This window comes from Labeo rohita, unplaced genomic scaffold (genome assembly GCF_022985175.1).
Source record: "Labeo rohita strain BAU-BD-2019 unplaced genomic scaffold, IGBB_LRoh.1.0 scaffold_73, whole genome shotgun sequence".
Lineage (NCBI taxonomy): Eukaryota > Metazoa > Chordata > Actinopteri > Cypriniformes > Cyprinidae > Labeo > Labeo rohita.
This window is the reverse complement of record NW_026129667.1, coordinates 707,041-779,129: the sequence shown is the minus strand read 5'-3', so window position 1 is coordinate 779,129 and position 72,089 is coordinate 707,041. Positions and strand designations below refer to the sequence as shown.

Sequence of the window (72,089 nt, the reverse complement as noted above, 5' to 3'; positions counted from 1 at the left end):
ATTTTGAAGGCTCAGGAAACCTTTGCAGGTGTTTTGAGTTGATTAGCTGATTGGCATGTCACCATATTCTAATTTGTTGAGATAGTGAATTGGTGGGTTTTTGTTAAATGTGAGTCAAAATCATCACAATTAAAAGAACCAAAGGCTTAAACTACTTCAGTATGTGTGCAATGAATTTATTTAATACACGAGTTGAATTACTGAAATAAGTGAACTTTTCCACAACATTCTAAGTTATTGAGATGCACCTGTAAGTGAAATATTTGCGTTTAGCTACGTTCATATCTTTATTTTCTTGCGTAAATCTAGATCTATACCTAAAATGTAGGCCTAGCCTTCTTGGTAGCAGTTTCAAGCCATGATTTAAATGCAGCATTAAAAGAAAATGAGGTATTTAGTTTGTGGACTTGTTTGATATGAATAAAATGTCCTTTGTTTAATCTGTGCAGTTTCTAGATCATGACAGGCTTGTTTCTGCATCATCAAGTGGGGCTGTGAAAATCTTTAAGCTTCAGTCTGACTGTCAGGTATTTATTTGGTTTGTTTGCTTAATATTTGCATCAGTTTAATACATTTCATTATGCACAGCAAAGTCTCACCATTGCGATTGTGACGTTTAGGCTCTGTCACTGGCTCATGTGTGGGAGAGAGCTCATCGTTACTCTTGTGATAATGCACCCTGCACTGCAATAGTGTGCAAAAGCCCTGAAATCGTGTCAGTGGGTGAGGACGGCAGAGTTATTCTTTACAAGGCAGATCAGACTGAAGTTCTCCGTGTTATTGGTAAGTGTTTTTTGGCTTTTTTTTTTTTGTAGCATGGACAAAGATGTACAAATATGTTTTTTATTTTCTTTTAATGCAAAACAGTTTGACCTAAAAATAGTTGTTCCATTATAATATAATACCCCCCCTTATGTCCTTGTCATGTTCCAAACCTGTATGATTTACTGTTATCCATAAAACAGAAAATATGATGTTTTTCTGTACAATGAAGATTGCTTGCAAACAAATGACAGAAAAAAGTACTATGTGAATTCCAGGTTTTCTCGAGCATGTTATAGGTGTAAATGTGGAACAGCAGACCTTAAAAACCTTCCCTTCAAGATAATAATTTAAATGTTCATCACACAAAGATTCAGAAGATTTGGAAAAAAAAACACATAAGTCTTGAACTTGCTTTTTGAAGCTTTACTACTTGAATTGTCATTCCTTCTCTCTATGGAGAGAAAGCTTTGAGAATCTGCTTGTTTTTTGTGTTTTACTCAAAAAAAGTAAATTCATACATTTTTGGAATGATTTTCAATGATTTTTTGTTAACCTGTAATTACATTTGGCATGCAATGCATGTTAATAGGACTGTGTTATTTTCTTTCAACAGAAAATGCAGATAGCAGTACAATTCATGCTGTTACATTTCTAAGGACGACGGAAGTTCTCACTGTTAACTCCATCGGTCAGCTGAAGATGTGGGACTTCAGACAGCAGAATGACAGTCCTGCACAAATTCTCTCTCTGTATGGTGCACTCATACTAGTTTAAAGGCCGGGACACACCAAGCCGACTTCAAAGAACTAGCAGCGACAGAAGCCGATGGTGTCGTCATCTCGCATCAGTAGTGTCTGGAACAAAAAGCTGCACTTGAACACGCCGCTCAGACTACAGCCGACTGCAAACTAACACATGCGTTCTGTGCATGTGTGAGAAGATTTAGCAGTCTATTTCAGCAGTTTTTAATAGTATATATTTGTCATTCAGAAGAAGAAACCAAAACAATGATATACAAGATACATGCATATATACGAAATGTAAACAAATGCTTACCATTTTGAATATCAGTTTTGTGGATAACTTAATTTTAAGCATCTCATACTGTTTTGAAAATATTCATATATTAGAAGAGTCTTCGTTTACTTACTCGTTTTCTTCACTTTTGCTTTAATTCTCCGGCACTCGTATGAGAAACTCCCCGATGGCCCTGGCGCCGATTCAACACGTTCAATCAGGCAAACTGCCACCGACATGAGCCCATCGAGAGCCGATGTGTGGAACACACCAAACAAACTAGCTCAACAGACGCTGGCCAACAGCTCGACGGCCGACTGTCGGCTTGGTGTGTCCCGGCCTTAAGAAACCATATTAGCATTATTCTTTGAAGAAAAACTGTATTTGTTTCAATTTCCAGAACTTGTCTGTACACCCCAGAATGAGAGATCATACTTTGCATAAAAATCTATATTTCTAGGACCACTGTGACTTTTTCATTACTTTCCAAATTCTTATTAAATTCTTATAAATATTCTCAATATGTACTTACACAAATTGCTGATTAACTGTTCAAATAAACACAGCACTGCTACATTTTTTCCTTCCAATATTTTAACATCTTACAATAAGAAATTAACATATTTGCCAGCATTTTGGGTTCTTTTGACATTCATGTCAATATCACAAAGTGGTCTTATTTATCTTAATTCATTTTAGAAAAAAGTTGGTATCTTTTCTTTTCTCTTCTCATGTTTTTTTTTTCTTTCATGCTGATGCAGCACTGGGGACAGAGTGCCCTTGCATTGTGTGGATAAACACCCAAACCAGCAGCATATAGTGGCCACAGGAGGACAGGATGGGATGTTGTGTATCTGGGATGTGAGACAGGGCAATACACCCTTCTCTCTCATAGAGGCCCATTCAGCAGAAAGTGAGTACCCATTGAATTCAATACATTAAAAAAAATGCTTGAGTTCTGCAAACAGATGTTCAGAATAATGGCCTTGAACTGAAAGTCTGCATGATTCCTCCATGCATACATTTGATTTTTTTTTTTTAAATAAATGTTTTGGACCTTCCAGTGTAATGGAAAGTTATCTCTCTAGTGACTTTCCTGATCATTTAGTTCTCTTCAACTCACCCTGTTTATCTGCTTCCACTTTTGAGTGTAATATCCACATCTCAACATCTAAAAAAAACAACTGATGCATAGAACCGAGGACCCACCCTGAATAGTTTGTTTTTTGATGATCTGTTTCACTAAGATGTACATCACAACTTTAAATTACTTACACAGTGTCAAGAAAGTAAATGGGTCTTGCGGGAGGAATGACCTTATTCATGAATAAGGCCAGTTTAAGTTTGCAAGAATCTAATATCATTACTGAGGACAAAAGAAATTGAACAATGTTATTCTGTGCACATGAAATGTCAATATTTGATGATGTCAAATATTAAATTGCATAAACCTGATAATTGGTCATTAGTACTGGCACTGATTCTGATCTGTTTTCTCTACAGTGTGGGAAGTACATTTTCATCCATCAAACCCAAATCACTTGTTTACATGCTCAGAAGATGGATCTCTGCTCCACTGGGAGACGACTTCAGGATCAGACATGAGCACACTCTTACAGAGTAAGCCAAGATTACAACTATGATAAAATAAATAACAATCTAGCTCTCTGTTTTTTGATCTGAAATATTTTTAGTGATCAGATTATTATGATTTAGTTTGCACATTGTGTTTTTGCTTGACCATGTAAATGTGTCCCTGCAAAAAAAAAAACATTCTTCCCATTCATTAAATTGTAAACTAAAACTAAAATGATAAACTTCCACATGCTGATGTAGATCTATTTGAAAAGGAGAAAAGTTGCCAAATCAACCAGATGCATTTCCACCTGTCATGTCTTATATGCCATACAAACACTGCAGCTAAATTTGGTGGTCAGTTCACCATTTATTGCTTCATCATATTCAGTACACACACAGTCCAATAATTAACAGGGTTCCTACGGGATTTGGAATTTAATTTAAGTATGAAGTATGAAAAAAAAGAGCAGAGTATGGAAAAGTATTTTTGTTTCCAGACTTTTGCTTCTATTTCGTTTTTTATAATAGAAAATTAAGAATTTAATGAAAATAAATTTGTACAAGAAGTGAGATTTCATGGCAGCTGTTTAGTGATTCTTTAGTGATTGTCAAATAAAACTGAATGAATTCAAGGTGCACTTTTCATTATACAAAATGTAAGTTATAAGCCGTGTTGAGGAAAGTTAATTTTAAAAGTAATGCATTGCAATATTGAGTTAATCCCTAAAAAAAATTACTTATTGCGTTACTTAGTTGCTTTTTATGAAAAGTAATGTGTTACTTTACTTTTGCATTACTTTTTAAATCTGGGCAGGGCTTGCTTGTTCATTTTTAATATAAAAAGTTCTATTTTTGTCAGATGTAAAAGCCTTTTCACACCAAAAGCCTCAAGCTTTGAGAAAAGTAAATTCACATCTGTACAGTAGAGCGCAGAATAAAAAATGTCAACTCTTCAGCAATAAAAATAAAGAAAAACAAATGTTAGATTATTTTGAGTACATTTTGCTTATTAGTATGGTTAAATTGAATCATCGAAGGTCAGCAGCAAAGACACTGGTTAATAAAATGGGATGCATAAAAGATATTTGTGTTATTTAACATATTTAATTATTGCAGGTTTGCGTCATATTCTGAGTTGAATTTCACTGTTTTTATTTATTTTGAGGAATACTGAATCTGTTTTTTGTGAGTGAGATGAATTAATCCATGTTCACATTTATTCTAGAACTAACATCTTACTCCCGATTTCTCTCAATATAGGGACAACAGAGCTTTTAATCAATAAATGGGGGAAAAAGTAACTGGCGTTACTTATTTGAAAAAAGTATCTCAGATATTTTCTTGTCAATTAAAAAATAATGCATTACTTTACTAGTTACTTGGAAAAAGTATTAATGTTGCCTAATTTGCATTACTTGTAATGCGTTACCCCCAACCCTGGTTATAAGCATTTTGGGTTTCTTCTCACAATATTCTTAGCACCGTATTATATAGCCTTAAGAACCTTTGCAAAGATAAAAAACATAGAGACTTTTATGTGCGCACAAGAAACCATTAAACTTAGCATACAGGACAATGCACCTATTGTGCCATCAGCCCATTTCGCGGTGTGGTTTCTTGGCCTCTACAAAGTATGTGTTACAAAGTACCAGTCTATTTTATAAACCCTTAATGGCAAATTTTATGAATCAGCCCATTTCGTGTCACGGTCTCTACCCTGCCACACAGGATGTGTTATATTGGACATTAGGCCATTAGAGGTACTACTGCAAGAAAAGCCAAATTTTGAGCAAGTAGATCTCTGTTAATTCATGTGCATCCATTCTGTTAATTTATTCATAGTAAGATGGCAGTGATGCACAAAGGAAATAGGTAATATATATCTAGAAACTGTAATGCGTAAGCATTACAAAAAATTCCCATGTGCATGTGATTTTCTCATGGGCACAAAAAAGTATCTGTTTCTGTATCTTTTATCTTTTTTTTGTATTTTAGGAGCTCTGTATGTTGTCACTTTAAGAAAATCACTGAAAAAACCCTGAGAAAATAAAAAAAATATGTACAAATAACTGTGCTATATACCAAATGTAAAGCTGAAAATAATGATCTGTGAACTTTTTATGTTCAATTTGGTCTGAAAATTTACTGAGAGATTTGAAAATTTGAGTCTGGAAAAGTATGGAATTTTGATATAGAAAAAACCCTGCATATGTGTATAAACCCTGAATTAATGAGAGTGACAGTCGCACTCTACTACCGAAAAATTCAGGTAGTAGAAACCGTATTTGCAAAATTGGTTTATAATAAATGGACATAGCGACAATATTCCCATTTTTCTTGGTGAAATCTCATCAATGGGGATCACAAGTGTCTTTTTTAAGCCCTCTTAATTTGTAATCAGTATACACATATTTTCTTTATTTTATTGTGTTTTGATATTGTATGTTTATCTAATTTTTTGATACCTGGTTTGTTTTAGGGGGCTGGAACAGCAGGGTCGTCTCGCATAGTGCCGCACCGCTGGCAGGGGAGAATGACTCTGTGGTCAGCGCCTGGCTTGCTGGGGACTCCAGCAAAAATAGACTGGAGGCAACCCACATCCTGCCCAGCCAGACACTGTCCGTCAACAGCCTTGATGTGCTTGAGCAGTGTTTAGTGTGCGGGACCGATGGAGAGGCTGTGTACGTCCACAGACAAGTTCCTGTTTGATGACTGACCCAAAATGTTTATGAAAGAGAATGCTTGGCATATTTTTATATACTTATTTGCTTTGTTCAGTTGGTTGATTACACAAGAATGATTAAGTCATTAAAATGGCAATGTGTACAGCCTTTCTGTGTCAAAAGTTTTACTCTTCAAGTTTTGGATGCAGTGATGGGGACCATAATAAAAGTTGATCATACTTCTTTCAGAGTTAATTGACCTAAGTGGTGTTTTGTAAAGGCCAATATTTACTTGGCTATAATGAATTCAGTGACCTATTCATAAAATTTTGTTTACCGGAGTACATTTTACAAGAGACTGTAAATTTTACCACCTTTTGCAATGTGATATATCAATATCATTAGACGAGTAATGGTGTATGCAAAAAAAAATACAGATTTTTCATGTTTTAAGCTAAAAACAATTACACTGTTAACTTACAATGCTGGACTATTTTCCTTTTACCCCTAGTATGGCTAGTAAGTTTGCTTTTTGACTGACCACATGATTTGCACTGATAGTGGTAATCACCTTTTGTGTGACGCTGCTTTGATGGCTTTTGATCCACAAGAGCTGCCTTATGCAGCCTCCATGCAAATTGTCGGGTTTTGAGACAGCAGTGGTGGAGCTGATGGGCAATGACCAAGCTGAAGGGAAGACCAATCTTACCCCAGTGTCAGTGTGTGCAGTGGAAAACATTGCAGTCCCAGTTCATACGTCCCTTGTTTACACTGGCAAATTACTGCCTCACCTTAAGTTGTGAGATCAGCTGTGAATTTGTTTCTGCTAAAGGGATCCAGTTGTTTAAGTATCTTTGAACTCCAAGGGCAGATAGGAATCATATATTTACTGCAGTGAGGATAGTCTTCTCCTAATAAGACATATCTGGAAACAATTTCAGTGACTTCCTCCAATTTAGTGATGATTTCTGAATGGTGCACTTCCTAATGCATATTTCAGAGCAATACCCCACATCCTCATTGGTGCCCACAGAAACATGAAATGTTTAAAGTAGCTACCTGGTCTAGGAGCTGAAATAGGAGGCTTGCAAGGACTTGGTGGTTAAACCCAGTTTAAATTACTCGACAAAACATCTTGGGGAGATAACTTACCCAGTTCACTTCTGGAGGCCTCGTGAAGTTCTGGTGTGTTAGGTACACTTTGTGGAGATCCTTGCTGCTCTTACGTGCCACTAGCTAATGATGGATGTGCTTGTGCAGCTACAGGATGACTCACAAATCATGTGGGAGGAGATGTAGGTGGATCCACAGATTTTCCTACCTCGTTCTGCAAGGATAGTGAAAAATATTACATTTTCAATATGTTGAAACTTTAACGCAGTCCAAACACACCCCAGACTTTTGCGCTAAACTGGTCACATTACTCTTGGACACAGATTTCTGACAGATGTTCAGTGAACCCCCCATAAGCCCAATTAAAAACAACTTTAGGGCCATCCCTAAAAACCATTGCATCTACCCCCTCGTGGTGTACACGGAGTACAAGGGTAGAAGGATAGCAGCCACTTTCATGTCTGATGGATGTGAAAGGGAGCAACGCTAAAACTCTTTTCTCCCAGAATGAAGTTGTGTACAGTTGCATTTAACAAAGCCCTTTGTTTTTTCCTGTAAGAGATAAAGTGCTTACTTTGCAACAGTACATTTCATTCACAAAAACATAAAAAAACAGGTTTCTCAGGCAGACATGTAGCAAGAAATTTGTCATTCAATACCTGCCCATTAAGGTACGAAAGATGGAAGACCTAAAACCAAGCGACTCCTGTCTAGCCTAGCAAACAGCAAATTACACTAATGGGACTCCCTCATTCTAATCATCTTTTCTCAAAGTACATTTTAATGTCTGATGCCAGCACTCTAAAGCACCCTGCAATTTGGGATGATAGGTGCTGGACACCACATGAGACACCCCTAGAGCTTTCAGTGTATTTTGAGAGATTTTAGACAGGAAATTTGAATCTTGATCAGTTTTATTTAAACCTTTTTCTTTTTTTTGGCAACTCAAAAGTAGTGAACCCTGGCCAGAAGAAGGGTTACACTTAATTTTGTTAGTCCCCTTTAAAAATTCAGTTGAATATAAGTATTTTTGCAACTACATGTCGCCTAACTCTCATTATGAGTATTAGTAGAGTGTTAATAGACTGTTAGTTTAGGGTTAGGTTTAGGGTTACTTAGAGTTACTGTCAGTAGAATGTCAGTTGGGAGCCAATCAAATAAAGTGTCAGTAGATATTAACTATTCTATAGTACAATCGGTAGAATGTCTAAAGGGGACCATCAAAATAAAGTGTTACCAAAAGAGGTGTTGGAGCAGACATTTGTAAGTTTTAGTCACACCAATGATGGACTGCATTCCAGTAATCTGAATCCTCATGACTCAATGGCTGAGCATCCCATTTACGCATTAACACAGTATTATTAATTATAATTCAGTAATACTATTAAATGTATTTGAGTGCACTGACTCTATCAATTAAGAACACTGAAGCAGAGTTCCTGACGGGTGGAATATTCACGTTGTCATTCACAGTGCTTATGCGGGTTGGGAAATCAATAGGCATGGATGGACTGTGTGAGTTTACCAAAAAGGACACTGAAGTAAACTGAGCTGAATAATGACACTATTGTCTTCTGCAGAGCTGCTTTACAGATTTGTTTCATAATTGACAAATTTTGCAACCTCAACACTGTTATTGAACTGAACTGAATCAACACTGAAATGACTCAAGATAAATAATGTCACTATTGTCTTCTGTGAAGCTGCTTATTATGAAATAAATGTTTTTCTCTACTTCACATAGGTCACAATTATTGGTACCTTTAGAAATTCTTATGAGTAAAATATCTCTGAAATATATTCCTATTTATATTTACATTTTTTTAGCACACCAGGGTGGAGCTAGGAGCATGAAACTGTCCAGCCATCACTTTAAATATGAAGAACACAAAGGACAATTTCCCTTAATCATCCATCACAAGGAGTAAAACCAAAGAACACAGTTCTGATGCGCAGAACAAGATTGTTGAGCTTCACAAAATAGAAAGTGGCTGTAAGAAAAGAGCTAAAGCAGTAAAAATCCCCATTTCCACCATCAGGGCATTAAGAAGTTCTAATCAACTAAAGATGTTACAAATCTGCCTAGAAGAGGACGTGTGTCTATATGGTGAGGAGGAGACTTTGCGTGGTCAAACACTCTCCAAGAATTACAGCTGGAGAATTGCAGAGATTAGTTGAGTCTTGGGGCCAGAAAGTCTAAAAAAAAATTCAAGTAGCCCCTACATCACCACATGTTGTTTAGGAGGGTTTCAAGAGAAATCCTGCTCGCTCATCCAAAAACAAACTCCAGCATATTTAGTTGTCAGATACGACTAGAACTTCAAACGGGACTGGCTTCTATGGTCAAATGAAACTAAAAAAAAAGAGCTTTTCAGCAAAAAACACTCAAAATGGATTTGTTGCAAACAAGGATAAAAAGTGCCCCATTCAAATAAACTGCTGAATCTTTAATGTTCTGGGCCTATTTTTCTGCCACAGATCGAAGACATTTTGTTTAGATACCTGGCATCATGGATTATATCAAATACTAAGAGATAAAAAAAAAAAAATCTAAATTTGATTGCCAATGTTAGAAATCTTATAATAGGCTGTGTTTAGATATTTCATCAGGACAAGGATCCAAAACAAACACAAAAATGTGTCACTGAGGATAAAATTAGCTTCATGGCCGTCCCAGTTCCCTGACCTTAACCCTTTAGAAAATGTGTGGGGTGAACTGAAGAGGAGAAGAACCAACATGGAACTGGGAATTTGATCTGGAGAGATTCTGTATGAGGGAATGGTCTCTGATCTCTTGTTAGGTGTTCTCCAAACTCACCAGGGTTTATAGGAGAAAATTCTGGGAAAAGGACTTTGCAATAATTGGTTGCCAATAATTGTGACCAATGTGAACTAGAGAAAAATATTTATTTCATAATGAGTTTAAGGTTCCAAAAAATATTAAGCAACACAACTGTTTCCAGCACTTATAATAAATCAGCATATTAGAATGATTTCTGAAGGACTTAAGACTGGAGTAACAGCTGATGAAAATTCAGCTTTGCATGACAGGAATAAATTATATTTTTAAGTTTATTAAAATAAAAAACATTATTTTATATTGTAATAACATTTTGCAGTATTATTGTTTTTTTTTTCTGTATTTTTGATCAAATAAATGCAGGCTTCATAAGCATAAGACCACACCAAGAATTACCACAATATTATTGATGAACAACTAGTGCTACTTTTTAATAATGTGACTATAAATTTAGGAATCTTTAAAAAACTTGAATAGGGCATTGAAAATCCTGTATTTGGTGATCAATATAATGAAATAGAACAGAATGGTTTTTGTACTGTACAAACTGTATTTTATTTCCCCATACCCTAAACCTACCACTCACACAAAACTTTCTGTATTTTTAGATTTTCAAAAAGCTTCACTCTGTATGATTTATAAGCTTGTTCCCTCATAGGGACCAAAAATCAACTGGTGTCACTATCGTTGTGACTGTGAGGACAGTTGGTCCCCATAATGTGGGAAATAAGAAGAGCACACACAGTCATAAATGGCACCATTTACAGAGAGAGAAAAAAAGTGTTAGCATTTAAAATATCTATTTTTGTAGTAAACTCCAAATATAGCTTACTCTAAAATGAATATGTTATAGAAAACACGTTGAACACGAACCATGGTTAAGAGGTCAATGTATTACGTAACAAACTGTGTTCATACAAAAGCAGTTCACGCATCTGTTCCACTGACTTGCATTGACACAGAAGGGCCACTGCTCTCATGAGGGGTTCCTCTGTGGGAGGAGCTCTCGAAGAGGGCGTGTCACAACATCCGGGCTTTTGTGACGCGCATGACAGCCGTTGTAAAACTCAAGACGACAGTAAATACCAAAGAGAAGCAGACGGTCCGTCAACAAATACATGTATCTGTCAGACACAGCAGAGGAGGTATTCGTGATTTAAAAGCTCGCAGGGGTCTATACATGTACGAACACGATGTCTCACCGTTATTAAATGGTAAGTGAATGTAATTAGTTTTTATTCGGTGTATGATAGCACTATGCTATCGCCTCAGCTTTAGGCCTCAGTCACCTGTTGTACCGATTCATTAATGATTTATCATCTTTAAAATGGTCACTATACAGTAGGAATAAGGTTTAAAGTTTTTTAAGGGCTTTATGTGGCAACACTTCTGCACTCTTCAGCAGTTTCATGTATGACTGAGTTAGCAGTGCGTGAATCAATTGGACACTACGATTGTGTTTCAAAACCTATAGAGATGCCTACCTAGACAGCACTTTTGGCCATTCTAGGAACTTGAAGCGTTTCTGACTATGTGCTGTCTAGGTAGGCAGTAACTAGCCTAGAGATTAATTAATATAACCTATTTTTTGTCACAACCTTTTTATTAAGTTTTTAATATTTGTGGTCTAGTGAGTTTTAGAAAGTCATATCTAGACCTACCACAAAAGGCATGCTGTTTTATCTAAATGCTGTTTTATAGACTTGAACTATCAACATCACTAAAAAAATAGTCAAATCTAATGAAGAATCGCATGTAAAAAAAAAAGAGCACAGTTCTTAATTATTATTATTATTTTTTTTTTTTTTAATGATCACACTGTAGCTGTTGCAAGTTTTAAGTATGCAGTTTAAGTTGTATTTATGTTTATAACAATGTTTCTGAGTTCCCTCCTGCATGTTTACTGATGCACTGACATTCTCTAGTGTGCAGGTGAAACATTGAAATCCAGACAGTTTCACTCTTCCACCCAGCAGTGTCTTCATCGCCTTGGCACTTAACATATGTTCTCACATGAAGAGGGGAGAGAAACCCGAGGGATACAGACAAATGCGACCCCAGACGTTCCCTGCGAGCAACTATGGCGGCAATAGCCAACAAATGCTGCAGGAGATCCGAGAGAGCTTGCGGAACCTCTCCCGGCCGCCAGATGCTTCCAAAACCGACGTGAGCGTTGGGAAGGGACAGCCGGATGATGCCAGACAACAAGGGCGCAGCAACAACCCCAGGAACCCTCACCATCACAGAGCACTGCAGGAGATCCGCAGATCACTCATGCCCTTTGCTAATGAAACTACCTCCAGTGGACACACTGCAGATATCAACAGACACATGCAGCAAGAGCTGCAGGATGCTGGCTTTGATGAGGTAATGGACCTTGCTATATTTGGTCGGAGCTGAACATATTGAGAGAAGTTTGTATACTCTTTCCCCCTAATGTGTCATATCAATCATATGTGTCGGGAATGTTCTGTACTGTCACTTTATAATTTTGCTTATTTGAGGAATGACAGAAATGGTATGTTGCCAGACCAGCTCTGGAAGAAGCAAGCTAAACTTGTCACTCAGATGCTCACTAACACTGTGGGTGTGATTAACACATTTAGTTTTCTTTCCCCTCGAATAAGATTAATTACTCTGCTCTGATTTTGGTCTCCTACTTTGGTTACACAGGCAGACAAATGGGCTAATTATTATGTCAACTTTCCAGGTTTATTTAATTTTATTATATAAATTGCTGAACTGAGAATGCTTTTGTAAAGGATAATGTGTATTCAGAAACCCAGTCAGGGTGATCAGGACTTAATGTGAAGCGACTGTCTGAACATTATCCCAATTTGTACATAGTTGCAACTTGCTTGCCAAATAACTAATAGTGGGAGGACATACAATATTGAGTGTGGACTGTTTTGTTTTGTGACATGAGCGTGTGCAGTGATATGAGGTGAGGTGAAACTAGCACAGCTATAACTGTAGGAAATCGATTGCCTGAGACAGCCGTCAATCATACAGTTTCCATTATGCACAAATATCACAGACCACAGAATGCCATTGACCAATCACTGGCAGGTGTTCCAGAAAGCCATAAAATGATAAAACAGTATCACACAAATGCAAATGAAATTTTCGTGAGCTTATGGTCTGTTAGCAGCTCTGCATGTTTTTAACCTTTTGCTTTTAATGAGTGCTAACATATTCTATTGATTCTACATATATTAATACATGCATGTGTGTATTTGTACAGGATATGGTGGTTCGTGCTCTGAAGCAGACGAACAGTCACAGTGTGGAGGCAGCCATAGAGTACATCAGTAGGATGAACTTCCAGGAGCCTGCCAGGGAGCAGATAACAGCCGCTGCAGCTCGACCTGTCAGCACGGCCATAAAACAAGCAGGTAGGTATACCACTAAGAGCCACTTCTATAATTTGATATATTCATTAATTTTGATAGCAACATAATATTTAGTTATGAATTACTGAAATTGTTTAGGGTAACAACAAGACATTATGGGGGTCAGACAATAATAGTTTTGTAGTTTGGTTGTTGTGTGGTGCATCTGACCCTATTCACACAGAGCCTTATCACACAGAGATGTCTTAAACATCTGGCTACTTGATTAGTCTTTTAAACAACCCAGATTTTTTTCTTCTTGCACTGCTTCTAGGTAGAAATATTAAATCTGTAGTAGGTATGTGTGAATGTGTGCAAATCTCCTTTGTCTTCAGAACAATTAGTTTTTTCTTTCTTTAGCCAATGATCTAATATTTTATTAAAATTGTTTGATCAAAAATGTGTCCGAAAAAAGATCATGACTGGTTTTCCTTGGTATCACATGGTAATGAAACGTTGAGTGCATTGTATTGTAGAATGAAGTACTCTGTGCGCTGTCACTTTGCCAACTTTAGTATGTTATTTTAGTATTCCAGGCATGCTAAAATTTAATAAATGCTATTCTGAACATAGCTGTTGAGTTCCAGAAGGGGGACTGAGAATACTGTGTTATCATTAACTCAGAACTAACTTAATTGCATCAGCATTAACATCAGCAGATATTTCTTGAAAAGAACAGTATGAAGCATAGTAATTATGTGACACAAAGAAATGTGCCAGAAGGTAAAAGGAGAATCTCTTCCTCTTTGCTAGTAGTTACAGCCCAAAATACACATGAAAGAACATCAGAAGGAATGTTGGAAGATACAGTTCAATAACAAGTTATTGAAATGCTGTAATATCTTGATCAGTGTTTCAGACTAGGGTAGATGTCAGTAAAACACGTCACATACTGTATTTACATTCGGTGTCCATAGCTTGTTAAAAAAAAAAAAACTGTGGTGATGGACATTTGCCTAAATATATGCCCTGTATTACATATTCATTACGTTTTTACTTAACCTGTTTCTGATGTCTTATTAATGTGTGTTTAAATAAATGTCATGAAAACAGGGTTCCAACAGGGTTTGGAAAAGAATGGAATTTTATTCAAGTATTTTCCAGGTCTGGAAAAGTATGGAAAAAAGAAAGCAGAGTATGGAAAAAATTGTGTTTCCAGACTTTTGTAGTTACTATGCAATAAAGAGACCTAAGGCCTTGAAATATGGCATTTTTCCCTAACGAAATCCAAATTTTAAACACTTTTTTAACAGTACCAGTCTTTTTTATAGACCCTTAAACTTCACAAATTTTTTGCCGTCAGCCCAGTTTGTGTCATGGTTTGTTCACTGCAACAGAGGATGTGTTAAATTGAACATTTAGGCCTTGATGTTAGAGGTACTACTATAAGAAAAGCCAGTTTCTGAGCAAGCGGATCTCTGTTAATTCATATGCATCCATGCTCACAGTTTATTCATAGTAAGATGGCAGTGATACACAAAAGGAAACAGGCTATATAAAACTTGAAACTGTAATGCGTAAGCATGCAAAAAAATTCCATGCGCATGTGAATAGTTTCTTGAGGGTACAAAAATATTTCTTATGTGCATGTAAAAGTCTGTATTTTGTGCCTTTTTATTATTATTATTATTATTATTATTATTATTATTATTATTTTAATTATTTGTTATTTTAGGGGCTCTGTATGTTGTCACTTCGACAAAATCAATAAAAAAATATCCAATATTTTATTTATATATATATATATATATATATATATATATATTCAATAAAAATATTTACAGTGTACCTACTATACTATACTTATGTATACCAAATATAAGCTGAAAATAATGCTCTTTGAACCATTTATATTAAATATGATCTGAAAAACTACTGAGAGGTTTGGAAATTTGAGTTTCATTTGATATGAAAATGTGTAGGAACCCTGTGAAAACAGTTTTATGACAGCCGCCTTTAAAATGAAACATAGTAATATCCTTAAATATAAATGCTGCTTGCTACAATTGAAATATTTGTATACAGCTTAGTATTCGAGTGTTGAATATTTGATCTAAAAAGGAAATTGCAATTGAATTTAATAATTTCGGCTTCTTAACTTTAACCTTTAATTTTACAGCAATGTACTCTGTTCCCTGTAAAGCTTAATTTGAGGGTTTTTTTCCCCTAAAGGGAATCTGAATAAACAGGTTTGTTAACAGGACTTGTAATATTCTGTTCAGGTTCCTGTTGTTGATGTATGGATGTTTCCACTTTAGGTCCATCCCAAATGCCATTGTTGCGGCGCCAAAGCTGGAAGGGTTCAAAGGAATCTCTGGCCCCACAGCGACACAGTGCTCTAATGACTGATGGCATGAATTACCGTCCCAGTAGCCCTGGACCTCAAAGCGACCTCTCGCGGCCTGCTACCTTTCCTCAAACTCTTGCTGCTGCAGCCAGCGGTCAACGAGTGAACCCCCCCCTTCCACGGCAGGTACGTAGCATCACTCCTCCTCCCTCCTCGTGGGACTCCAATCCCTCAACCAAGCGGTATTCTGGGAACTTGGATTACCTGGTGCCTCGGATCTCTCCTGTGCCTCAGGGGTCCCGACCCGACGGCTATATAAACCCTCCGTCTCAGGCGCAGCGAGGGATCAGTCCAGTGCCTGTGGGTCGGCAACCCATCATCATGCAAAACTCCGGGGGCAACAAGTTTACCTTTCCTCCATCCTGGCCTCAGAACGGCAACATACAAAGTGAGTATGTGGGCCTTAATAGCAGTGGCCGGCAGCCTCCACCACCTCCGTATCCCATGCACCAGACTAACAGACAGAGCCCCACAGCCCAGCAGATGCAATCCAGTGCTCTTGCAGCACCCTCAAATGGAGCCAACCTTCCCCCAAGCATGCTGGTGCCCAACCGCAATAGCCACAACCTTGATATGTACAACCTTGGGGTACTACCCCAGGTCAGACCTCCTGTGCAGCAACCTCAGACTTCCCCCGGCCACAGCACCAATCAGGACGTTCCTTCGTCATGGCCCCACAGCGTACCAGGACGCTCCAACTCGTTCACCAATGCCCAACCCAGTGGACGCCAGTGCTCATCAGTGCCCAGCTCTCAACCTTCTGGCACTACCGTCACCACCATTACACAGGCCCCCATTTTGCAGCCTGTAAAAAGTATGCGTGTGCAGAAGCCAGAGCTGCACACCGCAGTGGCCCCTTCACACCCACCTTGGATGCAGCAGCCACCTCCGCCCACTGCTTATCAAGAACCGTCTGCCCCCATGGTTGCTCCCGAAGTCCCTAGCTATCAAGGCCCACCCCCTCCTTATCCTAAACACCTGCTACAACAGCCGCCTCCACCAGGGTACGACCCCAACCCTGGCCTGAGACCTAGCAGCAAAGAGGAGGATGGCATGGACAACGACAATGACACTGACAGTACCTGCTCCAGCGAGCGTGCTGAGGGCTCTGAGGAACGTGAGAAGAAACAGATCACGACATCTCCCGTGCCCGTGCGGCGTTGGAAACGCGACGAGGAGCGCAAGGGGGAAAGCAGAGTTCCTATGTACTCCCCGCAGGCTTTTAAGTTCTTTATGGAACAGCATGTGGAGAACATCCTGAAGAATCACCAGCAGAGGATTCGAAGGAAGAAGCAGTTGGAGAGCGAGATGCAGCGGGTTAGCATGCATTTCTTCACTGACACTTCCTCTCACAATATTCTGTGCTCCTCTGCTTAGCTGTTTCTGTTGACTTTTAACTTTTCCCAACTTTCTTCCATTTATTCTTTTCTGCTCTTTTATTCTCCATTCTCTTGTCTGTCTTTCATATCTTTCAGTCTGTGGATCTCCTCCGTAAGCCTACTTTCTTTTCTTTGAGTGATCAACTGGTTTTCATAGTTTAAAGGTTTCTTCTGGAGTAGACTTCACTCAGAAGTGGTAAAGTAAGACCCTGTCAGCTGGACAGCATGTGTATGTTCCTCGAATATTCTAATGAGCTCTGTTCTAAAGCCTATTGAGCTGCCTACCTAAACAACATTTTAAGGCATCATAGGTGTATTTATGTTGCAAAGGCTGTCATGACATACTGCAAAATACCTCTTTGGCTAAAAGGTGTCTGTGGCAGAGAATGCAGTTCCAGAATGCAGTGTGATGACTTTGAGTTAGATTATTAATTCAGTACATTTTAATCTAATAATTATGCATGTTCTGTTTTTTTTTTTTTTTAATGCTAATCAGAATGTTGTGTTGTTAGGTTAGCAGCACGGCTTCTCTGCCCATTACGTAATGAGTGCAATTTGTACGATGAACAGAATTGACCATATGCATGGAGTGTTCTTTAGAACTTCCGCATAATGATAAGCCAGCTTGTAAACTTCCGGTGAAGCTCCTTTTATGTGTGCTATATATAGGTGGAGACTCTTGAGACTCCTCACCTGCCTCATTCTTATCAGAAACTGAGAAAAATAATAATTGCAACATCGTAAATAATTAACAACATATAATTTAAATGCTGAGCCTGGTAATCCCAGGAGAGTACATAGACACTTAGTTGTACATTTAAATGCTGACAGCTAAAACTATCATAACTGTTTAGGCTTACGTTAGCTAGCTAGCGATGCTTCTCTTCAACGACATCTTAATAGTATTCTTGATAATCAATAACTTACCTTTTCTTGCCTAGTCTTGCTTTCTTTGATTTATTATAAAATTACTAGTATAATAAATTTTAGTACTTTTACCGCACTGAACTATATAGTATAGCAAGTGCAGAAAGTCATTAAAATAAGGCACAAACAGCCTATAATAGTGAATTATTTAAATAATTTTATATAGTTCACTACAAATTTAAATAAGTTAAATATTAATGTATAAGAATTAAATAATGCATTCAATATGAATTAAATTGAAATGTTTTAGATTTCATTTAATATCTACAATATCTTGAACTGTAAAAGCTACAAAATAGCCTATATTCAACCAACACAAACTTGTTACTCTGAATTTAGTCTGAATCATTTAATGCACAACTCTATTTTTGACATCGGCTTGTCAGATGTTCCGTACAGTTATTACTTTCAATCATAGCAATGACTCGCGCATATTTAGCGGATTTACTCACTTAAGTTTTTACACTCGCGTTTGTCATTCTTGAAACGGTATACATGGATGTTTGGTCCTCTTAGACAAACAAAACTTTTTTTTATGTATTGTGAATGAATTATGTATAGAAAACAAGCAAAGGACACTCCTATTACGATACAGTACAGTTAACCGGAAATACTGAGCTGGCTTGTCTAAAACAAGGAAGAAATATGGTCAATTGACACCTACAGAGAGCATTTCAGATTGGTCGCTTATGAAGTCCTGTGATGTTTGAGAAAGCTAACTATCTAGACAGTATACTGCAAAGCAACTTACTAGGTTTTAGAACGGAGCTACAATCTTAAGGGTTTCATGCAGCTCTGACAACTTCTCATCTATGCCTGTGTGGGATATATCCTCTCTTTTCACATTTTCTGTGCTGATTGTTGTGTGTGGGGTAGTGATGTGTAAGAATGGAGCGAAGTACTACACTTTTACTGGTAGCTAAGTATTAGTTTTGACAAAAAATGAACATAATTTAACATGATAACCTAAATTTTAAATATTCTGTGGGTGAGTATTTCATGCAAACCCCCCTCACACCTTACATTTTATTGTTGTTACTGTGATTAAGGTCCAGTGCTGTCTGGCTACTTGGCTACTGGCTACTTAGGGTTATGGTCATACCGTTGCAGTAAAATACAGCCCGATTTCAGTGAGCAAGATTTCAGGTTAAGGTTGTGCCAGAGAAGATGTAACAAGATGTAACTTAATACTGATCATTTTAAATCACTGTAGGAAACCCTGTGCATTGCATGCATTGCTGTTTTTCAGTGCTGAATGCTGCCTGCCAAAGTTGTGAATATTACATGATTGAATAGTGTGTATGTTAATTTAATCTGTGTCTTTGTGTGTTGTGTGAGTGAGTTTGCTTGCACTTATATCTAAGTATCTGTTTTGTGAGGGTTGGTATTTCAACATGTGTTGTGTGTTCAGGTGGGACTTTCAAGTGATGCACAGGAGCAGATGCGCATGATGCTGTGCCAGAAAGAATCCAACTACATCCGCCTCAAGCGTGCCAAAATGGACAAATCCATGTTCGAGAAGATCAAGACTTTGGGAATCGGGGCGTTTGGAGAAGTGTGTTTGGCTCGGAAAGTGGACACTGGTGCGCTGTATGCCATGAAGACCCTCCGTAAAAAAGATGTCCTGTTAAGGAACCAGGTGGCTCATGTGAAAGCTGAGCGGGATATTCTCGCTGAGGCTGATAACGAGTGGGTCGTCCGGTTGTACTACTCTTTTCAGGATAAAGATAACTTGTATTTTGTCATGGACTACATCCCTGGTGGGGACATGATGAGTCTCTTGATCAGAATGGGCATTTTTCAAGAGGACTTGGCTCAGTTTTACATCGCTGAGCTCACATGTGCTGTGGAAAGCGTGCACAAAATGGGTTTCATCCATCGAGACATCAAACCTGACAACATCCTAATTGATCGTGATGGACACATCAAACTGACAGACTTTGGCCTGTGCACTGGCTTCCGATGGACTCACGACTCCAAATACTACCAAAGCGGTGAGCCTAACGACTCAAAGACCAAAACATATTTTTGAAAAATTGACCTGATTGTTTTGTGCTATTAAAGCCAAATAGCTACTTTCCAGTAGTTAATGCAGTAAGTTAAACGCATTATATGAAGTTTACAAATATATTAAAATAGCAAAAAATTTAAGATTTGAAAAAAGAAATGTCACCACTGAGATGTAAGAGGAAACTCCATGTCCTGGTCAAAAAGCTTCTTCAAAAGTGAGTTGCGGTGGGGAATAGTTGTCTACAAACCACTGCAAAATCACATTCAGGTCTGACTCCATTCTAACCAAATTGTCTCTTTTCACTATCACATAGTGACTATGTTAATATTTATGGATCCTGAATGTATTGTTGAATAAAACATATTGGAGAATTGATAAAGGACTTTAGTTCACATAGTCTAAGGTGTTGAACTTCCTGTATCTGTGTCTTGTCAGGTGATCATGTGCGTCAGGACAGTATGGACTTCAGTAAGGAGTGGGAGGATAGTGCTAACTGTCGCTGTGGAGACCGACTAAAGCCACTGGAGCGGAGAGCCGCTAGACAACATCAGCGCTGCTTGGCACACTCGTTGGTGGGCACTCCCAATTACATCGCACCTGAGGTTTTGCTGCGCACAGGTATGGCCTACACGTGTCAGCGGGTACTAATACCTACTAATTCATTCAAATACTTTTCATATAGTTACATATTTTTTTAAAATAATAAAAATACACATTTCATGTAAGGAATAGTACATGAAACACATAAATGACTTTCTGTCTTCAGTATAACTCAGAACGAGAAGTTTGCGAGTCATCATGGTCATTGCATCTTGGTTTTCATAGGTCGAAAAGTAAACAAATGAGTATTTCTGGGCTATTCATCTCTAGTCAGAAAATAAAAGACAATATCAAACAACAAAATGATCTCTGATATGAGCACTGTGAGCTCTGAACAAATTCCAGTTTATATACTTTATATACTTCGGCAGGAAGAATGAAGTCATAGTTATACTTCAGCCCATTCTTTTTATATTTTATATTTGGTCTTATGATTATTGTGATAATGTGTTCTATCAGTGCTGTTATTTGTGTAGATATACTTACTTTGGTGAAGATGTAATATGTGTATCTAAACAGTGCTGATTCGTGTTTGGATGACTAGAGTAGATGTGTCAAGATAAAGCTTAAACACACTTTTCCAGATGTGGACTGTGATGTACTCATAAGTAAATTAAAATGTACCATAGTGTTTTGTGCAGAAACCACTCTCATGTTCACTTTTGCACTTAGATTTGCAGTTGGATGAAAATCAGTTGCATTATTTTAAATTCCTGTGATCAGATCCAGTAACTGATTTAATTGCTTACATACACTTAAAACAGGAATTCTGTTCATTTTTGCTAAAGGCTTGCTATACAGACTGTTTCATTGATTTATAATAGTGGTGCCCATACTATTGTTATGATTTATCAAGTTTTGAACTAGTTTCCGAGTCACGTTGTTCATTTGAGATCTCATGACCCTTTAAAGTGATATGATTTGTTTCATCTGTTTGTTTACTTTTTTTTTTTAAATCCTAGGTTACACGCAGCTCTGTGATTGGTGGAGTGTGGGTGTTATCCTTTATGAGATGGTAGTCGGTCAGCCTCCTTTTCTGGCAACGACTCCTCTTGAGACCCAAATGAAGGTGAGAATATATGTCGGTGGATATGTGTTTGGTAGGGATGAACGATGTTACCGGACCCATGTCAGAATCGCCGATAATGGCTTTAAATGTAAATATCGGCATCAGCGCGATATGAAAAATTATGCCAATATGTCTTGCAGATCAGAGGAATAAGTTAACTCACATGCTTAGTGGGTGCTAGTGTTTAGATGACGTAAGCAGTGTGGCTCATTCTTGAAGCTAAATTTTGCCTGAATGGTGTTTAGATTCACTGTTTTGGATCACTGCATTTAAACTGAGAATGCATGTACAGAATGATGCGTTCGGTGTGCAGTAAACAGTATTAGCACATGCAGTGGCAGCAGCAGCAGCCTGCCCCGGACCCTAATGCTGGTAAGGAGTTTTAAAAGAGAAGTCCACTTCCAGAACAACAATTCACAAATAATTTACTCACCCCCTTGTCATCCAAGATGTTCATGTTTTTCTGTCTTCAGTCTTGAAGAAATAATGGTTTTTAAGGAAACATTTCAGGATTTTTCTCCATATAATGGACTTCATTGTAGTTTAAATGCAGCTTCAAAGGGCTCTAAACAATCACAGCCAAGGAAGAAGGGTCTTATCTAGCGAAACTTTTCAGAAAATACATTTTTTTTGTATACTTTTTAAGCACAAAAGCTCGTATAGCACAGGTTCTTGGATGCGTGTTCATGTACTATTGAATCATGTTGAAAGGTCACGTGGAGCATAGGCGGAACTACAGAAAGAAGCGAACGTGCAAAGACTAAGAAAGTGCAAGTAAGTTTGTAAACGCTGTTTGCAAACAAACAGGTACAACAGTGTCCTCCTCTCAAGTTGTAGGAGAAAATAAGATGTAGTTTTTCGCTATACTCAGTACACAGATGATGAACACTTGTGATTCGTAGTAGTGATGGGAAATTCGGATGATTTTACCGACTCTGACCTTTGAGTCTCGTTCAGCAAAATAAACAATTATTTTTTTGGGTCATTTCATTCATTTTAGCAAAATATAAAACAAGACAAAACTGTAATGCTATAAGAAACGGAAAAGATTAATTCATTGTTTACCTGGGTCTTTAGTCTCACCTCACCTCTTATCTGACAAGTTTTCGGGTTCGAGTTGTTCGTTAATCAAGTGACAGCCCCATAAGATGAACGAACGAATCGAAAAACCAGAAGACTCGAAAAACCTGAAGACTCGAAACAGGTGAACTAATTCCAGTACAGAACCTAATAGGATGTTGCGCATGCACGACTGAACGAATCACTCCCCGAGGCGACTCGTTCTTCTGGAGTCACATCGAAGATTCGTTCAAAATGAAAGAATTGTTTAAGAACGACATCACTTAATTCGTAGCATCGTGAACACGCATCCCAGAGCCTGTGCTACATGAGCTTTTGTGTTTAAAAAGTATACAAATTTTTATTTTTCGAAAAAAATGACACATCGTTTCACTAAATAACACCCTTTTTCCTCAGCTGGGATCATTTAGAGCCCTTTGAAGCTGCATTTAAACTACATTTTGGTAGTTTAAAATCGGGACACCAGTGAAGTCCATTATATGGAGAAAAATCCTGAAATGTTTTCCTCAAAAAACAATTTCTTTATGACTTAAGACAGAAAGACATGAACATCTTGGATGACAAGGGGGTGAGTAAATTATTTGTGAAGTGGAGCTCTCCTTTAATTCCATAGGGGGCACTGTTGGCCTACTTCTAATAAAATGAAAGTAAAATACACAATAATATTTAGACTGTGCTTCCGATTAAATAAAGCAGTAATTGATGTCATTAAATTAGGAGTATGTTTTTATTTAAAGGTCAGAAGCTATAGCTTACATCAGGGATGGGCAGCTTCGGGCCTGGAGGGCCACTGTCCTGCAGAGTTTAATTCCAGCCCTAATCAATCACATTTGAACAAGCTAATCAATGTCTGCAAGATCACTTGAAAGCTACAGGCAGGTGTGTTTGATTAAGGTTGAAGCTAAACTCAGGGGCCCTCCAGAGGACTCAGAGGACAGGGGCCCTCCAGAACCGAAGTTGTCCATCTCTGGCTTACATGAGTAAGAAAAAACATGACACTTGTAAATTATTTTATATATATAATACATACATACATACATACGTATATTTATTTATTTATGTATATATGTGTGTGTGTGTGTGTGTGTGTGTGTATATGTGTATTTATTTTAATAACATTTTTATATTTACTGATTTATTCATTTATGTGTGTTATGTTCATTCTATACAAATTATGAGCTCTAAAAGTTTTTCAGAATTTTTAGAACTTTTTTGCTTTAGTCCAGGGGTACCCAACCCTGTTCCTGGAGATCGACCTTCCTGCAGAGTTTAGTTCCAACCCTAATCAAACACACCTGTCTGTAATTATCAAGTGCTCCTTCAGATCCTAATTAGCTGGTTCATGAGAAATGAACTTGAAATAAAAATGATAAGGTAAAAGAACTTATTGTTTATATAATTATATAATTACCAAAATTAAAATAATTTGCTTGTAATTTCCACACAGGAGAGACTTGGTGTTGTTTCCAAACAAAAGGAAACATATCGGCTATTGGCCAAGATGAGTTGAAAAATATCAGCAAAAATCCAATATTGTGCATCCCTAATGTTTGAGCTTATGTTGTAACACATATGCAGCGTTAACAAGTAGAGTTCACACTGTAAACAAGTAAATCAACAGATGCTACAGTGGATAGTTTGGAATGCTAAATCTTAAATGCTGATTGATCACTATAGTGTTCCAGCTGTGCTAAAATACACTGGTTAATTTCTCACCAAGATTGTTTTTATGCTTTAATCAGCTGTGTGTTTGCATGGGTGCACACAGAGTTAATTCATCTTGCTGTGCATTTGTGTCCATCACAGGTGATAAACTGGCAGACGTCTCTACACATCCCCTTCCAGGCCAAGCTGAGTCCAGAAGCTACCGACCTGATCCTGAAGCTCTGCCGTGGCCCAGAAGACCGGCTCGGGAAAAATGGAGCTGATGAGATTAAAGCCCATCCATTCTTCAAAAGCATCGACTTCTCCACAGATCTGCGGCAGCAGCACCATGCACCTTACATCCCCAAAATTACACACTGCACTGACACCTCCAACTTTGACCCCGTTGACCCTGACAAACTCTGGAGCGACGATGCTGACGGCAACCACAATGACACGCTCAACCGCTGGTTCAAGAACGGTAAGCACCCGGAGCACGCCTTCTACGAGTTCACCTTCCGCCGCTTCTTCGACGATAACGGCCACCCGTACAGCTATCCCAAGCCCATCGAGTGCGAGGATTATGATGGGGAGGACGACGAGCCGGTCAACCCGTCGAAGGGGTTGGGGCCAGAACAGGGGCGGGATTTAGTGTATGTTTAGTGTGAATGCCTGTGGGGTGGAAACTAACCCGGAAATCAAAAGAAACCAACCAGAAATTATATTTTGCATGAGCATAGGCAAGCCTGTAATGTAGTACCATATCAGCATTTTCATGACAAGCTCCTTTCAAACCTCAATTTCTCATTACTGTAATGTAAACAAATATTTTACATAATAATTAATAATTATGCATTGTGATAGTATTTGCGTTCGCTGCCTTTATGCTGATGTGAAGAAATAGTGCATGACTTTGCACTATAGTTATTTGTAATTAGATGTATTGCAGTAATGCAAAATGCCATTTAAAACTATGAACATGACAAATTCAAAAGTGCAACATTTGGATGTAACAGGGATGTGTTTAATTCATATGAGCATGGCAACAATTTTAAAATGGTTATCCAAAATATCATTTCTTTATTCTTTTGATTTTTGGGTAACATCGGGGCATATTTTCATGAGACGGACCTGTGTAGGCTGAGAGTGTGTGAGGTGTTTTTATATGTTCGTGTGTATGTTTTCTCTCTTCCATCTCTGGTGGTGACTGGTTGAGTCTGCCTTGACACTTTGTGCTGTATTTATTATTTTTCGTTCAGGACGCACTTGTCTGGTGCCTTTTAAACAACCGAGAATCTAATGATGCAGTGGATCTCTGTATTTTTACTCCTCTTTAATTTATTTAAAGACTTTTTTAATGGTAGCTGAAACGAGTTGAGTATTTTCTTCCTGAAATGATGTCTTTATTTATGATTGTGTGGATTTGTTTCTCATTCTGAGCGGCACAGGGCACTAGACTGCACAGGGACTTTGATTTTATACTTTCTTCCACCAAAACTATGAGGGAGATCATCATGTACGCTGACCGTTCGTTATACAACTTCCCAAGAAAAAACATTGTAAATGGTTGCTCTGTGTATTTTTTTTATTTATACACACAAAAATTGTATATATTTTAAGTTATGCAGTGTAAATTTGTACTCTAATCCCTGTTCTTAGTCCTAAAGGTTTAGGAAAGGAATCATGGGCTTGTTCTACAGGATGTGATGTCAAAACACATTCTACATTACATATCACTACAGATCCTGAGCGAAACACATTTGAGATCCCTTGCTCTGGTTTCTCTCCTTGTTAGGAAGAGGTCTTGCTGTGTCACTACCAAAGCCTTCTGTTTTTCTGCAAGAACGATCTCCTGGTGTCATTGTTTTGTTATTTTATTTTTCTGAAATCTCTCTAATATCCTGTGCATCTCATAATGTAATAAGGAACTCCTTTTCTTTGATTAAACTGGTGGTCTTATTCCCAGGAAAAACATCTGTATCTACTTTGAGTGTAAATTTGGCTTGAATGGGAGAAAGGATGGGGTGGTGATAAATAAAAGGTCTTAAGCACAAACCACATACTTCAGCGTCTAGTGTTTGTGTTGCAAATTATGGTGAGATCATATAAGCAGGTTCTTTATTAATGCAGGACACATTAGCAAATATATTTGTTATTGTTAAAGCTACTATGTACAATTGTTTACGGTCACCTGCCATAATATGTGACCCACCAGTCATAAGTAGCACGGGTGCATTTGTTGCAATAGCCAACAATACATTGTATGGGTCAAAATTCATTAGGATATTAAGTAAAGATCATGTTCCATGAAGCTATTTTGTCAATTTCCTACTGTAAATATATCAAACTTAGATTTCGATTAGTAATATGCATTACTAAGAACTTCATTTAGACAACTTTAAAGCTGATTTTTTCAATTTTTTTGCACCCTCAGATTCCAGATTTTCAAATAGTTGTATCTTGGCTAAATATTGTCCTATCCTAACAAACCTTACATCAGTGGAAAGGATATTTATTTGATGATGATGTATAGATCAAATATAGTCTAATATAATACCTAAGTAGTCCTTCAGACATCCAAAAACTGACAAATGTACCACTTAGTAATTTATAAATAAAGGGGTAAACTGGATGCCAGGATTAACTAGATGGTTTTACCATTATACTTCAGCATATATGCTCTTAAAAATAAAGGTGCTTTAAAAGATTCTTCACAGTGATGCCATAGAAGAACCATTTTTGGTTCCACAAAAAAACATTCAGTCAAAGGTTCTTTAAAGAACCATCTCTTTCTTACCTTTTTATAATCTGAAGAACCTTCTTTTGCCACAAAGAACCTTTTGTGAAACAGGAAGTTTCTTCAGATTTTTTTTGGAACCATTTAGACAAAAAAGGTACTTCTATGGAATCGTGAAGTAGCTTTATTTTTAAGAGTGTATCATGCTTCTCAAATTCATGTGGACCATTTTAAATTGTGTGGACCAAATTTATATTGTGTATTAGGGTGTTGCAAAGAACATGCATGTATGTAAAAAACAAGCAAACATGGTACTGATATATTATAGAATATATTCAATTACCATATGGAATTTACACTGTAGATTTCAAGAAGCATAAATCTTATGATACTCTGGTACATGTCCAAAAAATAATGTTTTTTTGTTGTTATTGTTGTTTTTTGCCATGGTGCTGTTGGTACCTTGTACCAAAGTGCTGTGTGCTGTTTCGTGTTAATATTTTGTGTGTAGAAAATACCTTTACATTAGGCTTTCACAAGATACAAATGGTAATATTTATAAAAATCTTGTGAATGACAGGATATATGCGAGAATAGGCACTATAGTGCCTAGAATGCCTATGCATAAATCCAGCCCTGTTTTTGAAGACAAATTGCTAGAGCATGTCTGCATTCCTGCACACTGCCATTTGTTTAGGACTTTCCATCTTCTGCTGAACACAAATTAAGATTTTAGAAGAGTATTATAGCGGTCAGACTTTGATGGTCCAAAACACTTAACATATTTATCAGAATATCTCTATAGGGTCAGTACACCCTTTTCATCAGAAAAAGTGACTTTACATATAGTAAGTTGGACAGCTGAACCAAAAACCCATGAATTAATAATCAGCAGTGTGAATCATCTGTTGACCAAATGTTAGTTTTCTTATTTGTTTCCTTGTGAAGCAATATGGGGCTACATAATATGATGGCAAGCATCAGTGATTACACTGCTGATTGTTTTATGATATAATTTAAAAAGTCATTTTGCACAGTCATATCAATCCTTTCCTTATTGTAGACAGGACACTGAGCTGAAAACTCATTTTAATGTTGTTCCTCAATACCAGCAACATGACTGAACTGAACGTCCCTGATCATCTGTGTCATACTGTGTGTTTTCACAGTAAAAATGTACAGTACGTGGAAAAAAATATGTTGTTTATTTTGTGTTTGTGGAAATACGTAAGAATTTACACAGTATTATTCTAATGGAAATCAGTCAAACCTTCAGATTTGCGTGTGAAGATGGTAGACTGAGTATACAAACATTCAAAGAATTTACATGTATAAAGGGACGTGTATGTGACTCCTGCATGCTTGAGAAAATCTGTATAATATATATATATATATATATATATATATATATATAAAGCTTAAACCACTAATGTGCACTAATAAAATGTGTACCGGTCCAGAAAATGTTTTTTGAGATGTAATGTAGAATGTGAGTGTAAGGAGAACCTATCATATGTTACATCAGTTCAAATCAAATCTTTTTCCACATTTAATGTAGTATTAAAACCAACAAAATTTTATTATATACAATATAATATAACAGTCAATGTGAGCTTTTATAACATGTGAGTTAAAATATAAATACAGTTCGATATTATTCAAGTAGGTGGCGATATGCAACAAAGGCAGTCAGTCCGTCTCAAAATAGAGACCAAGAAAAAGACGAAGAACATTGCGACGTCACCGATTCTGACCAATAAAAAAAACAGAAAACAATGTCTAAACCGGTGAGCCCCGCCCCCTTTGTTCCTCAACATGGCAGTGTCCCGATTACCACCGGCAGCTCTGAGTCTCAAACAGGTAAAAGTCACGAAATCTCTCTGAGCGTGTGTGTAGATCATGACGAGTTTCACCACAGTGCTGGTAGTGCGCGTTCTTGCGTTCAAAAACTGGACGAAGCTCAGGTGAATGGAGCTGAACGCAGGGTTTTGAAAGCTTGACATAGTGTTTAAAGACATGTGTTCGATGCATTAATATATAGACCAGCAATTGAGAATGCGTCATGTGGTGTACGGCCATCTGTAGCTGTTATAGTCAAGTGAGTTTTCATATGTTGTGGTCAGTTTTTGCAGAGGCAGAAGGTTCTGGGTGTTTACAGAGATCTGCTCCGAACCATCCGCAAAATACCGAACGAGTCTGATCGCAGTTATTTAAGAGGGTGGGCCAGAGAAGAGTTCAAGAGGAACAAGAGCGAAACAGACCAGGTGGGCTCATTTTCTTCTGATTAGCAACTTGTAAATGTAGCATTACATCACTTGCACACCAATGCATCCTCTGCAGCGAACGGGTGCCGTCAGAATGAGAGTCCAAACATAAAAACATAACACTTTTGACTGGATGAAGTGATATTATGGACTTGTATTTTGGCTCATTTAAAGTTAAAATGCCTTAATGATGCAGGATTTAGCTTCATAAGATGTTAATTGATGGACTGGAGTGGTGTGGGTTACTTGTGGATTTTTGTGCTGTTTTGCGCCCATTGCCTGCAGAGGATCCATGGGTAAGCAAGTGAAGGAAAGCTACATTTCTCCAACTTTTTACTTATAAAAGAAGCAAACGCTCTGTATCTTCCCTAGTTAAAAAAGTAATAGATTTAAAATGCATTCATTTTATCCTAAGTATAGTTCAAGTCTATTAACATATTTACTGACATATCGCTTGGGACTTGATGATATAAAAATTGTAATTAAACTTTATTTGGAGTACTACTTGTGGACAATGCACGTTTCTTAATATTAAACCTAAAATGTGTTTTAATGTCACTATTGATGAGGATTGTGTGATCTTTAAATATTATTGGTCTTTAAATGCAAAAAAAAAAATTAAAGTGTACCAGATGTGTACTTGCAATAGTTCCACTTTAGCACAATCAAATATGTGACCCTGGATCACAAAACCAGTCGTAAGGGTGATTTATTTATTTATTTATTTGTTTTCTACAGCTTTATACATCATATGAAAGCTGAATAAATAAGCTTTTAATAAATAAATAAATAAATCTTTTTATTGATGTATAGTTTGTTAGAATAGGACAATATTTGGCCGAGATACAACTATTTAAAAATCAGGAATCTGAGGGTGCAAAAAAATCTAAATATTGAGAAAATCACCTTTAAAGTTCTTCAAATAATGTTCTTAACAATAGTATATTACTAATCAAAAATTAAGTTTTCATACATTTACAGTAGGCATTTTACAAAATATCTTAATGGAACATGATCTTTACTTAATTTCCTAATGATTTTTGCCATAAAAGAAAAATCAATCATTTTGACCCATACAATGTATTTTTTGGCTATTGCTACAAATAATCCCCAGCGATTTAAGACTGGTTTTGTGGTCCAGGGTCACATATACTTAAGTGTACCTTTAGTTGGACTTCAGCACTACTTCCACACAATTAGTGCATCAAGTAAAAATTAGGTGTTACTAATTACTTTAAGTATACCACTTTAGTGTACTAAAAGTATAGTTGTAGAGTATTTTAATTATTTACATAATATGTAAATGTATTTGTAATATACATAGCATGCAATAAATGTATTTTAAATACATTTTAGTATATTTATTTTTCACTAGGGTTGGATGGACTGAGGGGGATATGTTTTCAGCAAATTATTATTTTGGGTGAACTGTGGTAAACAGTTTTTGCAGTTTTTGCAGACAAAATCATGAAAAAGTCATGCAAAATGGGGCATGTTAAGCAGCAGAAAGCTGCTTGGGTTGAAAGTGACTGTTGTTGGTTGTGCCTCACACATCACTGTGATAGACAGTTGACCTTTTTGGACCCTTTTTGTTGGTGATCAGTAGGTCTCTGAGCTGTTGGTTTCTAGTTGGTGGTCTTACTCTGCCACAGTATCTAAGTGTACTAGGTAGTGAGTCACTTTTTCTGCGCTCCCGTAGGTAGTCACGCCACTGCTTTGCTTCTCACTCCAACAACCAACAGCATTTGTTGCAATGTAGTCAGAAATTGCCAGCTCTCATCTAAAATGAATGATGTTAGTTTGCTTTGTCGCAGTGAATGTCTGGGAGTGTGAGCCCTACTTACAACATTTCCCATTTATATGCATTGTAAATTTTGCATGGTTTTCCTCCTCAGGATGTGATTCGCATGATGATCACTCAAGCAAACAATCATCTGGAGGATTTGAGAAGATCTCTCGCGTTGGCTGGATGCTAGAACACCACAGACTGCCAATTCTGAGTTTATTTGGAAATGGAACTGAGATGTTCACATTTATTAAAAGGATAGTTCAGACAGAAATGATAACTCTGTCATCAGTTATTCACTCTCATGTCGTTTCAAACTCATGAGACTTTCATTCATCGTAATACAAGTGATGTTTGTAATCTTGTGTCTCTCCATTAAAAGTCCACACACCCGAAACTTTCATGCTTTAAAAAGTACAAAACAACTTCTATCCAAGGCTCCTGAGGAGGCACAATTCATATGAGAACAGTTTTAATTTAGACTTATTTTTTCCACATAAACATTGATCAACTTGTATACATAGAGCACATCAAATATGGTAAAAACAAGAACTAATATCTCGTAATACATGAGAACAAACCTTTTTGGTTTATATGTGAATATAAATGTTATAAAGCACTGTGTCTGTTCAGAAGACCTTGTCTGTCAGTATTAATGTTTTAATGTGTCCGTGTTGGGAGCGATTGAATTTTAAATTGAGGAACAGAAATCTCAGGTTTCGTTAAAATATCTTCATTTGTGTTACTTATGGGTTTGGAATGACGCAAGTGTGAATACCTGATGACAGAATTGCCATTTTTGGATGAATTATCCTTTTAAAAAAAGCACACTGTAATGTTGAAAGAAAATCTGACATTTTATTGTGTATATATATTTATAATGCATGAGTGCGCATTCTTTTACTTTGCCAAATATTAATAAACGCCAAATACATTAACTTTTCTGAGTCATAATTACTTATGAAATGTCTGTGATATCTGCATTTAGTTTCTGCATTATTATTCCAGCTAACGCTACCTTGTGAAAACCGGTGAACCAACCTCATTGATCCGAAACCATGATCCAGTACCTGTCATGGCATGATACAAAGTGTTTTTCTACCTCAAAGCTGTTTTTAAAATCCATCATTACAAGCTGTGGAAAAATATGAAACCGTAAATCTGTGCAAACGGTCATGTCTCTCAAATAACCTAAAGAACAGAGATGCCGTAAGGACGTTACAGTCTGCCGCAGAGCACAACATCCTTACAGTGAAGCATTATGGCACAAGAGGAGAGGACTTATTTTATAGCTGCATTTGCTGATGGAAAATGTGCAAAATGTTAACCATTGTTATCTTGTATATGAAGTACCAGTGCAGCTTCTGTTAAATATGTAACTGTATATTATCAAACTACAATAGATTCAATTGATGTATGGTTTGTTAGAATATCATAATTGGCCAAGATATAACTATTTAAAAATCTGGAATCTCAAAGTGCAAAAAAATCTAAATTTGAGTAAAATTGAGTAAATCACCTTTAAAATTGTCCAAATGAAGTTCTTAGCAATGCATATTACTAATCAAAAATTAAGTTTTGATATATTTACAGTGGTACTTAAAACAGTAGTACTTTACTTAATATCCTAATGATTTTTGGCTTAAAAGAAAAATTGATCATTATTACAAATATACCTGTGCTACTTAAGACTGGTTTTGTGGGCCAGGGTCACATACAGGTCCTTCTCAAAAAATTAGCATATTGTGATAAAGTTCATTATTTTCTGTAATGTACTGATAAACATTAGACTTTCATATATTTTAGATTCATTACACACAACTGAAGTAGTTCAAGCCTTTTATTGTTTTAATATTGATGATTTTGGCATACAGCTCATGAAAACCCAAAATTCCTATCTCAAAAAATTAGCATATTTCATCCGACCAATAAAAGAAAAGTGTTTTTAATAAACAGTCAACCTTCAAATAATTATGTTCAGTTATGCACTCAATACTTGGTCGGGAATCCTTTTGCAGAAATGACTGCTTCAATGCGGCGTGGCATGGAGGCAATCAGCCTGTGGCACTGCTGAGGTGTTATGGAGGCCCAGGATGCTTCGATAGCGGCCTTAAGCTCATCCAGAGTGTTGGGTCTTGCGTCTCTCAACTTTCTCTTCACAATATCCCACAGATTCTCTATGGGGTTCAGGTCAGGAGAGTTGGCAAGCCAATTGAGCACAGTAATACCATGGTCAGTAAACCATTTACCAGTGGTTTTGGCACTGTGAGCAGGTGCCAGGTCGTGCTGAAAAATGAAATCTTCATCTCCATAAAGCTTTTCAGCAGATGGAAGCATGAAGTGCTCCAAAATCTCCTGATAGCTAGCTGCATTGACCCTGCCCTTGATAAAATACAGTGGACCAACACCAGCAGCTGACATGGCACCCCAGACCATCACTGACTGTGGGTACTTGACACTGTACTTCAGGCATTTTGGCATTTCCCTCTCCCCAGTCTTCCTCCAGACTCTGGCACCTTGATTTCCGAATGACATGCAAAATTTGCTTTCATCCGAAAAAAGTACTTTGGACCACTGAGCAACAGTCCAGTGCTGCTTCTCTGTAGCCCAGGTCAGGCGCTTCTGCCGCTGTTTCTGGTTCAAAAGTGGCTTGACCTGGGGAATGCGGCACCTGTAGCCCATTTCCTGCACACGCCTGTACACGGTGGCTCTGGATGTTTCTACTCCAGACTCAGTCCACTGCTTCCGCAGGTCCCCCAAGGTCTGGAATCGGTCCTTCTCCACAATCTTCCTCAGGGTCCGGTCACCTCTTCTCGTTGTGCAGCGTTTTCTGCCACACTTTTTCCTTCCCACAGACTTCCCACTGAGGTGCCTTGATACAGCACTCTGGGAACAGCCTATTCGTTCAGAAATTTCTTTCTGTGTCTTACCCTCTTGCTTGAGGGTGTCAATGATGGCCTTCTGGACAGCAGTCAGGTCGGCAGTCTTACCCATGATTGCGGTTTTGAGTAATGAACCAGGCTGGGAGTTTTTAAAAGCCTCAGGAGTCTTTTGCAGGTGTTTAGAGTTAATTAGTTGATTCAGATGATTAGGTTAATAGCTCGTTTAGAGAACCTTTTCATGATATGCTAATTTTTTGAGATAGGAATTTTGGGTTTTCATGAGCTGTATGCCAAAATCATCAATATTAAAACAATAAAAGGCTTGAACTACTTCAGTTGTGTGTAATGAATCTAAAATATATGAAAGTCTAATGTTTATCAGTACATTACAGAAAATAATGAACTTTATCACAATATGCTAATTTTTTGAGAAGGACCTGTATGTAATGATACAAATTTCACTCTTGTAATATGTGACGTTATAAAGACAAACTGGACTTTATGGCCATTTGAATAACAAAAAAATTGTTTTCAGCCAGAGATGATAGATGGACATTTTTTTTTTCAACTAATTTACAAAGATGTAGTTTATTAAACATTAATTTGTGACAGATCACACAGCTTTATGACAGTATATAATAATGTTCCCTTTGAAGCAGCTGTAAACAATTACTGTGGTAGTGGAACATGTATATAAAAAACAAAACATGGTTATTACATATTAATTGTTAACATTTGTTAAAACATGCATCAAAACCACCTTGACAACATAATTCAGCAACATCAATATCCACTGGCACTGACGTCAGGGTAACTTTAAACAGCAGTTTGAAATCATAGCGAACATGATTATTTTTTACTTTCTTGATCATTTCAACAGTACTCCATCTACACATAATAGATCGGTCTTCATGGAGCAGTGTGAGGATAAGTTCAAGTGCACAGTGGTAAAATGAACCAGCATTTGTGAATCTTTAACGTCAATGTGAAATGACATTCATATTTGACTGGGTGGTATAAAGTGGGCTTTTCATAGCAGAATGTGTAACGTGTCATTTTTTGCTGCCTCGACATCTCAGTATAGATTTTAACCTCAACACAACACCAGCCTCAAAACACAGAAAGGGACAGACTTTTCCCTGCCCATGTGTTGTGAATTTTGTTAAACGAATGATTAAGAACTGTTAAGTTTGATGTCTTATCTACCAAATGAAACATTCACACGTGTAAATCTGTTACAAACACTTATTTAATTGAATGTTTTTATACCCACCCTACAAACTACATCAAAGTTCTCAATTAAACATCACAGGTTAAGACATTTCATTTTGTGCAAAAAAGTCCATATACAAAGATGTTACAAAATAAACTAATACTTGCTTATATCACAGCACTTCTTGTGATGGATTTTGTTACTTTTATTTGTCAGTGTTTCAGTGTTCACTGGTTTTGATCTGGCAAACCTCCAAAGTAGCGGCATGATTTAGACACTTTTAAATTCTACAGTATATGTGACGTTTTTGTTCTTTGAATTTGCTTTTACAATAAAACAGACTTATCTTTGTAGTGCATTATCAAAGTGGTTAAAACCTGGAGTTTGAACAGACCTTTGGCAGTGACGGTTTGTCATGATGTTACGTCTGTAAAGTCAGATACACAACCCATGCATGTATGCAAGCACAGACACAAATTTTTGAATTTTTGAACAGGACTCTGACATTCCGTTCAGTTCCGCTGTACATAAAGTGCATTCTTGTGTTACTCTGGCGGCAACAAACCTCAGCAGACGGTTTATGCTAATGCCCACTATAGCGCTTCCTGTAACAGCGCTAAGAATGCGTTTGCCCTCTGTTATGAACTGCGTAATGGCAAATGAAATCAAACTCGTGTAGCTTGAAGCGTTTGCGTTAGAGTATGTTTCAGCTCTAAATCTGTTTAAATGTTACTTCTCCTGACGTTTGCTACTGCAGTGTTATCTTCACGTGTTAGCTGCTCTATCGAACTTCACTAATGCATCCAGAAGTTACAGTGTCTGCTACGCCAGTGGTATCTTATGTACTAGCTCTCCTCCTGTTTGTTAGTTCTCAGCAGTCTGAGTTCATCCTCAAGGTAGCTTATTCTGTCCAGCAGAGCGGCTCTGTCAGCCTGGGCTCTCTGGTTAGCTTGCCAGCGTGCTTCTTCGATCTTGCGTTCATACCAGCGCTCCATCTGCAGAGTCACTGCCTCAAAAAAGTACTGCGTAACCTCCAACGCGTGCATGTTTTCCCGCTCCTGGGCGAAGGAAGCCTCGGCCGTGTGCGGGTCTCCTGAACTTGTCGTGGTTTGAGTGTTCTGTTTGCTCTTTGTTCTTTGCTGGGAGCGTCTTTTGAGGTTCCTGTGCTCGGAGCACTGATCGGGGACAGGTCTCAGCTCCAGACTCAAATCCTGAGGCTCTTCTGGCGCTCTGTGAGGGTCACTACAGGCCCGGGATCGTTGTTTAGGTCGAACTATACAAGGAGACTGGGGAGCAGATTGATTCTGCGAAGACTGCTTATCTGAAAAGACAGAGAGCAGCTTGAGAAGGCATCCGCCACAGTTGTTAAATAATATTAATCTTTTTACTATGGCCTGACTTTTAGTAATTAATTAGCTTTACTATTTAATTGCAAGTAATTAAACTCACAGCTTCACTATAGTAGAGGGACACTGCACAGACACAATTCTCACACACATTAATTCAAATGTTAGAATTAATTTGGAGAAATGTAGCATTTTATCACTTGCTCACCAATGGATCCTCTGCAGTAAATGGGTGCCGTCAAAATGAGAATCCAAACAGCTGATAAAAACATCACAATAATCCACAAGTAAACCACATCACTCCAGTCCACCAATTAACATCTTGTGAAGCCAAAAGCTTTGTGTTTGTAAGAAATGAATCCATCATTAAGATGTTTTTAACTTCAAACTTCTGCTTGTGGCTAATACACGAGTCTTCTATCTAAAGTATTGCTGTCTCCAGTAGAAAACTGTCATCTCCTCTGAATAAGGAGAGAAATATGCACAGATCAAGTTCTGTTCAAAACAGTCCAAAACAAATACGTGGGCGAATTATGATGTGAGAGGACAACAGATGACTTTTTCACTAGAGGAAGCTTTATTACGAATAACAGACTCAAATTTTAGCCAGAAGCAACAGTTTGAGATTAAAATGCCTTAATGATGGATTTGTTTCTTACAGAGTTTGGCTTCACAAGACATTAATTGATGGACTGGAGTGGTGTGGATTACTTGTGCATTATTGTGATGTTTTTATCAGCTGTTTGTACTCTTATTCTGACGGCACCCATTCATTGCAGAGAATTCATTTGTGAGCAATGATACAGTTCTCAAAATCTGATTAAGAACCAAACTTATCTACATCTTGAATGGCCTGAGGATAAGTCAATGTTCAGTAATTTTCATTTTTGGGTCAGCTATTCCTTCTATGTGGGCAAAATGCTAGATCGAATGACCTGCTGTGCATCAGGTGGTCCTTTGCCTCTACGATGTGCATTAAAATTGTGCAATGCACACCTACCCATTGGTTATCCCTTACTTAATGTAAAAACTAATACAATCTATTTTTAAAGATCTTGGAGAGACATCCTTAAGAAAAACAAACAAACAAAACCCTGTGTTGATGTTTAATGGTGATATATGACATAATTAAATATATTTAATTTCAACATTTGCAACAGCTCATTATATATGTATAATACAAATGCTATGAAAATATACTTATTCATGAAATAAATTTTGTCTGCTGTATCCCTCCATATGTGTGTAAAGATGTTCAATTTTGTATTGTTTTACTTCTAATAACAGTACATTACACATACAGTTGAGGTCAAAAGTTTACATATACCTTGCAGAATGTGCAAAATGTTTATCTTATCAAAATAAGAGGGATCATACGAAAATGCATTTAGTCATTTTTTTTAATTAGTTCTGACCTGAATAAGATATTTCACATAAAAGATGTTTACATATAGTCCACAAGAGAAAATAATAGGGGGTGAAAACTTTTTGAATTTGAAGATCAGGATAAATGTAACTTATTTTGTCTTCTGGGAAACTTCTGGGAAAGTATCTTCTGTAGCTTATAAAGGGCAGTACTAAATGAAAAAATATGATATTTGGGCTAAATAGGAAAAATGTACACATCTTTATTCTGTTCAAAAGTTTACACTCCTGACGATGCATCGTGAGTGTTTAATCCTTCTGTAATAGTTGCATATGAGTCTCTCAGTTGTCCTTTATAAATTCAACTATTATTTTCTCTTTGGACTATATGTAAACATCTTTTATGTTAAATATCTTATTCAGGTCAGAACTAAATAAAAATGACATGCATTTTGTATGATCCCTCTTATTTTGATAAGATAATAAACATTTTGCAGATTCTGCAAGGTGTATGTAAACGTTTGACCTCAACTGTATATGTTACATAACATTTACGTAAGCCTATATCCAAATGAGGACAAGCACAAGAAAACCATTAATGCTGCATGCAGTGCTGTCTGTGTGAGATGAGCCAGAAAATCTGTTTTGCTCATCTGTGTGTGTATAACAGTAAGAAACACAGCTGAATTTGTGTGTGTGTGACTGTTCATTCATCCATCTAGTCATGAGGATCATACCCGGTGAGACGCGGTCCACCTCAATCACATAGTAACCGGCTGATCCATCCTCAGGACTCGTGGACGCCGCTCCAGTCTCTCTTCCATCTTTCGCCTCTGGTTGATTTGTTGATGGAGAGTAACATGCTTTGGTACCAGATGTATCCAATACAGCTGTGTAGGAATGGGGATCACAATCTGAATGCGTGTCGGTGAGGGATGAGGAGCGCTGTAACTTGGTGGTGCTGCGATCGCCAGAAAGTCGTGTCTCCAAACTTTGGATCTTAGAAAGGCACCAGTTCTTGAGATCGTTGACTACTGATGTCTGCTTACAAAGACAGTAATTCAAAGACTATCCCATGACCACTAAAAGCTAGATATTATTCCTTTTACATCTAGACAAAGACAGCACTCTATGTTTCACATGCATGTAAAATGGAAATTATGAAAATGTGATTATCTGTAAAAAAAAAAATTTGGTTAATATTACCTGTCTTTTTTCTCCTTCCAAGCGTTCTTGTATGGCTCGCTTGTCAATGCGATGTAAACATTCAATCCTCTCAGCAGACACTCTCTCTAACGTGATCTTATCTAGAGCTCTGATCTGAAATTGCAAACATAATAGTCAAAAAAACATCATAGGCTATGTACATAAAACACTCAATAGAACGGCCAATGAAAGTTCAAACAGATAAATACACATAGGTGCATGCAGCACAAGGATTGGCCATTAGCAATTGAAATTATGGGCTGAATTTGTTTAAATAGTTTGAATCTGGGAAATGTTTTGACAAATCAAAAGTTTTGTCATAATGTAAAATAGATCCACTGGTGGCTTTAAACATGTTTGAAAAGTTGCATTACAGTGCTTGGCCCCTTAATGAGGACCCATTGATTATTATTTTCAGATTAAGCTCAGATGTTTATGTTGGTTTCATAAAGTCTAGGTGTTTTGCACCTGATGTTTGTTCTTGCGCTCCATTTGGCCCATCTTGCTGTTCATGAGCTCTTGTACAGTGTGAATCTCTGACTGCATTTCCTCTTTCGTAGCCATGAGCTGATTCTCCAGTTTGTTAATGAGAGGTTCACACCTGCAGCCATTCACTGGGGCCTGTAATGGAAATTACATATATTCAAGAATCAATAATAAATTAAAATAGCTATTTACTGCATGAGATATTTGCCATTTTTCACCTTTTGGAGAAAATACTGGCCAACAGACAAACTACTTAAAAAAGTGACAGCACTATTAAGGACGGTGTTTCTTTCTTTAAAGAATTGTACATATAAATAAATTAATCTAACAAATGAAACTTCAAAAGTATAAAGTAAATTTTCCTTAAAAACAACAACAACAACAACAACAACAACAAAAACAATTACTAAATATATTTAAAAATTCCAAAGTAGGGGAATTTGGGATAAACTTTTAAAAATGTCTTTAATTAATTGCAATTATTAGCTGTAATCTATTAACTGTCTATTAACTGATTCAAACTAATAAAAGTGATTTTCAATAGAGTGCTAATTGAGAAATAAATCAGTTTAATCTGATGGTGAAACTGGTTCCTCGCCTGCATGATCTTGCCATCTTTGCCTCTGTAGAGAGTATAGAGCTGGTACGCCTTGTAGTTATGAGGAGGAGGAGGAACAGCCAATGATCTCTCTGGTTTACTCTTCTTTTTATGATCACTGGGTTTATTTTGTCTTCGAATGAGGGCATCTGATGACGATAGCTGCAAAAAAAACCCACAAGAAAGCGATGCCACAGTTGCTGGAAGCAGCACTTGTAAGGAGACTACTTACGTATTTACATTCTATCCTTACTGCAATATAAACGCAGACAGTGTGCCATAAGACTCTGCACTTCACATATGATATAAATCCCATATTACACCTAGTTGATTATACATTATTCTCTAAACTAGAAAATGCATGCATGACATACCCTCTCTTTGACTTTCTTCTCACTGTTTTTGTTTGGACGTGCCTCTGTGACACACACACTCTCATTCCGGCGTAGAGAATTTTCACTTCCATGAGTGTCATTCGCAGGAGATGCACTGTCCTGCACAAACACGGGAGTAAAGCCACACAAAGCAGATTTAATCACGGTAATTATGCAGGCCTGAGAGTACTAAACATTGTTAGCTAAAGGCCTAAAATTAAACAAATATTTAAAATCACTTCACATTCTTCACATTCTTCAAAGATGTTTACATATAGTCAAAAGAAAATAATAGTTGATTTTATTTTTAAATGACCCCATTCAAAAGTTTACATACACTTGATTTTTAATATTGTGTTGTTACCTGAATGATTTTTACCTGAATTTATCTTTTAACACTGAGGACAACTGACTCATATGCAAGTATTCACAGTGCTCACTGATGCTCCAGAAGCAAACACAATGTGTTAAGAGCTGGGGCTAAAAACTTCTGAACAGAATGAAGATGTGTACATTTTTCTTATTTTGCCTAAATATCATGTTTTTGTCATTTAGTAATGCCCTTCAGAAGCTACAGAAGATACTTACATGTTTCCCAGAAAACAAAATAAGTTACATTTATCCTGATCTTCAAATTCAAAAAGTTTTCACGCCCAGCTCTGAAAGGAGAAGTCCACTTCCAAAACAAAGATTCACATGTAATGTACTCACCCCCTTGTCATCCAAGATGTTCATGTCTTTCTTTCTTCAGTCGTAAAGAAATTATGTTTTTTGAGGAAAACATCTCTGCATTTTTCTCCATATAATGGACTGATATGGTGCCCCGAGTTTGAACTTCCAAAATGCAGTTTAAATGCGGCTTCAGATGATCCCAAATGCAGTTGTAAATGATCCCAGCTGAGAAAGAAGGGTCTTATCTAGTGTAACGATCGGTTATTTTAATAAAAAGAATACAGTTTACATACGTTTTAATGTCAAACGCTCGTCTTATCTTGCTCTCGCTGAACTCTGTGTGTTCTGGCTCAAGAAGGTATTTTCTCGTATTTTCTCCCTCAACTTCAAAAATCATCCTATATCGCAGTTTTACCTTTTTTGTTAAGGGTGTTTGATCTTCTTTGCATGTTCACTTTGGCTGGGTCGGCACTTCTGCAGTGATGTAGGATGAATTTGAAATGATTTTTGAAGTTGAGGGAGAAAAAATTGGAGTTTTTCGACATACCCTAACTGTCTTGAACCAGAATACACAGAGTTCAGGGAGAGACAAGACGAGCGTTTGAGATTAAAAAGTATATAAATTGTATTTTTTTAATGAAAATAATGATCGTTTTGCTCGATAAGACCCTTCTTCCTCAGCTGAGATTGTTTACAACCGCATTTAGGACTGTTTGAAGCCGCACTTAAACTGCATTTTGGAAGTTCAAAATCGGGGCACCATATTAGTCCATTATATGGAGAAAAATCCTGAAATGTTTTCCTCAAAAAACATAATTTCTTTATGACTGAAGAAAGAAAGACATGAACATCTTGGAGGACAAGGGGGTGAGTACATTATCTGTAAATTTTTGTTCTGGAAGTGGACTTCTTTAATAATTGTCTGAAATATGTCTAATATTTCAGTCATATTACTGTGGGAGTTTGAATGTTTAATAATTATCGACCTGTCATGACGTATTGCTTACATAACATTTAGTGACAGCATGTTTGAACATCTGCCTCTTTTACAGCTGCTCATTCAGTACTGATTGTGTCTGCGAGAGTGTAGGTTTGCTCCTTTACCTTTCTCGGCAGCATCTCGTCACGTGGAACGGACTGTGCTCGACCCTCTGTCTTCATCCTATCCCTCCTCTTCCTCACAGTGCGTCCTCGAGTGAAGCTCTGCATGTAAATACTGTAGTCTTAATTCTTCACTCAGCTAAATTTAAAGCTGTAATTTGTCGCATGTTAAAGGGAAAGTTCACGCGAAACTGAAAATTCTGTCATCATTTAGCCAACCTTACATCTTTCAAACCTGTATGACTTACTTTCTTACAGTGAAAGGACATTTTTGACCATGTAATTGAAATCAGTAGGGTCTATTATTGTGTTGGACTCCATCAAATGTCACTGACTATAGTATTCTTTAAAATTAATAGATTTGGAATAACAAAAAGGTGAGTAAATGATGACAATTTTCTATATTGGTTGAACTATCCCTTTAAATGGTTTTGAATTATGTTGTTCATCTGGCACAGATTGAATCTTGCTACATATTATTATTATTATAATTATTTTTGCATATGATTGGAGTCAAATGTGTTTCAGATAGGGGTGTGCAATATTGACAAATAACAATATTTTGATATTTTCTGAAATTTTATCGATAATAATAATTAGACAATATTTTGCTGAGTGTTTTATTGTGCTGGTATCTTAAGAACTACCATGAACAGCTGACTCCTAAATTTTTTGATATTCTTCATATTTTGTGTGGTGGTCAGTTCACACTAATAGAAATTAATCTTTTCCAATAAGTCTAAATTGATTTTAACCTTTTTATGGACATTTTAACCTTTAAAAAGGTTTTAAAGGTTTTTTTTAAAGGTTTTTTCTAAAAGTGTGCATTATCTTCCGAGATGTTACCAAGCAAATGAAATCAGTATCAACAAAATTTGTCTTTGCAATGCAGAGAAAACACAGAAGATACATCATAAGTGGCATTTAAATGTATTTACACACTGTTTAATGCAGGTCATGAATGCATTTAACCTGCAGTTACAAATGCATAAATATGTTTTTAAATTTTAAACATAAAACGTTGAGTAGCCACCTACCGCCAGTAGGTGTCATTGTGATTGAACCGAATCATTTAAACGGTTGAATCATTCAGGAACGAAACACTGTCACATTGCTCAGAGATGCAAAACAGTGCTGTGGCTGTGTTTGGCATGATTTTTGTTGGCGAAATAGAGCAAAAACAATATGGTGTCTAAAAAATAAGTCTCTTAATTTTCATGTATTAAACTTGTAAAAAATCAATATCACATTTGTAATGATGGTAATGTTTGGAGAAGAAAACAGCACTCTTGCGTGGAATAAATCTATACACTTTCTGTTCCCATGTCTTCAATTTGTGATCATTCTTAAATGTATTTTAATAGACTGAATCATGCAGTGAAAGCACACACTGTTAATGCGTATGTGCACTAGTCTAAATTCACGTAATGCGTGAATGCACTGCACTATCTAGGTGTTTTGTTTGGCTTTTGCAAAATACTTGATAATGTCAAATTTCGTTAAATATTATCGCAGACGATATATATCGTACACCCCTAGTTTCAAATTCTGAATCCGATATTATCTGTATATAATATTTGGTACAATCTGAATGTTGTTGTTAAGCAAATAATGAAAACACTACAGAAAAAAAATTAAAGACCTCTTCATGTCGATTGCTCGTAGATACAGTGCTGCTTGAAACTTTGTGAACCCTTTAGAATTTTCTATATTTCTGCATAAATATGACCAAAACATCATCAGATTTTCACACAAGTCCTTAAAGTTGACAAAGAGAATCCAATCAAACAAACAAGACAAATATATACTTTGTCATTTAGTTATTGAGAAAAATTTGAGAAGGAATTTTAGCCCATTCTTTAATACAGAAACACTTTTTTCACCATGTGATGTTGATGGGTTTCCTCCTAAGAACAGCTTGCTTCAGGTCCTTCCACAATATTTTAATTGGATTAAGGTCCAGACTTTGACTCGGCTGTTCCAAAACATAACCTTTGTTCTTGTTAAACCATTTTTTGGTAGAATGACTTGTGCGCTTGGAGTCGTTGTCTTGCTGCATGACACACTTTCTCTTTAGATTTAAGTTCATGGACAGATTTCCTGACATTTTCCTTTAGAATTTGCTGGTATAATTCAGAATTTATTGTTCCATCAATGATGGCAAGTTGTTCTGGTCCAGATGCAGCAAAACAGGCCCAAACCATGATACTACCACCACCATGTTTCACAGGCGGGACAAGGTTCTTCTTATGCTGGAATACAGTGTTTTTCTTTCTCCAAACATAACACTATTTATTTAAACCAAAAATTATAGTTTGGTCTCATCCGTCCACAAAACATTTCTCCAATAGCCTGCTGGCTTGTCCACATGATCTTTATCAAACTGCAGACAGGCAGCAGTGTTTTTTGGAGAGTTATGGCTTTCTCCTTGCAACCCCGCCATGCACACCACGGTTGTTCATTGTTCTCCTGATGATGGACTCATGAACTTCAACATTAACCAATGTGAGAAAGATCTTTAGTTGCTCAGAAGTTATCTTAGGGTTTTTTGCAACCTCAGAAACTATTATACATCTTGCTTTGGAGTGATATTTTTGGTCGAACACTTCTGGGGAGGGTAACTGTGGTCTAGAATTTCCTCTATTTGTACACAATCTGTCTGACTGTGGATTTATGAAGTCCAAACTCTTTAGAGATGGTTTTGTAACCTTTTAAAGCCTGATGAGCAACAACAACTCTTTTTCTGAGGGCCTCAGAGATCTCCTTTGTTTGTGCCATGATTCACTTTTACAAACATGATCAGACTTTAATAGATCCCTGTTCTTTAAATAAAACAGGGCATAAACTGACACCTAATTGTCATCCTATTGACGGAAAACACTTCTGAACAGACAGACTCTAATTTCACCTTCAAATTAACTGCTAATCCTAGAGATTCACATACTTTTGCAGCTCACAAATATTTAACGCTGGATAATTTTTCATAAATAAATAAATGACAAAGTATATATTTTCATCTCATAATTGGGTTCTCTTTGTCAATTTTCAAACTCGTGTGAAAATCTAACTTTTTGGTCATATTTATGCAGAAACACAGAGAATTCTAAAGGGTTCACAAACTTTCGAGCAGCACCGTATGTGTGTTTTATTACCTGTGGAGCTTTGGTGAGCAGCAGTGCCACTTCAGGATTATCATTTTCACGAGCCTGATCGAGGGCCGTCTCTCCAGCCTTCACCCAAAAAAATACACACAGAAGAATCATGTGCACACACAGTTAAATGAGTCATTTCTGCCACATGCCAATTAACAGACAGCTAGACAGCTTACCTAATTTGCTCAGTAATATTCAGCTAAGAATGCAACCTTCTGTTGCATCATGAATTATACTCAGACACATTTCATGAAACTGTACCCATGTATTCATATGTAGAAGCATTTGTGTTGAAGTATCAGTGTAAAGTACATTTCAGGGCTTCTCTAAACTCATGCAATATTTCTGAAGGTGCTCACATTGTTTCTGACGCGGCTGTCGGCCCCAGTCTCCAGTAACATGCGTACAGTCTTCCTGTGATTCAGAGCAGCTGCAATATGCAAAGCTGTGTCTCCTGCCTGAACATCAGAGGAGATCGAGAATCAGAATGAATCAGAAACACCTCCAGGATGGTCATAATTACAGTTTACTTAAAGATCAGCAAAATGCTGTTTTAACAATATTTCAAGTCCTTACATGATTTCTTTCAGTCACTGAGCAGATGGCCCCCAGAAGCGCTCGGATCACACTCACATGGTTGTATCGTGCAGACACATGCAGACACGTGTCACCTACCTAAACAAACAACATCAACATTTTATTTAAATGGCAAAAAGAAAAGAGAGTGACGTATGAATCAAATAAACAGAAAGCAGAGTTTGAGAGTACTTACGCTGTTTTTACTGTCGGGACGAGAGCCGCCCAGCAGCAGGACTTTAGAGCTTTGAGCATGACCGTTCTGACACGCCAGATGAAGAGCTGTGTTTCCTGCCTGAGAGAGATTACATGAGCTGATCTCCAATAAAAGAGAATTATTCCACATTGTAAAACAGATCCAGATGCAGTCCTGAATATAGTGACCTGTTCACTATATGTAAGTACTGATCTTACACGTGAGGCCTAGAACTTCTGATAAAGGAATGGCTCTTCATGAGTGAAAAAAATAATCACACTGACATGCTTTATTTTTTAATGATGTACTGATTGTCATTACAAAAAATGTGAGTTATGTAATCAGATTACTTTTTTCAAGTAACTAGTAAAGTAACACATTACTTTTTAAATTTATAATAAAATATCTGAGTTACTTTTTCAACTAAGTAACGTCAGTCAGTTTTTTGACTGACAGCTCTCCTGTCGCTATGTTAAGAGAAATCGGGAGTAAGATGTTACTTTAGTTCTAGAATAAATGTGTGCGTTAATTAATCTCACTCTCAAAAAACCCAAAACAAAACAGATTCAGTATTCCTCAAAATGAATAAAAACAGAGAAATGCAAACTCAGAATATCCAGACACAAACCTGCAATATCCGTTTAATTTAATTTAATGCATTTAATCTCATTTTATTAACCAATGTTTTTGATTCTGACCTTTGACGATCCAATCCAATCATACTAATAAGCAAAAATTACTCTAGATAAACATTTGTGCTTCTTTTATTTTATTGTTAAAGAGTGTTGAACTTTCTTCTCGTACATTCTACTGTACAGACATGGATTTACTTTTCCTTCAGCCTGAGGCTTATTCATTTCACTTTTGGTGTAAAAGGGCTTTTATGTTTGCCAAAAATATAACTTTTTATATTAAAAACAAACAAGCAAGCCCTGCACCGATTTAAGAAGTAATGCATAACAAGTAACTAGTTTAATTCTTAGGAAGTAATGCAACATTGTAATGCATTACTTTTAAAAGTATCTTTCCCCAACACTGCTGATTGTTTTATTATAGCAGTAAGGCACTTAAGCCTGTGCTGCATTGTGAATCATGACTAGTCAGGACTCAAGGGATTGCATTTGCTTTACTGCAACAAAATAAAGCTGCATGAGACAAATTATGTAACATTTATAAGCCTCAAGTACCTCTAAACAACATTATCTGTGCATTATTTGTGCGTTTGCACATATTGAAGATTGTATTAAAATCAGTCAAACACTAGTAGGGTCAACTGGAAAGCCAAAATAAAAAAAAGCACCACCTTTTATCCCCCCCCCCCCTTATTTTGAGATTGATTATAAATGCAAGTAATTCTGTGTTGAGACGGTTTTTGCTGCGGCAGCGGCTTTTACCTTGTTTTTAGCATGAACGTTGGCTCCAGCCTTCACCAGCAGTTTGACCGACTGACTAAAGCCATGCCATGCAGCCTCATGTAATGCGGTGTTTCCATCCTAAAAGTAAAAAAAACAAAAACACTCATTTCAAATGCGAACCAAACAATGGTGGTTCACAATAAAGACAAAGTAAAGAGAAAGAGAAATTAATGTACACACACCCATTTATGTGTCTCATAAGGGTAAATTGTTTTAAATTGTGATTTATACATTATCTAATAGCTGAATAAATACGCTTTCCATTGATGTATGGTTTGTTAGATTAGGACAATATTTGGCAGAGATATAATTATTTGAATATCTGGAATTTGAGGGTGCAAAAAAATCTAAATATTGAGAAAATCACCTTTAAATTTGTCTAAATGAAGTTCTTAGCAATGCATATTACTAGTCAGAAATTAAGTTTTGATATATTTACAGTAGGAAATTTACAAAATATCTTCATGAAATATGATCTTTAATTAATATCCTGATGATTTTGGCATAAAAGGAAAATCAATAATTTTGACCCATACAATGTATTTTTGGCTATTGCTACAAACACACAAGACTGGTTTTGTGCTCCAGGGTCACATATATATTCTGGTTTTAAATTTATGTAAAAACTAGCTCTATTCTTGATTACAACCTCAAAGTCCATTATTATCAAGTTCATTATTTGAGTTTGAATTTACACAGATAACATTTTTTAATTCATTAAATTAACTAGAGTTAGTAACAGGGTTGCAAATTATGCCTAAATTAAACTATCACTTGCTAGAGGCTTGGGACCAAATAGTTTATAGATACTGATATATTCTTTTTCTCCAAAAATTTTTCAACAATAACTTTAGTAAAAGTGTTGAATTTTTTCAACAATAACTTTAGTAAAAGTGTTGAATAACTGAGCTTAACGGCTACAGTCAACAGTACAAAAACACCAAATGATGTCACTTTCACTGCTACAGTTTTAAGGAATGCACAGTTTTTTGTAACTGGGGAAAATCTTGCAATAGGATTGCAGACAGAATGTGGAAAACGGGCAAAAATAATAAAAACTGCTTAATTGTACAACTGCTTGTGGTCACAGGAAAGCGATTTCCAACATTCCTGTGATGTCTCTCGTATCACACCACACCTCTTACATAATAAAACTACTTGAACTTTAATTTGAACTTATACTTAAAACAATATTTCATGTCCATTTATTTACTCGACAAGCAGACTGTGTAAAAAGTAGGGTCCTTTTCATGCTGTCCAAGTTAATATTTCAGCCAAATGACTGCACATTATCCTTTACAAATATACATGTCAGCAGTGAGCTCTATGTAAACAGATCAATGCAACAGTCCTGCAACAGTAACTCTTTTTCTAGCATAAGTGAATGAGAGATATTATTTACCTTGTCTTGTCTATCTAGTGCACATCCTTCCTGAATGAGAGCTGAAATGACATCACCGTTTCCCACCACAGCTGCTCTGTGTAAGGCCGTCTGGTCACCCTGATAGGAAGAAAAAATATATATCTGAAACATCAGTCAGCCTGTGTTGATTCTGCCATGACTGCATAGTGTGTTTCATATGTACTAAGTATTTAAGCCATGTTGCAAAGGCATCTACCATTCAAGGAAAACAAGGTAGAACAAAAGTTTAGAAATATTTTTTCGACAGGCCTTCATACAGATTTCTGTATTTTGGTCATAACAGCAACAGATCTGCATCTGCTTGATTAAAAATGATGCTGTATAAACATGATTTTGTTTGCTGTGCACTGCAGATTCAGAACAGCAGTGCAGGAAACACTGTTTAAGATCAACATTTCTCTGTTTTCAGTTTTCTGTAGCGCAATAAAGGACGATGCTGGCTTCTGTAAAATCATGATTGTTTCTCTGGTGTAGAAAACAAAATAAACTACAAAAATGGCATGGTTGCCCAAACACAGATAAGCTTCATGGAAACAAATTTCAGTTTGTATTGTAAAATATCACCTGCCCTAAAGGTAGAGACACGAGCTGAACAAAAAATACCACAAATATCAGTTTCAAAAGACCTGTGCTGTGGTCTGTTCCTCATTTGTCTTCTGACTTGACATAAAATGAATGAGTTACAGTCCTTTTATGTCCTGTCTTGAGTTTCTTTAAAACTTCTCTTTGTGTGTTTCACAGAATAAAGTCATATGTGTGCATAACTGTGTGACTAAATTTACATTTCCTGGTGAATTATTCTTTTAAATCTACACAGACTTTTATGACTCTTTAGTTGCCTTAAATTTTTTGCTCTTATGAAAAAAACAGCACAAACCACATGGAATCTGATGCTTTTAAATCTGCTTTGAGCCACTTTCATATGTGGTCCTAAATTAGATACAGGTGTGATGTTTTGCAGTCTGAGCGCTCAAATCACAGTGACTTTTTTGTGTCACTGTCTGTGAAAGTAGTCAGTGAAGGGATTCATAAGTATTATGGTGACAGCCCTATACAAGCAAAAGAGGGTTGTATTGTAAATATTTAAAGGGGTGCTATTATGCTTTTTCACTTTTTTAACTTAGTAACTTTTTTTAACTTAGAATCACTTTAATCTAGCTTGCGCTAACAGTTGTACACGGAACTTGCTTCTTTGACAAGGTGCGTGGCAGTACTGAAATACCATCTAAGCTGTTCCCCCTTATGAACTCAAACTTGAGCACTAAGGCTTACAGTGTGAATGCCAATGATTGTTTTTATGATAACAGGTCTATGTGATTTTTGCTCAGAAGTGATAAGGCTACAAACATGTAAATACTCACATCATCCTGAATATCCAGGTCACAACCAGCCGCCAGAAGAATCCTCACAACAGCAATGTGGCCCTTATAGGCAGCCAAATGCAGAGGTGTTCTGCCGTTCTGCAAGCAAACAGACACACAGTCAGGCACTGAAACAAACACAGGCTGAATGAAAAGTGAGCCAGTGAGCATGTGTGGGACAAAACAAATGACCAAACAGCAAGCGAGACCGTGAAGCAAAGCTCTGTGTAACTCTGCAGACGTCTGTCATGAATCCAAATAATCCATTTACATAATGAGTAAATAAATTGCGATACATGTAATAGCAAGCAGGGTAAACATCAGTCCTCTTTTCTACAGTTTTAGCCATTGACTAATCTCCCAGAGGATCAGCCTTATGCTACATCAGCCAAGAAACCATGTCACAAACAGAAATAATCACAGAGCTGTGACTTACATAACAGACAGCACTCATGCCAGGCTGCCTATTTCACAAGGTGTGTTGCGGCTGCTGTATTTATAGTGGTAATGGAACATACATTACTCCAGGTATTAGATATAATATAATGTAAGTGTCCTCTGTTAGGGGCAAAATTGAGCTTTTTTTACCAAATGGGTCATTCTGTGTCAACTCAACCAGAGGTCCCTGGCTCAAAGCTTTAATTTTGTTACTAGTGGGTTTTTTTACCCAAAGTTCGCATGCCTGTAACTTCTTGAGTTTTATCATTATTTCTAGTTTCAACATTATTTGTTCTTCAGACATTTCTCTTTAAAAGAAAAGAAGTATCATCTGTATGCAAAGTGACCCACATTTGGTTTTGGACCACTGAAAATGTGTACAATTTAATTCCAATATCTCTGGAGCTGAACCATATAGGGGCTTAAAAAAATGAAGATGCCAAAAGGAAAAAATCTAAAACGTCATTAAGATGTTACAAAAAAGTTTAATTAAGTGTTCTATTAGAATTCTTCTTTTAGATTAAAAAATTGGAAAGTATACTTTCAGTCTACTTCTACTTCTCAGAAATATACTTAAAATGACATTTAATATATTTAATATATTTAAAATATATTTGAGCAATATTGTTCTCTGAGAATCCAAGTTTTCATTGTTATACGGTAGGGGGCGCTATTATCTTCTTTACAGAATTTCCAAAACACAAGCGAAGAAGAAACTGAAACAACAGTTGCTTCCACACGTTTTTAACACAATCATCAGTCAAAAAAACAGCATTAAAACTGTAATGTTATAGAATAAAATGTCGACACATGAAGAGGTAATAATGACTGTCAAGCTTTGGGGTGTTGATCGACTCCATCTACGTTTTGATTATCATTCTGAATCAAATTCATAGTCTTTTTTCAGCTTTTTGTTAAAAATGTTGTTTATTTATTTCTTTTTTATTATTATTTACGAAACTTACCCACATTCAAGTGTTTATAAAAAAAGAATGCATGAAGCTAAAATAAAATGTTTTTGTTTACAAGTGGATATCCAGTTCTTTCTTTTGATGTTTTGTATGTTCAGATATACATATAACAAAATATACAAATTAATACCCAATAGGGACATAGTAGTATAATTAAAGTATGATGTAAAGTTTACTTAAAGAAAACTTATGAGTATACTTGCAGTATAAAACTAGTAGTTTACTTCAAAGTGTACTAAAAATGCTACAAGTATTTAACTTTTAGTATAGTTGCAGTACAAACTAAAAACTAGCTGTGTACTCAAGGTTTACTACTGTTATACTTAAAGTATACGTAAATGTGTACTTTTATATACTAGAAAGTGGGCCAATTTAGTCCCAAGAAGTATTAAAATAGTACACTTACAAGTATACTACTAGCACACTGACTGTATATATCTGTATACTTACTACATAAAGTATACTAATAATATAATTGAACTTTACTTATGTATACTTAATGAAATAAACTTGAAGTATACTAATTTTTGGTAAGGGATCTTTAATATTTCTTTAGGTACAGGCATGCAAACCTTAGAGAAAAAAAAACCGTTAAAAGTGCTTTTTCCCATTTTTGAATGGTCACCATTGGCACCATTGGTTTCTATTGAAACTTTTCAATAGACTTTACTAATAAATCTACCAATCTCTGTGTAAAAAATAACATGATGCTGGCAACTTTCTGGTCATTTTTTACCCCCCTGAAATGTGGCTCTGAATCTCAAGTGAAAATTATCTACAAAACAGCGGATTAGTCAATAAATATTTATCCATGACATATTATATTTTGGCTTTCATCATCATAAATGTTTCTCTTCAGAAATAAATGTTGACAAAATGACCCATTTGTATGCTGCAAAGATAACTGAAAAGACAGCAGACAATAAAAATGTTTTAATACTGTAACGTTAGTATATTTTTAGCACAATATAAAACAATAATGCACAAGATAAAGAGAAAAACATTGGGTTTTTTTGTTTTCCTTTTATCTGTCCTTTAACTCTCTGAGATAAAGATTGTTTAGCTGTCTGACCTCAATTATGGCTCATAGGCCTTCTGTGGTATTTTCCTTACTTTTCCTTGTCCTGTTTTTTCAAACAAGTGGCACGTTACCAGATAGGTCATTCCTATTAAGCAGTACATTTTCAAGCCCCATATTAATACGATGTACAAAATATTAAATTCACAATTTACAAATTTCTCTACCTTGTTTTGGTTTAAGTTTGTTCTTTCTTGTCATGTCTCCAGGTGCAGCACTAACTTTTAACATTATGCAGTTTTATTAGGTCAGGTCCTGTGGTATTATTTTGGATCTGCCATTCTTTGTAATTGATCCAATTTTAAAAGATGTGCAAAAAATGACAATGAATTCCAAGGTGACATCTTCAATTTAGTTCTTAAACCCAGAGTTCTTTTTTTTATTTCCATCCTATCAAGTTCGATTCTAACAGCACCCTGCTCATTTTACTGCAATTGTGCAAAAAATGTAGAAATAAAGTTTAAGTCCCTGGATTTGATCAGTGCATATTTCATAAAGCCTGGTGTATATATTATAGAAATACTTCCTAAATTTACAGGATCTATTTTTACAGAGTTCAAAGCGCACTGCTTTATGACAGCAATAACCAGATGACCTAAGATGCCATAGTTTGGTTAAATGGAAGTTAGACATCTTTATTACTTCAGGGAAGAGGGTATTAGGTGTTGATTACAGGGTGGAATTCATGTCAGATGCAGCAACTTTTGCAAACATGCCAAAAAAGTGAAGAGGTGCAGTAGGGTAGTGAGAGCCTCCAAAGATTCTTTCTTAACAACACCATAAGATCAATAAGTGACGTCAGATATGTGAAGGGGGTGACCAGTACTGAAGGACTAAAAGAGGTGTTGAAGTAGTCAGGTTGAAAGATGTTAAAATCACCTCACAGGATGAACGAAGTGCCTAGAAGAGACCAAGAAGTGTTCCCAATTTATCCAGGATGTATGAGAGCAGCAACAAACAATAAACAGTAATTAAAGAATGCATGTTTAGAGCTTTTGTGTCACACCTGGTGAGCGTAAAACTGCTTTAGGACTGGCAGAGTGCAATCGCTCAAAACTTTCTTTATATTCTGAAACTGGATATATTGTGCAGCACTAGTGGGAGATATTATGTAACGATGCGGGGGAAGAGACCTGAGGTATGTGCTTGGTTATGTGTGTACCACCTTCCAGGCAGCAGGAGCTCTCCAGTAGTGTTGATCAACTACCTGAAAGTGTCATGACAGATTTTACTGATAATTTGTTTAAAGGAGAACGCCACTTCCAGAACAACGATTTACAAATAATGTACTCACCCCCTTGTCATCCAAGATGTTTGTATCTTTCTTTTTGCAGTCGTAAAGAAATTATGTTTTTTGAGGAAAACATTTCAGGATTTTTCTCCATAAAATGGACTGATTTTGAACTTCCAAAATGCAGTTTAAATGCGACTTCAAATGATCCCAAATGCAGTTGTAAATGATCCCAGCCGAGAAAGAAGAAACAATCGGTTATTTTAATAAAAATAATACAATTTATATACTTTTTAATGTCAAAAGCTTGTCTTGTCTTACTCTGCCTGAACTGTTTTTGTTCTGGTTCATGACAGTTAGGGTATGTCGAAAAACTCCCATCTCATGTTCTCCCTCAACTTCAAAATCGCCCTATATCGCTGTTTTATCTGTTTTGTTAAAGGGGTCATCAGAATGCAAAGTTCACTTTTACATGTTGTATGAACATTAATGTGTGTTAGCAGTGTCTGTACAAATCTACCCTATAATGATACAAATCCATGCAGTCGTTTTTAATTAATCTGTAAAAATAATATCCCCTTTTTCAAATCGAGCCATTCTCAGATGCCTGTCGGTGTGACGTCACACCCACAGAGGCCGCTTCCACAATAGTTGATTGACATGAGCGTCTTACCTCAGACCAGCTGTCACAGTCCGACCTCACTGTTTCGATGCCGGAGCAGAGATGTAAGTTAAACAAGAATATCTCCGATTGAGCGATTGAGGTGTTGTGTTGCTGGATGTAATAACGAACATAGTGGTCGTCATTTACTCCCGACATCTGAGCCGCTGAAGATGCAGTGGATTACACTTGTTTGCGAAGGGAATGCTCCTCCAGATCTACATATATCAGTCTATGTTCACGCAAATCATTTGTGATCCAGCTTCACTTACAACAGAAGTGAGTATAAAGATTTTTTTATGAATCTCTGCAATCACCTTTCCTAATAATGTGCTAGTTAGCAAGTTTAGCGGCTAAGCGCGGCTTAATGCGGCTAAAGTAAACATGCTTGTCACTCCACAGAGAGAAGAGAGGGGCGGGGCAAGCAGAGCTCATTAACATTTAAAGCAACCTTGACCAGAACAGAGCTGATTTTGCAGAGCTGATTTTGACAAGGTAAAAAGGGTGTTGTTTTACACAACCATGGAACATTTTTAACCAAAGTATATTATAGACTTTTCATTAAGACCCTAAAGAATCATATCAACTTGTCGAAAATGGGCATCCGATGACCCCTTTAAGTGTGTTTGATCTTCTTTGCATGTTCACTTTGCAAAGACTGGGTCGGTACTTCTGCAGCAATGTAGGATGATTTTGAAATTATTTTTGAAGTTGAGGGACAAAATACGATTGGAGTTTTTGCACATACCCTAACTGTCTTGAGTCAGAATACACAGAGTTCAGGGAAAGCAAGACAAGACGAGCATTTGAGATTAAAAAGTTTTTAAATTGTATTTTTTTAATGAAAATAACCGATCGTTTTGCTCGATAAGACCCTTCTTCATCGGCTGGGATCATTTACAAGCGCATTTGGGATCGTTTGAAGCTACATTTAAACTGCATTTTGGAAGTTTAAAATCGGGGCACCATATCAGTCCATTATATGGAGAAAAATGCAGAAATGTTTTCCTCAAAAAACATAATTTCTTCACGAGTGAAAAAAGAAAGTCATGAACATCTTGGATGACAAGGGGGTGAGTACATTATATGTGAATTTTTGTTTTGGAAGTGGACTTCTCCTTTAAGTACAAATTGTTGAAGCAGTAGTTTTCTATAATCACACAGAATTCTGAATTTGCTGTATTTATTTATGATATTCACAAGATTTAGCAGCATCTGAATACTGCTTCAATCAGAATCTGACCCACCACAATGGTAGTCTGATCTCTTGCTTTTGGGCTGCCGGAAGTCTCACTTTTCATTTTCCTGACATGTATCATCCTACTTTAACTGCTTGAGCTCTGGTCAGCAGGTGCTCTAGATCCTTCAGCTCTGGTCTCACCATTGTCCTGGTGAGAAGGCCATTCGTTGTCTGTGCTTGAATGATCTATGGATGTCTCTATAGGTAGTGCTGGTGGGCTATCACATATCGGTTCAAATCCTGAGGCGAGGGAATCACCTGAAGCTTTGAATGTGACACCTTAGGAATTAATAGGTGTAGCATTTTGGGTGGGAGTAGGGAGTGGGACTGAATGTATTTTGAAGTATTTTGTAAATAAATCAATCAATCAAATCAAATGTACTTGTGCCTCCCCAGTTTAATTTGGATAATAAGCTGTCACATGACAAATCAGACTTTTTGGCCGATAATAAAATGATTAAATGTAAATGTAATTGCAATAGCCAAACTGATTTGAACTCGAACAAATCTCATAACATTCAGAGGTTGTTTTCATGATAATGTATAATTCCATGCTAGGTTACAAAATTAGCTTTTTTTCATAGCATATGAGACCATCCATATGACTATACACAAACATTAACTAACCATATCATCATACCTTTCAACACTCCCGTTTTTCCCAGGAGGCTCCCGTATTTCACACCCATCTCCTGCCACATTCCCTTTTTGTCATTTCTCCTGGGAAACTCCCATAATTTGTATAGCCCAAACCTCATTATGTGAATAACAGCATCAATATATTTTTCCAAGATTGTCCAGTTGCCAGATCTTATATGAAACACATCCACACATCACAGTTGGACCAAAGAATTCTGTTTATGTAATAAAATGTGTAATAATAAAAATAAATAAAATGAAACAAGTCAAGTTATTATAATAATAACATATTTATTATGTATTTAGCCTGCCTCTGCCATCCAGCAATGACCTTCCGCTTAGAGGTCTGCTGGATTTGACCCAAATGTAGACAGGTATGCATATCACGCATATTCACTCCCCAAAATAAAACAATTTTCTCATTCTTCACAGGCTCTGACTCAGACAGCAAAATGAAACTGCAAATACATTTAACAAAGTATACTTTATATAATAACATTAGGGGTGACATTAAGACTAAAACAGTTTTGTGCACTCATGCCCATTTAAAAATCATCTGACATCAGAAATTATGTTTGTCCACAATAAACCTACCGTAACCTAATAACACTACTTCATGCTACATGAACGGCAGTGAGATGTCTTTGAGTCATCAGTATGCACTGCATTATCATTTTCCTTTCTATCTGTGTGAAATCTGCTCAGTTCAAATGCTCTCTGATTGTAGGAAAAAGTCCCAGGCTTTGTTTCATAAATTTAAACAGGTGACTGTACATTAATAAAAAAGAGCCTGATGAATAATTTTAAAAAAAAAAAGTTATTTGTTTTTCGTGCATTTCCGAATACGGATTCACACTCCAGGCACATCCTTAATGCCCCGCTAATGTCATTGTCCATCACTGTAGACATCATCTGATGCCAATTTGGTAGACATCACATCGCCCAGCTCTAATCTGTGCCAACTCAGAAACACTGTGAGAATATAATAACTTAACATAATTATGTCTACATAAATTCATAAATGGTCATATGGAACAAAATAATTGTTATAACGGCTCTCACATATTGGTCTGGAGCTCTGAAATTTCTCAGTGTGCTCCTCACAGAGTCTCAGCATAACTTTCATAAAGAAAGTGTTTTTAATTCCTAATTCCTTCCTTTACATCCAAATGGCTCTGAGACCCTGAATACACTGGATCATAAACTGCTAACATATACGCTGAACACAGTGCCACACTTCCCTTGGAAAAACGCAGTGCATCAGACTGTACCACTTTATTTTAAGGGTCAATTCTTACTGTTTGCTTATAAGCTAGTTGCTTATTACCATGCACATTACTAGCAAGTTTATTAGTACACTGTAAAAGTTGCTGTAAAATTTACAGTAACTCACTGTAAAAATGTAGAGTTGCCAGCAAGCCTGTAAATGAACAAGAGTACCATAAATCATCAACTACAAATGTACTGTCAAAACACAACACAGCTAAAATAATCTCAACAATGGTGACAAACAAAATATTCAGATAAACAGATGAACTATGAACATCACAAATGGAGCTACTTAAAAGCCACAACAAAACCAACAGCAAAAATAAAAGCAAATGGTACAAATAAAAGAAAATATGACAATGCAACTGCATGATTTAATCATGGAGTAGTGCATCCTGGGAGTTTTGTACTATGGTGGTACCCTGCATGCACTGTGGCACGAAGATTTTCTTTTGATCATCAGCACTGTTAAGATTCATATGCTGATACTTGATGTCTGTGTGGGAAGAAAATGATGCGGTGCTTTAAAAATGTCCAGGCATAATGTTTTTATGCTTTTACAACCACACAGTTACAGCAGCCATTGAAAAAACTAATGGTCAAGAGCCCAACTAAAGCAAACAAACGAAACAATAAAACATCCACACCTAAACCTCTGTTAACTCTCAATAAGAACTTCTGTTGATGTATTAAACTGGTCAAACAGGTTAGTAATGAATGAAGCTGATAATGCTGTTTGTACAGTTGTTTAATCATCCTCTGCTGAGATCTTGAGAGATTTAATGTCTTTTATATCAGTTGATTCCATCTGAGGCTGAAGTTTACTGTACTAGTCAAATGTACTAGACAAAAAAAATAATTTCTGTGAATGTAATTGCTGATCAGGAGAGTAAATCCTGAACTGAAGTGCTACTTTCTGTTTTGTTTTGTTTTTTTTGCACAAAATTAATATAGTGGGGATCTGTTAGTGTTCTGTTGGGATTTAAAGGGATTCTTTAGTGTTTTGTGAGGTTACCATTATGTTGAAGAGTAGAGTCTGCATGTGTTTAAGTCAAGGTTAAGCACAGAAACATAGATGTTATTCTACACGTTGCTTTATTTAAGCCAGTAACTGTGTAGTGCAGTGACAATCTTTATGGTAAATTAGTTATACTTCGATAATCTATCTATTTGTTTTAGCAGAGTCAAAGGAAAGAAGTTCACATTGTTATTGTTAAATAGCAATTCACCAATTTAAGGCAAACAGTTATCTCAGTGTATGGTATTATTATAACAAAAGCAAGAGTCAAGTAACGCATTACTTGCCATAAAAAGTAACTAAGAAATGTAATTAGTTACTTTTTTATGGAGTAATGCAATATTGTAATGCATTACATTTAATAGTAACTTTCCCCAACACTGCCCATACACTCTTAAAAATAAAGGTTCTTTATTGGCATCACTGGTTCTATGAAGAACCTTGAACATCCGTAGAACCTTTCAAATGCAGAAAAGGTTCTTTCTAAATGTTCTTCAAAATGGTTCTTTTAGGAGAAGAAGATGTTTATGTCTTTCTGTCTTTAGTTGAAAGAAATGGTTTTTGTGGAAAGCGCTGAAGGATTTTTCTCCAGATAATGGACTGATATGGTGCCCTGATTTTGAACTTCCAAAATGTAGTTTAAATGCAGCTTCAAAGGGCTCTAAGGGTTTTATCTAACGAAACGATCTGTCATTTTTTTTCCGAAAAATAAAAATGTGCATACTTTTTAAGCACAAAAGTTCATTTAACGCTAGCTCTGGGATGCGCGTTCACGATGCTACGAATCACGCCTAAGTTCATCGCCTGTGTACTCCGGCTCAAAAAGGTAGAGAATGGTGAAAAACTCTTTTTTCTCCTACAACTTCAGAATCGTCCGACATTGTTGTACCTTTTTGTTTGTAAACAGCGTTTGACTTACTTGCACTTCCTTAGTCTAGACACTAGCTTGCACCTATGTTCCGCGTGACCTTTCGACGTGATTCAATAGTACGTAGCGTTTGTGAACGCGCATCCCAGAACTAGTGCTACACAAGCTTTTGTGCTTAAAAAGTATACAAATTTTTGTTTTCTGAAAAAAATGACAGATCGTTTCACTAGATAAGACCCTTCTTCCTTGGCTGGGATCGTTTTAGGGCCTTTGAAGCTGCATTTAAACTACATTTTGGAAGTTCAAACTCGGGGCATCAATGAAGTCCATTATATGGAGAAAAATCCTGAAATGTTTTTCTTTTTTCACGACTAAAGACAGAAAGACATGAACATCTTGGATGACACAGAGATAAGTAAGTTATCTGTAAATTGTTGTTCTGGAAGTGGAGCTTCCTTTAAAGGCCATTTTTCTCAATATTCAGTTTTTTTGTACCCTCAGTTTCTAGATTTTCAAATAGCTGTATCTCGGCCAAATATTGTCCTATCCTAACAAACCTGGGATTGACTCCAGCATCCCCACAAACCTACACAGGACAGGCAGTATGATCAATGAATGGACTTCACAGGCACATGTACCATTTGGGACAAGACCATGGTCTTGAAATGCAATGTGTTCCACCACGTACGCAGTTGGTTGATTGACAACTTCTCAGATTTCTAAACCCAGTATAAAACTAAGTATACTAAAGCATGTTACTCACCTTGGTAATGGCTACCTTGGCCCCTTTGTTGATGAGCTGAACCACATGTTCAGCTTGGCCCTTGTGCGAGGCTATGAGGAGACGCTCAGAGAGGGCTCGCACACATGATGCATCCTGCTGGCTCATGAATTAGGGAAAGACTTGGGGAGGGGGGAATTACTGGGATCAGAAACAGGAATGAGACCCTCTGTCTTGGGATAAGAGGAGAAAGGAACCATAGATGTCCAGCTCTTGGAGGGATCTAACCCTCATGTCCTTTGGAGAAGTCTGCATGGAAACAGGAAATGGCACAACTGTCATAACAGCAGCATAATTTTCCAGAGTAAAGCGGACGTGACTACAGACAATGTGACACAGAGGAGGAGGGAGTTTTGTGCAGTTGTCAGTCCTACATCAGCTGATTTATCATTAATGGATTCATATCATACATTTATTAATCATTTCGATTTGTTCTGTGTGGTTTACCTATAACATTATTGATCAGATTGTTTCCCAAAACAATTTTAATGTATGTTTTCATGACCATTTTGATGACTCAATGAATTTTGAAATCAGCAGCTGCCTTAAAATTTTAAGTTAAATCAACATAAAAGTACAAGTCATTTTAACTCATTTTATTGTAATTAGTTAAAATGACTTGTACTTTTAAGTTGATTTAACTTAAAATTTTAAGGCAGCTGCCGAACTTACGTTTTTAAGTTGAAACTTTTGAAAACTTTTTACAGTGTGGATGACAAGGGGGTGAGTACATTATCTATCAATTTTTGTTCTGGAAGTGAACTTCTTTAATACGACAACACAGTTTGAATTTTGTGATGATACAAACTATCATGTTGCCAAGATTTGCTACATAGTATCACAAAGCACAAGATTCATTGCATTTGGCACCAAAATGTGCCACACAAACTGTTCTGATCTGACTGAAATAATGAATCTTGTTTAAAATAAACTTTAGTGTGTGTTTCTAATCTTATGATTCTTTGGAAGGATTTGCAAAATGCCAGCTGCTACGCACATTGTATGCTTACCACCGACCCTGTTTATAGCTAGTATTAGCCAAGACTTGAGTTATGTCATCTGATCATGTTTTGTTTGGCTCAGGGTCAGATGCAGTGTGTTTCTTCCTGTGCCCATGAAATTTCTTGCAACTTTCTCTTTATTTAGACAGTGTATGAAAAAAAAAAGTTCAAAGTTCAAATACTCAAACGTTCAAAATCCCCCAAAAAAGATCAAATCCCAAACCATGTGAGGCACTATAATAGTGATGTCATATCTATTAAATGTGAACTCTTGGTTCATAAAAACGAAGCAGGCTGAACATAGTCAGGTATTAGAGTTCTTTCTTTGTAAACTGCAGTTATGTTCACTGCAAACACCATGATAGACCCTAAGACCAATCATCTGTCAAATCTCATTGCGCAATGGCATGCTAGAAGTTCATTGTGAAAATATTTTTTAAATAAAAAAATGAAATAAAATGTTATATTTCATATATATATATACATATATATATAGGTAAATGCACGTTACTTGGAGTCCTACAGTTTGTTTATCTTTGTTGTGAATATTCTATAAACAAACTTGATTAAATAAGAGATTTAAAATGTGCAAAACCACAGCACTAACCAGTCTAAACCCCCAGTCCTTAGTCAAGAACTTCAAAGTGTGTTTTAGACTTTTAGTATTTATGATGATGACCACTGAAAGGCTGCAGATGCACTATGGTAGTAATTCAGAAGACAGCTGACATAAGCATGTGTAGGCACGTCCCCTCCAGCCTCCTTATGTGTCTTTGAAGGATTCTCTGGATTCTCTCTTTTATGCGGCATACAGTCCCATACTTTGGTGAACTTTAAACTTTGGCCTGTTCACAACCTGAAGAATGGCAGTGTCTCATGAATACCGCTGTAACATAGTTTCCATAGTTTCCCTAAAACAATGGCGAAAAACATTCCCACCTTTTCAGGAGGACACAGGACAAAGACTATAGACTTAAAAAAAACAGGATATTCAACATGTTGAAATGAGTTCTGACGGACCGTTTGTGTGACTGTACTTATCTGTAAATCTTTATATCTTGGAATATTTAAATAAAATGTGACATCTCTCAAAGAAAAGTAAATCAGTAAATGTCTTCTCAGCATCTGTAAAAGCCCTGCTCAGTTTGTGCATTAACAACAGCAAATCCCTAAAAGCCCTCACTCATCATCACTCATCACCAAAATTACAATGCGGCTAATCAGATTTCTGATCATAATGTGAACAGAAAAATCAGACACATGCATCTGAACGCATGTTAATTTTGTTATGGTCCTGTGAGAGAGAAACACGAGTATGTAGAGAAAGGTTCAGGGCACAAAAGTGCACTTATCTAATTTATCATGACATCATTTTCTGGTGTGCAACAACTAAAAGCCCTGAAAACCATTTAACTCTAAAGAATGACCTATTATTATATTATGATGTATGTTTTTTTTTGTTGTTGGTTTTTTTAAAAATACTGTTTAAACAAGTGCAATAGCATCGATATACTATTATAGTTTTTCTTCATATTTAGAATAATCTTTTCTATATTTTCCATTTTTACTTTAATTTTAGTAGTTCTGTTGTGCATTTTTGTCATTTTTAGTAGTTTATATATATATATATATATATATATAAATAAATAAATATATATATATATATATATATATATTTAGTTTTTACTTTTTTAAAGTTTTCAGTTTCTTGAGGTCTAGACACTCAATTATTTTGCTTAGTGTCACTAGTGGAGGAGAAATTACAAACTACAGTCAAGAGCATGCAAAATCAGAATATCAATATATGAAATATGAGAGGTATCTTACAATGATGCCATCTGGCAAAGTTGTAGAAATGATCAAACTACAAAAAGACTAAGTATGACTTAATAATGACTAAATATTCTTAAAAAAAGAAAAACAGTGAGAAATATTTTACTTTTACCTCCAGTAATACTGAAATATTCTGTTTCTAAAAATGACTCCTTTCTGACATTAAATGTAAAAGGTTATTTTTAAAATGTTCTACAGTATCCTATATTGCAATATCTTATATTCCAAAAAATGGCCCTATACTTATTCATTTTATTCCCCACAAGTGTATAATCTATGCCAGAAAAACCTGCCCATAGATGGCATGTAAAAATTAAACAAACTGTGACTGACCACTTTTCATGTCAGACAGTCTCTAAATGGGTGGTTCTTGGCAAATAAGCTCCAATGTAGACAGAACTTTTGCTGTTGAGTCCAGCTATTCAGGAGGAGAAGTGCGGTGGCCTGATAAAACCTGATCGTCTTTAATGAGAAGTCAGCTGGAATTCGCTACTGCAAACGCCTGAGCCATAATAAAAAAAAATACGGAAGTAGTTCTGCTACTTGAAGCAACTATTTAATTTAAGGGTCTATTGGTCAGGCCAAAGAGTGCTTTTGTGAAAAAATATATAGAAAAGTGTGGGGACTGCTATACTAGACATCTTTTCCTAAGAGGACTTGATTATTTCCCGCTTTGAAACCTTATCCCTGTGATGGTTAGTCATAATCCTTTCTCCTTGTGGCGACATACAGCAAGAGTTTCATTTTTCAGCTCTATTCAGAGGATTTGAGGTGAAACTCTGCTGAATGTTCTTGCCAGAAAACGTCTGGAGTATGTGCAGCTCAGAGGCATACAGCAGATCTATTAAATCATACTGAGTTTTATCCAAAACAAGAGGTGAATCTCACGAAACCTGTCAAGAACATGTCAAAATTTCACTTCCTCCTCATTCAAAGTTAAAACAGGATTTTATTTAAGCAACAAATTTGCAATAAAATTTATATTTTTAAATCTATCTATCTATATGACCACAAAATGTTTCCATTACATAATTTCTATAGTGAAACCACATTTTGCATTATAAAAACTTTTACAAAGTTTTACAAAGCATTATCTATGAACCACTTGACTTAATGGGTTTCAAATATGACGGAAGAAGTTGTTATATGATCTGTTCATCAGATGACCAATACCAGAAACAATCTAGACACAGAAAGTCTGAATGATATCACCACACCCTTTATCTGAGCCAGAAACCCCTCCATCAGACAAAGGGCTTGAGAAAAACAAATCTGATAATGATAAAGATGCACTTTAAAGGAACGTATACCTATTGCACTACTATCAGAATGTGTTGTCCCACTTTGTATTAAGTGGCCTTAACTACTATGTTCTTACATTTAAATTAATAATTTTGTACAATGCACTTATTGTATACAAACATGTTTTTACATTGTACTTATATTTTTAAAAAAATACCTGCATGTAATTACACCTATAAGTAATTTCTGTAATTACATTTATAATTACACTGTTGTCCCATCCAACACACCTTAACCCACCCTTAAAACTATCCATACACCAAACCTGTCCCTAACCTTACTCGTATCCCACTTTAACAGCAGCAAAACAATACGAATACAAGTACATTGTACTAATTTTTTGATGTAATTACATAGTAGTTAAGGTCACTAATATAAAGTGGGGCCAAATGTCTCAATACTCAAGTGTGACCATTTCAGTCGCATCTGCGACAAAAAACTTCTCTGTGGGAGTATGAAAAAATATTTAGGAGCACCAGTGCGACTGACCCAAACAGCATATTTGTGTTTGCGCTGAGGGGAGCTTCAGAGGTTTCTATGTGTTTTTGCAGCGTTGAGTAATGTATCACAGACATATTTCACAAATTCCTTCATAAACAAAGTATAGAGAGAGTGTATATAAGAGATTCAATGTGCAGTGTAGAGCGCTTCATTGATTATAATGAAACCTTGTAAGATCGCAATGAACTAAGATGAGTGACAGCTTTTAATGATTTTTAAGGGAGTTTGTGAGATATTGATTTAATACAGTTAAATAAACAAGAAGTTAATATTAAGTGACTTACACTGTCTGACTAACACTATTGCCTGATTTTACTCTATTTCGTCGTCAAAAATAGTTTAAAACAAGTCACAACTGAGCCGCTGCGCATCTCCATTCAATCACAGCGATGTTTTGTTTACGAATGAACATGCGTTATTAAACTAATCTATTCAATGATTCAATGAGTCAATGATTAAATTTCCCATTCATAAAGACAGTCACTTGTTTTATTCCTGAATGAATCAGCCATTTGAAGGAATCATATGAATGAAGGATTCAGTAATAAAATCAGTGACTTGCCGCCACCTACTGGCAGATTTAGTTTCATTTTTATTATTATTTTTTTTTAGTTATTTATATCATTTAATATTCTATATTCAAAATTTTATATTTAAACATTAATCTCAACATGAATTCATGAATTTGATTTCACTCATGCTACCTCTGAGCCTCATTAAACATCTGAAAATACACCTACAAGCCACTTTTGTGTTTTTCTGTGCCACCTCTACAGTACAAATTAATTTTGTTAATACTGATTTCATTTGCCTGGTAACATTTTTATTCTGCTTGTGCTTATTCTGTTGTTTAAAAAGCTTATTATATATATGATATGACATAAAAGATCACATACTTTTAATAAAGTTTGAAAAAAATGCCATTACAAAGGTTAAAAAAAAAATCCCCAGTAAATCACTTTAAGGGGTCAAATATCACTTTGTAAACTTTGTTTTTTTTTTTATTGTTGATTAGAAAGTGCTCCTGAAATTTTCCTGTGCTTCTAAATTGTTTAAGTTAGGGGCACAAGTGCTCCTAAAAAGAAAAGTAAGCATGAAGCCCTGTCAATACTGTATCAGCATAAGGTTAAACTGTGCTAAACTGAGCTCAGTTGTGTTCATAGAAATAAACTGCACAGTTGTTAAAGACATACCTCAACAGTGTGGATTACCAGTTAATAAAGGTCCAGATTAGACTTGTAAAATAATGTGTTTCTGACCTTATCCAGACTTTAGACAAATTTACTTAAACCACTTACATGTGACCAGAATTTGACAAAAATATCAGTTATTGATCCTGAAATAAAATAACTATAAATTATATTTAAAATAGGCTTGGTGGCTAATACCAAGCTGTGAAAAGTATATTATTTTGGTACAGCAAGTACAGTGTTTTGGCAGAAACGGTAATTACCAAGGTAAATTGGGAAGGGAATGTCCTGGTTGTATCGTGAAGGAAAAAATAAAACTATTTTATTTTTTTAATTTATTTTTTTGTTTGTTTGTTTGTTTGTTTGTTTGTTTGTTTGTTTTTGTTTTTGTTTTTTTGTGTAGTTTGTGCTTATATGTCCTAGGTTGTAGCTGCATTAAATAATCAAAATGAACTTTACTTGAAACTATAGAAGTCAGCAGCTGAGTATGTACTTAACTTCATTTTGGTTGCAAATTTGTGCTAACAAGACCCTAAATCTGATAAAACCAAAACCTCCTTTTGGGAAAGTCATCATTTGATTGATAGATAGATAGACAGACAGACAGATAGATAAATAGATAGAAAAAGTTCTTAATTGAAAAATGCTGTTTTCTGTTAGAGTTAGTGTGTGTTTGGGTTGTATTATTTACAACTAGCTGTAAATAAAAACCTAATGTGCCAATTTAGACTGTTAAGTGAACGCGCGCTGTCCGTGTCCGTGTGTGTGTGTGTGTGTGTGTGTAAGAGAGAGTCAGTGTGAATTCTCTGTCCAGCACATTCTTCTGAAGGATTGTCCCAGCAACCACAGCATGTCAGCCTGATTATTATTCGAAAGCTCCTGAGAGTAGAGAGCTATACTCCTAACAGCTACACAAATTATCACATTAAAGTTAACATTACAGGGACTAGTAAACAGCGGGTTAACACAGTTGAGTGAACACAGTTGAGCACAGAAACAAAAAACGAAACGAACAAGGCAAAACTATGATAATACTTATTAAAACCTACCTCACACAAAGAGGACATTCACATGAACTGTTTCTTGTACAAGCTCCTATATAAATTTCCTCCGAAACGCACAAAATTCCCCAAATTGGTGCGTGGGAAAAGAAGAGCGGTTGATAAACATGATCCAAACTGCGCAATGAAGTGAGGAGGAGGAGGAGGAGGAGTATTCATGTGCCATCCAGCGGCGAAGAGTGAGACTTCATTACAACCAGAGCATTTACACTACTATGGCGAAGGCTTGACTTATATGAATATTAATCAGACGACCGTGACGTAGGGTGGTCACTTTTGATGCAGCGTCCAATCACATAATCGAATTAATATTAATGATCTAAACCCTCGCCTTTGAAGGATTTGTGAGTTAGTGACCCAACTACTAAACCTGCATATGTGACTGTAGCAGCATACTAACACTGTCATTACAGTTAATTTACCCTTTACTTACAACCCATTGCTGAGAAAGAACAGGAATGCTGTTAATAACGATTTTTGCAGTTTTTTTAGTAACTACAGCATTTTATCCACGTGGAGTGAGTCACAATAGAATAATGTGACAATGAGCAATGTGAAAATTAACAAGTAGTACATTTTACACTTTACAGATTTAACGTGTGATTTGTTTACTTTTTGATGTAGCTAACTGTTTGAGAAAATAAGGTTCAATCTACACATTCTTGCCAAATCTGCTACGAAGCACCTTTGAAAATAATTAATCTTGGTCATCCCTCTGCTATTAAAGATATCTATTTTTCATGTGCTTAAAAAAAAAATGTACTTAAAATGTTAAAAGAGTTTCTAGTATGTCCAGAAAATTCTTACATGCTACATGTACAATTCACATTATTCTGACTAGTCAAAACTGAGTCAGATTAACCCTGTCTCTTATATTTATGTATTTGTGACAATGTCATAATGTATTAACTGATGTCTATTTGTCAGGCTATAATTGAAAATCTCAAATTATTGTTTTTTAAATTATTAAATGCAAAATGCAGTTGCAACTTAATATGCCTTGTGATGACAGATATAGTTACACAAGACAAAAAAAAAAAAAAATACACAGCAGAGATAATCAGTGGGTAACAGGGTCACAGTATAGATATCTGCCATTTTCATTCATCAAAATACATGCAAATGTATTTTGAATTTTTTTAAGTTTAAAACCTTCCACCCAGTGTGTGTCCTCCAGTAGATCCACAAGAGGGTGCAGGTGCTCCTTTAGAAAGACACATACTTCAGCATGAAGCTCAAGCAGTCTCTAAGCAGTTTTGTCACTAAATGTCAGTGTGTAACGAGGACGCTGAGGCAGTAGTAGAATCCATTCGCGGTAGTTTATTTAAAGTAGACAGAGTACAGAAACCAGGCAGGAGGTCAATACCGGAAGGCAGTCCAATATCACACACAACATGAAACGTAATCCAAGCAGCAGAAAGTATAAACAGGCAGTGGGTCAAATACCGAGCAGACAGTCCAATATAGCAAACAATCCGACAGGGGTGATCCAGAGAGCGATAGTCAAAAGACAGATATTGGTCAAACCTTGAAATCAGTCCAAACAGGCAAATAAATCCAAACAGGGGTAATCCAAAAACACAATATCCAAGAACAGAGCAAGACGGCAACAGGTAATCCAACAGAGTAATTAAACGCTCTGTAAGGCAGGTTAAACTGGCAATACTTCGCAATCTATTGAGCACATGGTCAGTCTTTAAATACTGCCAAACAGGAAGTAGCAGTAGAAGCAGCAGAGGGAGCGTGCAGGCAGTCCTGGGGTGAGGGCTCCCTCTGCTGGCTTGGCGTTACAGAATCCCCCCCCCAGGAGCGACTCCTGGTGCTCAAAACAACAACAGTCCAGGTGGGTGGGGGAACAGAGGCAAAACAGGGGGTGGGACGGAGGACCAGGTCCATGTAGAGCAGGTGGGCCTGGATCGTGGAGCAGGGACAGACAGTGAAGCACTGGAGGACCTGGACCATGGAGCAGTGGCAGACAGTGAAGCACTAGAGGACCTGGACTGTGGAGCTGTGGCAGACAGTGGAACCTTGAAGGACCAGGGCCGTGGAGCTGTGGCAGACAGTGGAACCTTGGAGGACCTGGGCCGTGGAGCTGTGGCAGACAGTGGAACACTGGAGGTCCTGGGCCGTGGAGCAATGACAGACAGTGAAATTTTGGAGGACCTGGGCCATGGAGCTGTGGCAGACAGTGGAACACTGGAGGACCAGGGCCGTGGAGCAGTAGCAGACCGTGAAGTACTGGAGGGCCTAGGCCGTGGAGCAGTAGCAGACCGTGTAGTACTGGAGGGCCTGGGCCGTGGAGCAATGGCAGAGTAGGGGACCATGGTGGGGCAGGCAGAGCAGGCAGAACAGGAAGCCATGGCGCAGCAGGCAGAGCAGGCAGAACAGGAAGCCATGGCGAGGCAGGCAGAGCAGGCCTAACAGGGAGCCATTGCAGGGCAGGCAGAACAGGCAGAGCAGGCAGAGCAGACAGGAGCAGGGATATCCACAGTGGGACTAATGACATGCGTAGCAGAGCGGTGTGTACATGAATGCTTTCTTCGGTCTTCTTGATTGCTACAAGGCAGGCATAGAGTTCATCGTGGGACGCCGCCCCCATAGGAGGATCTACAGCTTGCGCTGACATCTCTGGGGGCGTGGGCGCAGGTTCTTGGGCAGGTGTGGCAGGGAAGTTATGAATGGCCTTCATGGCCATGGCAGGACAGGCAGAGGGTTCGTGATAGGCCTCCTTGGCCGTGACATGGCGGGCAGTGAGTTCATTAACGGATGCCACCTCCTTAGAAGGTTCTACAGAGCATTCTGACACCTCAGGAGGTATTGGCGCAAACTCTTGGACAAGAGAGGCTTCTGGCATAGACTCGTGGATAGACGAGGCCTTGGGAGCAGACTCGTGGACAGGCGAGGCCTCGGGAGCAGACTCGTGGACAGGCGAGGCCTCGGGAGCGGCCTCGGGAGCGGTCTCGTGGACAGGCGAGGCCTCTGGAGCAGACTCGTGGACAGGCGAGGCCTCTGGAGCAGACTCGTGGACAGGCGAGGCCTCTGGAGCAGACTCGTGGACAGGCGAGGCCTCTGGAGCACAGTGTGCAGCCCACACACTGAAAATGACTACGGCCATTACAGGCAGCACAGTAGATAGTGGGATGTCTGGTGACCTTGTGGGTGTGGATGTTATGGACTTGTGGCTTGGGAGCATGAGCTCTGCGTGGCTTGGGAGCGTGAGCTCTGCGTGGCTTGGGAGCGTGAGCTCTGCGTGGCTTGGGAGCGTGAGCTCTGCGTGGCTTGGGAGCGTGAGCTCTGCGTGGCTTGGGAGCGTGAGCTCTGCGGTTTCAGCTGAGATGTGAGGTGGTTTGAGAAGGTTAAATGGGAACCTGGTGAGGTTTTGGTAGGACAATAGTTTCTTGCCTTGACTCAGGGAGGCCTGCCGTGGCCGGACTTGACTCGGGGAGGCCTGCCGTGGCCGGACTTGGTTCATGAAGATCAACTGCGGCTTGGCTTGGCTCCTGGACGACAGCCGCAACTTGACTTGGCTCAGGGAAGACAGCAGCAATTTGACTTGACTCGTGAAGATCTGCTGCAACTTGGCTTGACTCAGGAACAACATTGCTTGACTCAGGAACAACATGGCTTGACTCAGGAACAACAGCTGTAACGTGACTTGACTCGTGGGGCACAGCTGTGACTTGGCTTGACTCGTGGGGCACAGCTGTGACTTGGCTTGACTCATGGAGAACAGCTGGAACTTGGCTTGATTCCTGGGGAACAGCTGTGTCCTTGCTTGACTCATGGAGAACCACAGCTGTGTCTTGGCTTGACTCATGGAGAACAGCTGGAACTTGGCTTGATTCATGGGGAACAGCTGTGTCCTTGCTTGACTCATGGAGAACCACAGCTGTGTCTTGGCTTGACTCATGGAGAACAGCTGGAACTTGGCTTGATTCATGGGGAACAGCTGTGTCCTGACTTGACTCTGTTGCTTGACTTGACTCTGTTGTTTGACCGGGCTCTGTAGCTTGACCGGGCTCTGTAGCTTGACTTGACCCTGGAACTGGACTTGACCCTGGAACTGGACTTGACTTGGAACCCTTGGACTTTGGAGCAGCAGCTGTAGCTTGACTTGACACAGGAGACACAGCTGCAACTTGACCTGACTCTGAAGAAGCACCTGCAGCTTGACTTGGCTCTGCAGCTTGACTTGGCACAGGAACAGTAGCTGTAATCTTGCTTGGCTCGGGGTTGGCAGCTGTGACTTTACTTGACTCAGGAAACGCAGCTGTGACTTGACTTGACACAGCTGCAACTTGACTGGAACCAGGGGTAGCTGCCATTTTAGCTGCCCATACAGCCATGAGGGGTGAGTCCAGTATGTGTGCCATCATGTGGTGTGGCTCTGGGATGGCGGCCATCTTGTGAACTGGCTTGGGGAAGGCGGCCATCTTGTGGACTGGCTCTGGGATGGCGGCCATCTTGTG

The 72,089-nt window shown here is 37.2% G+C and overlaps 4 protein-coding genes across 7 annotated transcripts in view; 3 read left to right on the top strand and 1 right to left on the bottom strand.

Annotated features, from left to right (window-relative positions):
• Window positions 1-6,273, top strand: part of nup43 (nucleoporin 43) — an 8,114-nt gene extending 1,841 nt beyond the window's left edge. The window contains exons 3-8 of the mRNA XM_051104522.1: window positions 450-527; window positions 621-783; window positions 1,379-1,514; window positions 2,544-2,695; window positions 3,286-3,402; window positions 5,840-6,273. Coding sequence (XP_050960479.1) covers window positions 450-527; window positions 621-783; window positions 1,379-1,514; window positions 2,544-2,695; window positions 3,286-3,402; window positions 5,840-6,069 — 876 coding nt within the window. The 3' untranslated portion in view covers window positions 6,070-6,273. The remainder of the gene's footprint in view (window positions 1-449; window positions 528-620; window positions 784-1,378; window positions 1,515-2,543; window positions 2,696-3,285; window positions 3,403-5,839) is intronic.
• Window positions 6,274-10,999: 4,726 nt separating this feature from the next.
• On the top strand, window positions 11,000-26,443 carry lats1 (large tumor suppressor kinase 1). 4 transcript variants are annotated; one of them, XM_051104495.1, is made up of 8 exons: window positions 11,000-11,150; window positions 11,869-12,303; window positions 13,181-13,331; window positions 15,587-16,992; window positions 19,393-19,975; window positions 20,428-20,610; window positions 21,555-21,661; window positions 24,548-26,443. In XM_051104495.1, the coding sequence occupies exons 2-8, from the start codon at window positions 11,950-11,952 to the stop codon at window positions 25,046-25,048; spliced, it is 3,285 nt and encodes a 1,094-aa protein (XP_050960452.1). In that variant the 5' UTR covers window positions 11,000-11,150; window positions 11,869-11,949; the 3' UTR covers window positions 25,049-26,443. The 4 variants fall into 4 exon arrangements, with proteins under 4 accessions (XP_050960452.1, XP_050960451.1, XP_050960453.1 ...); XM_051104494.1 differs by having other exon boundaries at window positions 11,862-12,303; XM_051104496.1 differs by lacking the exons at window positions 20,428-20,610; window positions 21,555-21,661; window positions 24,548-26,443 and adding an exon at window positions 17,151-17,255 and having other exon boundaries at window positions 11,862-12,303; window positions 19,393-19,527.
• A 2,420-nt stretch (window positions 26,444-28,863) lies between these two features.
• On the top strand, window positions 28,864-31,684 carry lyrm2 (LYR motif containing 2). The gene is made up of 3 exons (XM_051104466.1): window positions 28,864-28,982; window positions 29,246-29,386; window positions 31,282-31,684. Exons 1-3 carry the CDS (start codon window positions 28,938-28,940, stop codon window positions 31,360-31,362), a joined length of 267 nt encoding a protein of 88 aa, XP_050960423.1. The 5' UTR covers window positions 28,864-28,937; the 3' UTR covers window positions 31,363-31,684.
• A 3,601-nt stretch (window positions 31,685-35,285) lies between these two features.
• Window positions 35,286-67,748, bottom strand: ankrd6b (ankyrin repeat domain 6b). Its single transcript, XM_051104501.1, has 16 exons — window positions 67,609-67,748; window positions 60,715-60,981; window positions 50,539-50,637; window positions 49,157-49,255; window positions 47,734-47,832; window positions 46,340-46,438; window positions 46,144-46,242; window positions 45,927-46,025; window positions 45,568-45,645; window positions 42,419-42,517; window positions 40,643-40,762; window positions 40,269-40,430; window positions 39,653-39,805; window positions 39,185-39,298; window positions 38,716-39,019; window positions 35,286-36,588 (listed from the first exon to the last, which is right to left on the bottom strand). Exons 2-16 carry the CDS (start codon window positions 60,838-60,840, stop codon window positions 36,113-36,115), a joined length of 2,226 nt encoding a protein of 741 aa, XP_050960458.1. The 5' UTR covers window positions 60,841-60,981; window positions 67,609-67,748; the 3' UTR covers window positions 35,286-36,112.
• Window positions 67,749-72,089: the final 4,341 nt, after the last annotated feature.

Bases quoted from the DNA above. Each gene is read 5' to 3' on its own strand.
- lats1 (XM_051104495.1), top strand. From the start codon at position 11,950: ATGAAGAGGGGAGAGAAACCCGAGGGATACAGACAAATGCGACCCCAG. The intron at 12,304-13,180 runs GTAATGGACCTT...GTATTTGTACAG, and splicing joins AGGATGCTGGCTTTGATGAG to GATATGGTGGTTCGTGCTCT. The intron at 19,976-20,427 runs GTGAGCCTAACG...GTGTCTTGTCAG, and splicing joins CTCCAAATACTACCAAAGCG to GTGATCATGTGCGTCAGGAC.
- lyrm2 (XM_051104466.1), top strand. From the start codon at position 28,938: ATGGCAGTGTCCCGATTACCACCGGCAGCTCTGAGTCTCAAACAG. The intron at 28,983-29,245 runs GTAAAAGTCACG...TGTTGTGGTCAG, and splicing joins CAGCTCTGAGTCTCAAACAG to TTTTTGCAGAGGCAGAAGGT. The intron at 29,387-31,281 runs GTGGGCTCATTT...TTTCCTCCTCAG, and splicing joins ACAAGAGCGAAACAGACCAG to GATGTGATTCGCATGATGAT.
- ankrd6b (XM_051104501.1), bottom strand. From the start codon at position 60,840: ATGAGCCAGCAGGATGCATCATGTGTGCGAGCCCTCTCTGAGCGTCTC. The intron at 46,439-47,733 runs GTAAAAGCCGCT...AATCTCTCTCAG, and splicing joins ACGTTCATGCTAAAAACAAG to GCAGGAAACACAGCTCTTCA. The intron at 39,020-39,184 runs GTAATATTAACC...CTTTGTAAGCAG, and splicing joins TGGAAGGAGAAAAAAGACAG to ACATCAGTAGTCAACGATCT.